Genomic DNA, 66,603 nt, shown 5'->3' with positions numbered 1-66,603 from the left:
GGACAGACACACACTTGCTCCAAATGTTGTGACATATGGTGCACTAGTAGATGGTTTATGCAAAGCTCACAAAGTGGACCATGCTCATGAATTACTAGATGCTATGTTATCTTCTGGTTGCGAGCCCAATCACATTGTGTACGATGCTCTTATTGATGGCTTTTGCAAAGCTGGAAAAATTGACAGTGCTCAGGAGGTATTTCTGCAGATGACAAAGTGTGGGTACCTTCCCAGTGTACATACGTACACCTCGTTGATTGACAGGATGTTCAAGGATGGAAGACTTGATCTTGCAATGAAAGTTCTCTCTCAGATGTTAAAGGATTCTTGTACTCCTAATGTTGTTACGTACACAGCTATGATTGATGGTCTTTGTAGGATAGGTGAAAGTGAGAAGGCACTAAAGCTTCTGTCATTGATGGAAGAGAAAGGATGCAGTCCGAATGTTGTAACTTACACTGCTCTAATAGATGGATTAGGCAAAGCTGGCAAGATTGATCTGAGTCTTGACCTTTTTACACAAATGAGCAGAAAAGGATGTTCTCCCAATTATGTTACGTACAGAGTTCTGATAAACCACTTGTGTGCTGCTGGCCTTTTGGATAAGGCTCGTTTACTGCTTGGTGAAATGAAGCAGACTTACTGGCCAAAGTACTTACAAGGATACCGTTGTGCAATTCAAGGTTTCAGCAAGAGCTTTATCGCTTCTCTGGGTATTCTGGAGGAGATGGAATCATATGGCACAGTACCAATTGCACCTGTTTATGGAATGCTGATCGATTGTTTCTCCAAAGCTGGCAGGCTGGAGATAGCTATGGAGTTGCACAAAGAGATGATGGAAGTTCCGTCATCTGTAAAAACTGACAATGACATGTACGCTTCATTGATCCAGGCACTTTGTTTAGCATCTCAAGTTGAGGAAGCATTTCGATTGTATAGTGAAATGACAAGGAGAGGCTTTGTACCTGAGTTAAGTGTCTTTGTTTGCCTCATAAAGGGATTAGTTGAAGTAAAAAAGTGGGACGAAGCCCTCCAGTTGTGCTATGGCATATGTCATGAGGTTGGTCTACTTCTTTCATATACCACTCAAATATTTCTATTTACCTTTGTTGTTATTGTTGTTGGTTATGGCAAGAATATAGAACCACAGGTTGACTTAGGGGATTCATTTAGTTCTTTCACAGTATCAGCATCAGCAAGTAATCTCAAGACTGCTGTAATATGTAGACACTCACCTATTAAATTTGACAGTGTTATTTTATGAAATATGCCTGTAAGCTATTCAACCATTTGTTGAGCAGCTCTAGACTGAAATATTACTTTGCATTATTATTTTTTACAAATAGAGAATTGCACTTGATTCAGTAATAGTGGTATACTGATCTGCTTAAATATCCTTCTTTGTATTGTATTTTGGGTAAGGGCAGCATTTTGTTGATGCAGCATATTTGTGCACAATTACACTCCTGATTTTGATACACCTTTATGAATCGTAGATCCTGACATAAGAGCATCAGTACAGTATTTTCTGCTAACGGCTTCCACAATTTGTTGTTAATATGACCATTTCACATTTTGAGCTTTATTACAATAGGTTTCTTCAGTTTCTTTTTTCCTTTGGGTGATTTGCATTGTACCACTACTTAATATTGGGTATTGGACCAGGGTGTGAACTGGCAGGGTAACAAATCTTTTCATGGAGGCTAGAGCTGTTTTGTCTTACTGCATCATAAATCATGCAAATGACAACACTTCCACCTAAGGAGTCATGTTCTTGTATCTCAAGATTGTTGCGAGATGTGGTGACTCAGAGACCTAAAGTGCAATTCATGATGACTCAAGAAAAATAACTCGGAGGCCATGGAATAACACTACAGAATGAACAATCCTGCATGAAAAGATGTACCATGTATGCATAAACCTTATTTTTTCAATATGGGCAGGCAATTTTTTAGGTTTATGAACTCCTTTGCCTTTGTAATTTCTGACCCTTTATTTTTCTTTCAATTTTATTTAGGGATAGCTGATTCATCTTCAGATGGGCAAAGCCACAAAGGAATCTCGCTATGGTTATCAAGTTCAACATTTGTATATAAGGCAACGATGGTTATACAAAAGGCATTTGACTGAAAATAATCTCAAAGTTTCATAGTTCCTTTATTCATCAAATTAACTGATATTTTCACCCTTCTATTTCCTTAAATTTCTTCTTCAGTGATAGAGTAATGGAGATATACTATCAGCCTTTTTGTTCGTTCTCAAATTTTTAATGATTATTTGAATGATATTTGAACTGATATTATCAACTGTAATTATCTCACAGTTAAATGTTTGACAACATTTTGTTGACCAGTTTGTACCGTCTGAGTCCTTGATCTCAGCATGTCACGGACTTCAGTCCTGTTTATAGAACCTCTATATTTATATCACAAAGAAAATGCCTATAAGGTGAGTTGTGTTAAGATCCTTCACCAGCTATGCCTGCCATCTTACTTCACTCTGGTAGCTTCATATTTGATCCAGAAGGTTTTTCATGCCTTGCTAAACATTAATCTGTGCCATCCAACTGATTTTTGGAAGTTAATTAATGCCCAGAATTTTTTTCCCCAATTTGCTACTATATAATTAGTTTTAGCATACTAGTACCATATTTTTACCATACCTAGAATCTACCTGCAGCTGCAATGCCTTCAACACTAGTAGTATATGACATGTTGCTATATTGGTTGCCTTTTAATTTAAAAGTTCTGTATGGCTGTTATTGAATATATATTGGATCAAACAAGTATTGTGGTTCATATTTCCTTTCATCCAGTTGTGCATTTATTATGGTGTCGAGGGCAAAATAGGAGAATGTGAAGATGCTTTCTTGAAGAAAAAAAGAAAACCATGCGTCTGTGCAGAATTCTAATCTTTCTGATTTCAATTTGCAGTTGAGACGGGGGATAGTAAGCATATGTAGCTGACTGGCTCACCATTGCATGGAATATACATCCTTTTGGGAAACTATGAAAATCAGTAGAGTTCAATTTCTTCATGGGTTTACTGCTAAATGTAAATTTTGCATTATGGATATGCTTTCTTGGTGCCTGCATAGATGCATTCTAGTAGAGTTCAATTTCTTCATGGGTTTACTGCTAAATGTAAATTTTGCGTTATGGATATGCTTTCTTGGTGCCTGCATAGATGCATTCTGATGCACTGTTGTAGTAGTTGATAATTTTGAGGAAATGGGTGGATTATACATCAAGTGGCTGTTGCATCATAGTCATAGATTCATAAAAATGTATTTATTGATCAACTTGTGAAGTTCACAAAGCACTATGTATGGTTCATGACCATTATCATGGTCGCATAAGATCTTTGGGCAGATCATGATGCAGACGTACTGAGCAGGCCAGTGCTGTGCGGACTAATCGTTTCTATATTAGTTCAGCAAATTTTTTTTAATCAAACATTGCTTCAGAAAGGTTATGCTTTCGGAGGCGCCAATTTGAGTCTTGCTACATGAGTCTTGAGCACGTTGCTGGGAATTATGCTGAGAATATATATGATATGCTGCCCCATAATGTCGACAGGGAGAAAATGAACGCTTAGCTGACAACGTATTGATACATACAGAAAAGAATGTCAGCATTCTGAACCTGAATGCATCCTTGTATAAAAATGCTTGAGCTGTCAATAAAAAGAACTCGTAATAAATAAAATGGGCCTGCATAATAGCAGAAAAACCCGGTGAAGAAAATCAGTAAAAACTGATACTTTTATGTAGTTGAATCGTGTTATCAGGATATTCAGAAGATTGAAGTTTCAAATAAATATTGCACGCATATGTCTAACATTGTGAAAAATATGAAATCGTTTCATTTATACACATTATTGTTACCAATCTAGTTCTTCCGGGGCATAGATTCTGCATCCTACAAAACTCCTGTCTTATTCGACGACGAGGCATAAGTTCTTCCACAGCCAAGCTGCTCCTCTCTTTTGACCTCGCAACTGTTTTTCTTGATGTGATCACTGATCCAGATACATCACCTTAAAAATATGTCAGCCGCAATACGAACGCGTAGCAGAATAACAAAAAGGCAAACAGATCATCGTAAATTTCGGCTTGTTTGTTCCGCAATCTGCTTGATATCAGGATATGTATCAACTATCAAGCCACCCGCGCTATTGGAGTTGACGAGTGTTAGGATAGATAGAACTTGATACAAAAAATTAGATTGGATGATATCATGGAGGCTTCAGATGAAGCTATGTAAACAAGCGATATATGCCTAGTTTTACCTGGGCCAACCGATATGCTGCTAGTCCATCATCAGATATACACACGGTAGGCCTGGCCTGATATCCATGGAATGTGTTATGTGGACAGGTCAACTGCAACAGTGCTGAAGAAGAAGAAGGGCATACACTCGATGAAGCAAGTGTCGTCGACGCATATATCTGATCTGAATTCCGAAAGCACACACTAGAGGTCGCTTTCTGATCCGAAGAGCCAGTCTTTTGCGTTGCTTTCTGATCTGAAAGACCCAAAAACCTTGGTGTTGCTTTCTGACCCAAAGCAAGCCAATGGCAGCGGGCAGGCGCTGAGGTTTTGTACTACACTTGCCCTCATCAACTGGGCTGATGGCGACGGTGGTCGAGAGCAGCAGCACGATCATGTTGCCGTTTCCGGCAGATTTTTCTGCCTTGTGGAATCTCCTTTGCAGCCTCTTTTCACAGAGAATCCGGCGCCGGCGACTCGGCGAGGACCACGGCCCCCCCTCTGCAAGTCCTATCGATCACGCGACGAATGGGATGCGCCCACGTGAAGGGGGGATGGTGCATTGTTCTCTGCCTTGTTCAATTGTTCTCCAGTCAAGATTATCAAGCCAGCGACAGTTCGGGGCATGGATTCCAACTCTCAACCTGACGTTCGCTTCGTCCACGTAACTGAGCTCTTTGCCTTTCCTGCTACCCTCCAGCCGCCTCCTAAAAGAAGCCATGACCACAAATGAAATATTTGGTGAGCAACCTGGGTAACTACCATTAGCATTTTTTTTTTGTTGGCAAGCCGTTTTGTACTAAACCATGCCCTACTGGGCTTGTTTGGGTCCTTTTGAACTCTTTTCTTTCCTCTTAATATAATGATGTGCAGTTCTTCTTTTGCGCGTTCGAGAAAAATAAATGTTAACTGAAATTACCTTCCTGGAGTTTATCTTGCAAAATGCTTAATAGGATGAGACATTTAGGTGCCAGCAGGAGTGGAGGACTGAGAAAACCAGTGGCTTGATTCCTCGATGCACAGCTCAAGGCCTGCGTTCTGCAAGTGGGAACATAACATCAGAAGGGGGAGGCGTGATTGACATAAAATCTTTGGTGCGAATTACAGGAATAAAATGGGATTCCGCGGGCCCCTGTTGGTCAAGAATAAATGTAGTAGGCCTTTGCCTTATCTATCTCTGCTTTCTGCGTCCGCTTTATGTAGAGTCCATCAGCTCCGCAGGCATATTCCTGTCATGATAAGAAGATTAGGACGTTGTATTACACAAATCATATTCTGTCAGAAAGCAAGGAAGACAGAGCGGCAGACATTTCAAAAGGCAAATGCACCCCCCTAGGAGTATTCGTAAGAAGCTGCATTCTGACCTATTTGTCAGAGATCATATTCCATCAGGAAAACTAGTAAAATAGAGATGTACAGAGTACAATAAACTTCTATAGAAAGTTTATTAGCAGAATATGCGTACTGTCAACAGCCCTTAAGTGAAATTCTGAGTTTCGTGTGAAAGTTTGAATCTTGAGAACAGCTGACAAGTGAGTTTAGATGTTCAGTTCCGCAATATGAGTGATTGTGTGTCAAGCAACTTATAAAATGATTCTAGAAGGCCTACTGCCCTTGGAATGTGACTTGGACTGGTGTTTTAGGTAGTAGCTTGAACTCGGGGGGGTGAGATCATAGAACTACAGAGACACAGAAAAGGGTAAATATTTTGGACAAAAAAAATAGCAGACTGATTTTATATTATAATTGACTGCACCACCTATTATGCATATTAAAATAAAAGAAAATTGGATTTTCAAATTTTGTTACAATAGAGCAGATATTGTGACAGTTCAAAACATGCCAAAATGTTTGTTCCGAAAGAAGGCTGTTTTAGTCTTTGAGCAAAATCTCGCTTGATAGATAAAGAACAGGACTAATATGTTTAGAACTTTAGATAGACATACTTGGAGAGCAGTGAATAACAGAATGTTGTAGATCAAATAAAGCCAATTTACCATCGTCATCATTATCTAAGAACCCACCCTAACCTATAATCTTTGAATGACGAAAACTTGATTCTGAATTCTAGATGTCGGCATGCACTGAAATAAACCACACAGCTGTACCACTAATTTGCTTATCAAGCATCTACTTGATAAAAGAACTGCTATAAAGGAAGACAGGAATTATTGATTTGGTAGAAGACAGTGAACAAGTGTCAAGAAAATCCTCTAGCACTTTTTTATTGTTGCAGTCCAATATTCCCAACCAATCATGCTCAAGAAACCTCTTTTGTAATTTATATTGAGAAATGATCCTCACTGCAATGCCATCAAATAGTAGGTACGCTCTAACTTCTTGTTGTCTACAGTATGGAGATAGAAGTATAGAACCTTGGCAAGTATTGCCCTACCAGGGGGCTGATGCTTACTTATCCCATTTGCCTACAACTCTTACTGAGGAAGAGTTACAGAAAGTTCTTGTTGAGAATGAGAAACATGAGGTGTCAATCTAAAAGACAAGTCCAAAGGCAATCTACTTTTCAGCAGGAGCGTATCATGTCTAGGGTTGCAGATATAGGGAATAAGTGAGAGTGGTCAGCAGATTTTATTCATCGATGTGGAATAGCAATGAACACTCCTTATTTTTATGTAGGCTATGAGAGTGGACATACCACAATATTTCCAGTGATGGCAACCAATATAATACAGTACACCTGCCTACGCCTTAAAGTTAAGATTCCAAGTCTTCAGGAGCTAACAACTCCTGATACCACGAATGCCTTCAGCACTTAGATTGTGAGTATATATAGGGCACATACCTGCACTCATCAGTTCACCCAAGTTCAACATTTCTGCTCAAGTTAGCTTCTTAGCACAGCCTCTTCTTGCTCAACTCCTGAAGATCATCAATCTTCACTAGCCATGTCAAGGGACCCACTTGTCGTAGGACATGTTGTTGGGGATATCTTAGACCCATTCAACAAATCAGCATCACTCAAGGTCCTATACAACAACAAGGAATTAACAAATGGGTCTGAGCTCAAACCGTCACAGGTAGCAAATGAACCAAGGATTGAAATTGCTGGCCGCGACATAAGGAACCTTTACACTCTGGTAAGTCCAAATCCTCATTACTGCATTGAACAATATTGAGTTCATAAGGAATACTATTTGGCATCTAGCCCAGGGGGAAAAAAGCATGTGCCTAATTACACGAGCCCCATCCAACTGTGTAGAGTGCTATACCTGTAGCATGTGCTATTAGTGTTCAGTACGTATAGAACACTGGAAGCAAATATTCTCAGCTTTCTGTAAGTTGTACAACTTCATCTGTGTGACTGGGTGGATTGAAAAAGACCTTTGCACCTCTATTTCTTTATTTCGTGTAAACAAAGATATTCTGTTTGCTTTTGATAGGTCAGCACATATACCTGCATATTTGAATGCTGCCTGTGGATCAAAATTATGCACGTCAGCCATGAAGTATAGGAATCTGAATCATTATGATTAGATGCATTAAAAAATTAACTGTACTTTGCTAGAATCATGAAGATGCATTAGTAGTGACACAACCATTGAAGCTAACAAAATAATAGTGTTATAGAAAGTTAATTTTCTAAAGCATCAAAGTTATGGAGAGCCTTGTATCTGGGTTGTGTCAATTAAGAAAGCAATGGCCATATAATCTTAGTGGAACACAAGTAACTGAGATGCACAGTTCATGGACCTTATACCCTCAAATTCAAAGTTTTTATCCTTTGCTTGGAATGATAATGTTTTATTTAACTAAAAAGTTATATTTTTCCCTAGAAGTAACACGCTAACTTGCTTTTAGGTGATGGTGGATCCTGACTCGCCAAGTCCAAGCAACCCAACAAAAAGAGAATACCTTCATTGGTAAAATCTGAAACATTTCAGAATTAATTGGTTTATACAATTCTACTTCTCCACTTGTGTGTGACGTGACAAATACAAAATCAAAAGCTATTCTTATGGTTATTTGCATGTGACAGGTTGGTGACAGACATTCCAGAATCGGCAAATGCTAGTTATGGTGGGTTATTCCTATTCTTTTCTTTTCTGAATTTAATGTTTTGATGGCATCAAGTCATCCAAGATTTTAAAGCAAATACATATCGTGCTGGTCCAGATGACAACATAATTAAAAATAAAAAACTAGCAAAGTGTATCATTTGTAGTTACATTTAATAAACACTAAAACTAAACTATAAGAGCATATAGTAAATCTGAAGGATAACGATACACCAATGTCATACCTGGATTTCAGATGATAAACAGCAGATCGTCCTGCCTTCGACATCAACCCATGGAAATAATTTCTTTTAACTATGATTGTCATAAACTTGTCTGATCTGACTGCACTGAGCTCAACATGAGCATCCCTATGCTATTTTTTTATTAACCTAAACTTGACCAATGGATGTCCATACTTCATGCATAGAACTTTTAAGTTTGAGAGGCTGAGAGCAATACTCATATGAACTGACTTTAACATGTTTTAACAATTTTTATTACAGGAAATGAAGTTGTCAGTTATGAAAGCCCAAAACCAACTGCAGGGATACATCGTTTTGTCTTTATATTATTTCGCCAATATGTACAACAGACTATTTATGCACCAGGATGGAGACCAAATTTCAATACAAGAGATTTTTCCGCACTGTATAATCTTGGACCTCCTGTGGCAGCAGTGTTCTTCAATTGCCAGAGGGAGAACGGATGTGGAGGCAGACGGTACATTAGATAAAAGTCAGGATCATTCATAGCCCTCTACAAGAAGAGGTGATATTCATGTGAGAAGATGAATGGGGTCAGGCACATCGCAACGTGCTGGTCAATGGTGGACCTTTTAATGTATCTTCATTTAAGAACTACTACCTTTGATACGTATCCAGGCACTAAACAAGGTGCTTTACGAATGAATTTAGCTTCAGATCTCATCTTGGAGAACACTTTATCTGGTTCTTCAGGAACGAAATCCTACTGATTCTGCACCCAACAACTGTTGTCCATGTCATGTTCAAAAGCGACTATCAAAGCAACAAATTGAGTGCATCATTGAAGAATGCAACTGATAACACGTCATGTTCTTTAAAAAAGAAAGCATCCTAGGCTTACTGAGAACTTTGCATAACTATTGGTGCAATAATGTGCATAGTGGAAACTCTAGCAGTCTCAATATTATGCCAATGGCTTATAACTGTCAGGTCTATTCCTCCATTTGCCAGTCTGATCACGATGCTGACTTGCGGATTTCACTGTTAGGCAGACCACTTGACTGCTAAGCTTTAGTACCAGAAAATCCTCACATTAGCTTAGGAATAATAAATAGTGTAAATGCAAACATAGTAACCAATCCAAGAATCGTTGATCATCATTTGTCCAAATGGAACACAAGCAGCAAGATGATCTCGGCAGAACACAATAACCATTTAAATCCTAAAGAACTAGAGACCATCCAGATGTATTTGCTTCATAAGTATGGAAAGCATTGCACGTACATCATCCATATACAGATGGTTCTGTTGCCCAACTAAGAATTCACAGGTCTTCCCATTCACCTCAATCACACTGGATCCTGGTTCCTTCTGCATGCCTTTCTCATTCATGAACCCTCTCGCCTTCCCTACATCTGCCCATCTATCACTCACTGCATACATGTTGGAGAGAAGGACATAAATCCCATTCCCAGAGGACTCCAACTCATGGATATGCATAAGAATCTGCTGCGAGAAATCCATTCGTCCATGAGCTTGGCATGCACTTAGTAGGGTTACCCATGTGAACACACCGGGTCTCATAGGCATGGCTTTAATTACATCATATGCTTCCTGGATGAGCCCAGCTCTTCCAAGAAGATCAACCATGCAACCATAATGATCTTCCCAAGGTGAGAGCTTGTAGGACTTTGTCATCAACTCAAACAACTGACGGCCTTCTTGCACTAAACCAGAGTGGCAACATGCACCAAGGACAGTTATAAAAGTGACCTCATTGGGGTGCAAACCTGATGCAACCATCCTGTCAAAGCAGTCAAGAGCCTCCCTGCCACGACCATGCAATGCAAACCCATTGATCAACGCATTCCAGGAAGATACATTCTTGAGGGGCATCTCTTGGAAGATGGAAACAGCGGTGTCCAAGCATCCACACTTGACGTACATATCAACAACTGAAGTCCCCACATGCACATCCCACTCGATGCCCTTCCGTTCTATGTACTCATGAACCCACCTACCAGACTCCAGTGCGCCCAAGCTTGCACAAGCTGAGAGGACAGTGGAAAGAACAACCTTGTCTGGCTTCACTCCCGATATCTGCATCGCATTGAACACCTCCAATGCTTCACTAGGACGCTTGCACTGCACCAAGCCACTTATCATAACCGTCCATGAAACAATGTCCCTCGCCAAAAGCATGTCAAATACCCTCCTTGCAAGATCCAGTTTCTCGCACTTGACATACATATCTAACAGAGCATTGCCAACAATTAGGTTCAGCTCCTTCTCCCGCCTGAAGTACCATCCATGCACGGCCTTCCCAGCCCGTGCCGTCCCCAGATTTCCACAAGCGACAAGCACGCTTGCCAGTGTTACCTCGTTCGGTGTAACGTCCATCTCAGCAAGGACCCCGAGAGCCTCCATGAACATACCTCCCCTGGTGAACGCAGACAACAGCGCGGTCCATGACACAACGTCCCGCTCTGCCATTTCGTCGAACACCTTCCTCGCGTCGCCACACTGGCCGCAGGCACCGTAGAACGTGACCAGCGCGTTCTGCACAGGGACGCGCCCCAGGAACCCGGCCTTCTCCGCGACCGCGTGCGCCTGGCAGCCCTCCCGGAGGCCGCCGCCCAGCCGCGCGCACGCCTTGAGCGCCGCGGGGAGCGTGTACCCGTCCGGCCGCGCGCCCGCGCCCGCGCCGGACGCGACGAGGAGGAGCGCGAAGGCGCGGAACGCCGCGGAGGGGTCGCCCGCATGGGTGAGGCTGGAGATGAGAGCGTTGAACGGGTGTGCGCAGCGCGGGCGGAGGAGGAGCAGCGCGCGGAAGGCGGAGGCGGCGGCGGCGGAGGAGGAGGAGCGCGCGGCCGCGGAGGCGAGGTGCCTGGCGAAGTGCGCGAGGAGGGCGGAGTCCGCGGCGAGGCCGGACGTGAGCAGGAGGGCGTGGGCGGCGAGGAGCGCGCGCGCGGGGAGCGGTGCCGGCGACGCGAGGAGGGCGCGGAGGCGGAGGGAGGAGGCTGGCATTGGTGCGGGAGGGAGATATCGGAGTCGGAGCCGTGCTTGAAGCTCATGATGAGCTCACGGCGAAGCCGCCATGGTGTGCCGGCGCGGCGGCGGCGGCGGCGGCGGCGGACGCCGGAGAGGGAGGGAAGTAGGGAACGGAGCTGAGGAAGAAGAGGTGAGAGAGAGGCGAGTGATTCTCGTGCCATCTGAAGCATTGATCATGGATCCAACGGCCTCAAATTGCTTCCTCCGTTCCTCTCAAGAGCTCGATTGAAAACGAACTGCCCCGTCGTTCGCTCATACTTATGTTTTGAATAAATTTCACAAAACTACACGTTTTATGGTCCAAGTTGTAGAAAATCGCACACACTTTGATACTTGACACTTAAGTACATATATTTTGGTAGTGTTGTTTCACAAAACCACACTATCAATGGATGGATTCACCCGTGAAATGACGTGGTTGTTTCACCTAGGACGAGGACATGGCATCCTATTACCAGCCATCGCACAAAATTAATAGGATGCCACGTCCACATCCTAGATAAAACAACCACGTCATATCATGGGTGAATCCATTCATCGATAGTGTGGTTTTGTGAAACTAAACTACCAAAATATATATACTTAAGTACCAAGTGTTAAAATATGTGTGGTTTTCTGTAACTTGAACCATAAAACATATAGTTTTGTAAAATTTACTCCTATATTTATAAGCAAATATTTAATTTTTTTAGTCTTATAGTTTCAAAGTTCATTTTGTGATCTTTTGGTGTAGTACCAAAGCATCCTTTGTACTCCCTATGTTTTAGCTTATAAGATGTTTTGATTTTTGTCAAAATTAAACTACTTTAAATTTAACTAAGTTTATAGGCAAATATAATAATATTTACATAACCAAAATAGTTTTATTAAATTAATAATTAAATTATCATTATTATAAATTTATCTTGGGTCAAAAATATTACTGTTTTTTTATAAATTTGATCAAAGTTGAAGCAGTTTGATTTTGACTAAAGTTAAAACATCTTAACCCCTGAAACGGAGGAAGCACTAAATTAGCTATAAGTTGTACGAAAGCATCCCACTTATGAATCAAATTCTGGAAGATGTGTTGGAGATGTTAGCAGCCTTTGCAGAGAGGACAGTCACTAATTCAGTAAGAAATCGTAGCACTAAATTAATCTTGTCTGTCCTTTTTTTTGGATAAGTGGAGTCATGGTGATAATAAGCTTGCAATCTAAACCTGCATCATCAGAACTCAATGCCTCGGTACCTCAGGAAGGTCTGGGATTGAATTTCTCATTATTTTGGCAGCTTGAGAATCACCATCGCCATCTTATTGAGAGGGTGATCCCTTCCTTTTACCCGTTGAGGCAGTAAGCACGCCTGCTGCGACACAAATAGGATTGTTATGGTAGTCCATACATGAATACAAGAAAAACATAAAAAGGCACACTAAAAAAACATAAGAGCAAGAGTGCACAGAAAAATAACTGGGAAATCGATTCCAGCCAAGTAAGGTCTTATTTGGTTTAGAGTGATTGAAGAGAATTGGAGGAAATTGAGGAGGAATAATTTCACGCCACAATAGGTATGGGATAAATCCGCTCAACTCCCTCCCTCTTGGGAATTAACCAAGCATAGCCTCATAGGGATTAATCAAACAAGGTCTAACTAGCAAACCGCTCCCAGCCAGTGCCGCTAGTCTAATAAGAGCTTTCCCATATAAAAAAAAGACAAACCATGATTATATATCTAGACATACATATCTCCATATATATAGCTAGGTTTTTTTTACATAGGTTATACAAAACTACTCGTCACAACTATAGAGGAGCTAACAGAATTTTTTTAAAAAAAAAACTGGGAAAAAGGGTATGGATAGAGCTGTTATCAGCTGATGATATGCTTGAAAACAATGATTAAATAATGATGGCATAAAGTAAAACTTCAATAATAAAAGGTGGCATAAAACGAAATTTACTTGGGCCACTAGGCGGCCTGTCGCTCGCCCCTCGTGGGTCGTGTGGGTATTTCGGCCCATTTAACGCTAGGCGCTCCGGCTGACGCTGAGCAACCAATCGTGCCAGGATCTTACCAATTTTCACCGTCGAATTTCCTGGCTCAGCGATGCAGGAAAATGAGTGTAGATTGACAAGATCTGCACCTGCTATATGCATTTTCCGTGCATGCCTTTGCTGTACAAAGAACTGTGGAGCACCGAGCACGGCTCAGCTGCTCCGCTCTTGGATCACCTAGATTCATCTATACCTCAACTGTGAATTCAGCTAATCCTGAATTTGTTGATTCAGCTAAAACTGGACATTCAGCAGTATGTAGATTCAACCGCTCTTCGACAAATAGAATTGCATCTACTTAACAAATAAAAAGAAAGAAGAATTAAAAAAAATCAAGAAAAGCATAAGCTTCTCAAGTTCACAATGGAACAGCGAGAAGCTCGAAGAACGACGGCGACTGTGTGGGACTCATCAGCTCCTTCAAGAGGCTTTGCTACTGCTTTGACTACAGTATCTTTTTTTTAAGATAATGAAAGCTTTATTAAGACTTAGTTAAATACACCAAAATGATACATTCCAACTGAGCCCAACTACAGTACCTTCAAATCACCATGGCTCGCTGTTCCCATCATAGCTTCCAAACTGTTCCCAGCTGCATCATTTCCAGATTAGACAACATCCTGGCAAACTCACATATACAACTGAACCAAACACGCACGATCAAAAACTCTGAAAAGAACACGGGATCTAACACTGATAGGAAACTGCAATTTACAACTGTTAAAGTTATTATAAATAACTAAGCTATCCATCTAAAGGGGAAAAAAAAGGGGGAAACAACTAACATCTCTACATGTTCCTAACCATCTAGCGCTACATGCGCCCAACTAAGTATATACATCTGACTGACCATCATAAACATGCTACAGAAGATAAAACAAGGTGAAACGCTCCTGGGAAGCTGGGATCTCTTTTTCCCGAAAACTACCAATGAACATGTTGCGTCAAATTAAGTCATTGCTTCTCACTACTCCGCAATGCCGCCTCGAGCCGCGGAGTCGCTGAGACTATGATGTCCCCATAAGTCTGCTCTTGATTGACTTCTATGAGACTACCACTCTTCAGGATCTGCAGAAGAGAGCAAACGACGATATAAACAATACAAATTGCTGTAAGGATCATAGGGCCTCTGTTATACTTATAGGAGTTGAAAATATGAAACAAACAAACAACTTTTGAGTTTTGATAAACAGAACGGAAATGGAACCAAAGAAGTGCTTGCATATTTCCCAAGTAAAGCACATGAATTGCACTAAAAAATGCACATATTAATTTTATCACAAGGAAGATTGTTCTTGCGTAGAACTGAAATAGATCAGTAATACACAAGATGGGATCCTCAAGACCAGTCATTCTCCAGTGAAAAAGCAACTAAAACTCATGCAGATACTGTGTCCAAGAAATAAGTACAGAAAATGTACCAGAGTTTCATAGAAGAATCTTGCTGAAGTTTTTCTTTTCGTTCCTTCGAGTGCTTGACCAAGGCATACAGAATTGTTCCGTTGTTGGCACTTCTGGTCCACGAGTAGTTGATGGAAGTACCTTGCTACAGTCCTGAATTAGTGCATTTAGAGAATGTTATAGGTTAACGACAACATGAAGAAAAGAAATGAAAAGAAACAGGACAAGTTCATTAGCCACCTTGTTCTTGTTGAACGCAGCAAACCTGTGCAAAATAACAATGTCAGTAGAACTTGGCAAAAACAAAGATCTAATGTACAGGAAAAATAAAAACTAGTATAGGGTGTAAAAGAGTACCTTCATCTCTAGCATGTTGTTCATCCATATGAGTATCCTGCCAGATGCAATTTTCAAATGATTCATTTGCATAAAATATACATTAACAAATGAATTGTTTGCATGGCATTTTGCACACAAAACCAGATATTTTCAAAAGAATTTTATAAAAGAGTTTAATGTAGACAGTGTTACCTCTTCCATACTATCTATATCAGCATCCAATGCCTCGTCGAGCTGTGGATTTTTACTTTTCAATGCATTCAATCTTTCTTGCAGTTCTGTTGAATGAGATTCATGTCCTCCAATTGAGAAATCCTTTTCTTTGACTGTATCGTCATTAAATCTATAGTCTTCATCATTGTGATACTGTGCACTTTCAGTGTAACACCCAACAGTTGCCTGTACACTATCTGTCAATTCATCCAATTTTCTCTTTCTTGGTTCATCTGGAATGCTTTCACCTTCTACATTTTTAGCATCATCGCAGATATTGTTGGATTCAGAAAGCTCCAACGAAAGTCGCCTTCTTGATTTTACTGACTCCCTGCACGAATTTTCTGGTGTATCTGCTGTAATAGTGTGTCTAACGTACACCGAAGTTGGATCTGTGAAAATAAAATGGCCCCTCTTTAGTTAATTATGGAGGTTTCCATCACTAATTGCACCTAGTATAGATGAAGACTTACACAAAATCAATGGATCCATGAAAGTAACTGGCAGAGAACGAATTTTGCCCTCCTTCCAGGTATAAAGACAAGTATGAGGTGCCTTCCTTCTCTGCTGCACTAGATCACTTGCATCCTCTATTGTGTTTCTCAATGTTCTACATTAAGGAGGAAAAAAATCCAAAGCATTAGCAATTAAAAATAGAGAAGTACCACATATTGAAAAATTAATGTTCCAACTTATACTACATGATCATTGATCACATAAAAAATAGTATGGCACTGCAGCCTACCACCTAACCCAAGCCCCCAAACAAAAATAAAGTGCGGGAACAAGAGGCTAGCACCCCAGCCATGATCGCTGGTTCCCACTGCAAACAGGTAGAACCAATGAGAGCACATGTTTTAAGGATTTGAATCCCAGTGGACAACACAAACATCCTCAGGGCCAGCCAACCAAGCATCTTGGTTCTCAGCTTATAATTCTTTATGAGGCTATAGGCTTCATAACTTACAGTACCTTGCCTTGAGCCTTAAATATCTTAGCAAAAAAAAAAAAGGAAGAAGAAGAAGCTGAGAACTTAGATTCATCAAAGAATCCCAAATCCCTGCTTAAGCTGATAAGATGAGCCTAAGTTTGCCAAACCAGCTCCTAGGATACCTAAAAGATCAAACAGGAATAGGTAGTGCAACAGATGGAAGAGCTTCTAAGCTAGAAGCTCTACTTACTCATTTGGTAGAACAATATTTTCATCATACAATACCCATGTTCCTCTTCTTCTAACCTTCCGTTTGTCTCCTCTATCTGTTGGTATATAATCTTTATTGTATAATCCCCTTCTTCGTTTTCTAGTCACCCGGTGCTTCTCCTTTTTAGCTGGTGTAGTAACCATAAATTTAGGAGAGCAGGGTAGCCCTGAATAAATCAGTGAAACCCACACATCACAAATTAAGCATAATAATGACCACAAATAGAAGAGGAATTTTTATCACAAAAATTAAACCTGTGCCACCCTCTGTCATGGGCTCCGGAGTGGAAGGTGACAGCTCATTGATTAGCTTTGTCTTACAGCGCAAAGTTGGTTGTTCAAGAGACCCGGGTTCCTCAAAACCATCACATGATGGATTTGTGTTAGTTCCATGCAGTGACCCATTTTCTGATTCTTCAATTGTGGGACAATTTGCATCACGACTTGGAAAAGTCACATTCTCCACAATATTTTCAGGTATTTGCACTTCCTTACTTCTGTACCAATAAATATGGTCAGCATCAATGCACTATTTTTTCACAAAAATGTTTAAGTAAAAAAAAATTGATGTGACATTAAAATCATAATATGGTAAAACCACAAAAGTAACATTTACTTACCCTGACAAAGGGATGTGGCAAGCAGAATTCCCATTCTCATCCCTATTCAATTCTCTTTGAGGTTTTTTCCCCCTTGTGCTTTTATCTGAAGGATCATTTACTTCAGCCATCATATCCACCATCTCAGGTGGAAGAATACTGTTCCAGAAAAAAAAAAAAGGTCATCGGCAACAGAGGAAAAGTATGCGCACTGTAAAGAGAGAAATGTGACACCATATATACTTACTCCTTCACTGGTGTAAAGCAAGCAGATTCAGCATTGTGATTTTCAGGTTCACCCCCAATGCTACTCAAGCATAGTAGACTGTTGACTTCACTAATGACACTCATCATTTCAGTTGGGATAGTGCTGCATTGAAGCTTCATTCAGAAATTCGGTACAGATAATCTTTTTTAGCATCATTGAGACAGTAATCTCTATACTTACACGCGTACTGGCATAATGCAGGCAGAGTCTAGATCAGCGTATGAGCATGTCATCATCTTATAAGACTGTTCATTGGACCAAAATAAGGCTTTAGTTTCCCAAACAGATAATATACGAAACAAAAGGAAGACATGGTTATTGGATAATAATTAATAAAGGAGTAGCAATTATGTGGTATTATTTATAAATAACACGGGAAAAAATGAAAACCTGGGTGTAATTCGCTAACCCAAGGGCACTAGGCTGTTGTAGGGTGATTTTTTGGTCGTGTATCACCTTGTGTGGTGCTGTTTGTAGATGTGTGAAGGGCTCGTGAGCCCTTGGTTGTATGGGTGGTTTGTTTTTTCTTAATGAAATGAAGCGCAGCTCTCCTTCATTTTCTAAAAAAAATAAGACAATTACAGAACTAACCCCCTAAACCCCTCAGCAACTGACAAGTGGCACCTGTAGCAGTTCTCTAAATTGTTGAACAGAATAATTAGCACAAGGTACAGGACTGCAGCCAGCATCACACTGGTATTCACAGACTTGGTATATGCCAGTCAAAGCATTAGCGGACTCGAGTCCTTTTTTTTTTCAAAAACTACAGTGCTTGCCTAATCAGTACTTTGTCCCAAAATGTAAGCAGTTCTAGAGGTTTTCACGGGAATTAAGAAAATAGGTGCGGTTGAATGGTGGAAGGTTGTGATCGGTTGAGAAGAGAAAGTAGGTGCAGAAATTTAACGGGATATGGCTGTGCTTGGTTCAAATGACGAGGTAGGTGGAGAATTAGCTACATTTTGGGACAAATTTGAACGCTAGAAATACCTACCATTGGGATGGAGGGAGTAGTACTTTCGGCTACCTGGGAGCCTACCTCACTTTGGGATCACTGGATAACACATTCACCTGGCCACCCTATATCAATGCTTAGCAATACCAGGTGTTTCTTATCTAGTATGCATACCATTAGTTAGTTTTTCCATTTCTTCATTTCAGATGTTACTAAATACAGCTCGTGTATGCATGCATGTGTTGGATGGAGTGTGTAGCTCAGTGGTAGAGCACCCAGTAAGGTGACGCCCACCCAGGGCTCAAATCCTGGGTGCCACAGTTCTGTCCACATCGCTGCACAAGGTTTCAGTGGGCACCTTCTTTAAAGCTAAGTCAACGACGACGTCCTACCCCTTGATCAAGTTTTTTTTTTTGTGCATGCATGTGTCGGTAAGTGGTGTGGACAATACAGGAGAGAGCAGTGTACCTCAAACAAACAGGATGTATGGTGATTCTCATCTTCCAACATGGTACCTATACAAAAGAATGCAGAACGTAAATAAAATGGTTTCTTAGCAGTGGTAAAAACATCAATCACAGCAGTTCTACCTTGATGTGGCAATTGGTGATGATCCACGTCATCATCATCCCTACAAAGAAAGTTTTAAAAATAGATCAGAAACCACAATTTTAAGCAACAAGCTAATAAAACTAGTATAGGACCAAAACCTGTTACCTATCTTCAGGAATCCCCAAATCAAAAGAGTCAAGCTCAAATCTTTTGGGTATTGTGAAAGTTGGAAGATCAGGTGTAGCATGTGTGTCTCGAACTTCAGTTATCTGTGAAGTAGCTCTTGTTTCTGCTCTAGTTGTTCGCACAGCTTGCATAGGTATTTTTACCTTGTAAGCACCTTCTTGTCTTACAACTAATCTTCTTGCGCGAACAGGTTTCTTCGCTTGCTTTGAAACTCTATTTGTTGCTCCTCCAGTTGGGATACTTAGTTCATTGCAATGTGCTGATCCATATGATCCAAGAAGCTCATTGCATTCATGGCAGAGGTATTCCACTTTCTTGGAATAAATCCTAACAATGCCAAGCAGAAGCAGTCCCAATACTCTGTATGTGGTTTTGTCGTTGTCATCAGGCAAAATCTTATCTGCCAGGGGAAAGAGGAAATGTGCAAGCGTTACGAGCATATTAGGGAAAGAATGCTAAAAATAAATCGATCTAGAAAAGGAAAGCGTTATAAAATGTCACAACCCGCATTTACTGTTCTAATTTGTTTCATATGCTTTGGATATAGCATTTCCCTTCTTATTAGTTCCACACTTTTGACACCTGTATTTCCGTTACGAGTCAGACCAAACAATATTTACAGGACTACTAGATTTGTTCAATGCTATTAAATTTAGGGATTACAAGGTATTCCTAGTTGGCGCCCGAATCTTGGGTATATGCTTGGGCCTTATTAATAGAACCATACGTAGAACCGTCGTCGTACAATGACCCTAAACCCCAAACCCCAAACCGATGCCATCTACAAAGTACAAAACTCTTCACCATCCAAAAACCCATACCCACAGGTCCATGTTATTACACCCAAGGTGCTACCTTTTCCTTTCACCTCGAGATTTCACATGGAAAATCAAATTGCCACAACGATTACCACAATACAGTATAGAAGGGTACCGAGGCCATGACAGCAAACAACTCCTCTCAAATTCCATTCCCTTTCTTCTTCTTTTTTTACCAGATTCTCATCACATGATTCGCTTCATTTCTATAACCTAAAGCCCCGGATAAACCCCTCTTCCGCACACCGCCTCCCACACTGTTCCACTGCCTCCCACCTAGACCGCAAATTCGACATAAAAACCCACGAAAAATACGCACTTTTTTCTCTCTCTCGCGCGCGCGCGCTGAGGCCGAGGAGTGGGCATCGCATCGCTTACCGACGCAGGCGACGACGTTGGTGCGAACCACCTGGTCCCGGCTGAGCGCCGCCACGCCGCTGACCGCCGCCACCCACACCGTCCCCAGCACCCCCTTCTTCGACAGAAGCACCTTCGAGCAAGACATCCCCCGCCTCCACCCCAAGCCAACAAAAAAACACGCCCTCCACCCCGTCGACCCCCCGCCGCCGCCACCAACAATGCAAGCGCGCCTCGCGCGGGCCGCCGCGCCAATGGCCCTCCGCCCCCTCCTCGCCGCTACGGACGGAGCCGGAAGCAGCCCGAGAGCTCGCCGCCTCGGGTTTTTTTTTTCTTTTTCTTTTTTTACGGTTGCGCTCTTGGAGGAGAGGCGAGGCGAGGCGAAGGGAGAGCAGAGGAGGAGGAGGAAGAAGAGGAGAGGCTTCAAGGGGAAGGAGGAGAAGGAGAAACGGTTGGGGCGATGGGCGAAATGGCGGAGATGCCCTCGCGTTTTGAGAATTGAACGTTGGTAATTTGCTCCGTTTTGAGAGTATTTTCACAACTCCTCCTCCGGTGGTTTCGCGTGTTTGAAAAAAGTTTCCGTTTTTGTGTGGAGGTTGCAGGCGTGTGTAAGGATGGGAATTTGCTTCTTTTTTGGTGATTTGTTTTGGATTTGTGCTGTTGGTTTTTCTAGAAGGGATAAATTTATACCGTTGTGGGAGACTATATACTATAAAAGGGAGGTAAGTGATTGTGAACAATATCTTGCAAAAATGGAGGTTGCCGTTTAATTTGTATAGCCTAAGTTGGAAATTTGCCTTTTTCTGATTTGTTTTGGATTTATTTCTGTTACTCCTTTCTCCTTTTTGAATGACAATGAGAGAATTATATGATGGAAAATATCCCGTGACAACGGCATAATAAGCAAAAAGTTGATTAAATCTCTACTGTTGAGAGATAAGATTGTTGTCATCTTAATACACCACTTCAAAAAAAATCAAGTTAATACGTCTCTGCCATTACAAACTTCACACTTTTTTATAAGCATAGTGGATTATAGGATCAGAAGATAGTAGTTACCAGAGATATCACAATGTGTTATTTGTACAGAGAAAAATAAGGTAAAATCCACCTACAAAGTGGCTAACCCCCTGCCTCCTACAACCTCTTGCAAATGTATAAATAATATAATTTATTTGCTTACTGCATTTATTATCAACTTCCACGGTATTTCTTATCAGGTAGTAAAGCTGCATTTATTATTCTTTTACTTGGTTTTCTACTTATATGGTAGGTGTAGTTGGTTTTATCAACATAAATGTTGGTGGATTAAAACAACATAATATGGATTTAGCATATTAAGATGCGAATCAATATCGCAAATAAAAGGAGCGGTCGAGCTAGACATGTTGACTACTCCCTCTATCCTAAAATATAACAACTTGTAGCCCTCAAGATTTATCCTAAAATATAACAATTTCTACACCAACATTCTCTTCCCAACCAATCATAACCCTATACTATTCACTTTTCCCACCTACCTCCACTATTCATTCAATCACAACCATCCATCATTTACTTCTAACTTCTTAATAACCGTGTCCAACTCTAAAAATGCTTATATTCTAGAACGGAGGTATTAACTACTGTAGATAGACAGAGAGATTAGAAATCCACGTAATATTTTAGTAACACAAGATTGAGGGTAATTGGTGAGAAGGAAACATGAGTCCGATCAGTTCCTACGGAAGAAGGGAATGCTCGAGCTTAGCCCTAGTGACTAACTATTGAGATAATAATTTTCTAGTACGGCCAAGTTTAGTTCTAAACTTTTTCTTCAAACTTTCAACTTTTCTATCACATCAAAACTTCCCTACACACACAAACTTATAAACTTTTTCATCACATCGTTCAAATTTCAATCAAACTTCCAATTTTAGCGTGAACTAAACACACCCTACCTCAAAATCCACATACGAAACAAATAGCATGAATTCCCTCCCCTCTCTTTATTTATAGCAACTAAACAAATAATTTGTATTACAAATCAAGTTCCCAATCCACTTATTCCACCACTAGTTCACATGCCCTTTCCGATTGTTGTTGAACATACACACATAGTTTGAACAGCGGGTATTATAACCTCTAATCATCTAGTGAATCTATTTTCTTAATAATAAATTAAATCCCAGCCGTTTGCGTATGTACATTTTGCAACCGAACCCTGGAAGGTAATTTCACCTCGCGGATGAGGATGAAATCGACGAGGAAGAGAACTCGGACACCGATGCTCACCCGAGGCCGCTACTGAATGCAGTCGTGCTTTCCCGAAGGATAACCATTCCTCGTACCGACCGATCAAAGTGACCAGGGGGTATAGTTTATTTATTACCGCCCGTCACCTTCCAGCAAGGACCATCACTTGGTTTACACGTAGGCTACGGACATGACCAGCTCACTCACCTCAGCAACGGTGCCCGGTCTGCGGATTCGCGAACGCTCTTGGTTTCCTGGAGCCGAATTTGAGCATTTGCACACACGGCAACTTCTCCTCTCTTGTAAATGAGACAGACTTACATGTAATACTAGCTCAGTACCTACTACTGTAAAGCAATAGTCCTCCATGTTTACAAGCATTGATATAGGAAAGTACAAAAGGGGGAGAGAAAAACACAAAGTACACATAGCGAACAATGCACTACACAACAGTACTTGACAAAATGATACATGCGTGTGCTTCCTCTTTCGTACATAGAATCAGCTGCCACCCCCATAGCAATGCAGACAGGCCTCGGATGGCCATTCGAACAGGCAATGCCGGCTGAATTATAGAGGCTCTTCGAGGCCACGTTAGAACAAAATAACGACAACGAATAATCAAACCAATGAACAGATATCGATATATCCCAAAACTCATATCGGCAAGGCATGGGAAGACAAGTTAGAGAGAAGCACGATTACAAAAAGAGACCCAAATATCACTCAAGCGGGTCATGCAAGCATCATATATGATTAAAATTTTAAAGCATATTCTTGTCCAAGTTAATGTGGTCTTGCATCAGGGGAGGATTTGCGCAGTTGAGCAACCCTCACCCTATTGCAGCACAAGCTGCTAAAACTATGCAGAGCAAGCTAAAACAGTAGAAGTCTTGCCTTTCAAGTTGTGTGATCCCATCTAAAACTAATCAGATTAAAGTAGTTTTGTGAGTAACCCGCTCCACTAGTAGTTTAAAGTTCGCAGTACCATTTCAGGTGTCCATGTACTAGTTTTCAAAGTTTACAGGTAATGTCAAGAGGGAAAAAGTTGTAGGGAGAAAACTAAAATGTTGTTCATGAAGATAATGTCATTTAAGAGAAGGCGTTACACCTCAACCATCCCAAAGAAATGGACGAGCGGTCCCCACAATCAGTCAGAAGTATGATGTATATTAATAGACAGGATAGGATAAGTAGACTGACCAGTGACCACTATGGTTCACTAAAGTAACAGGTGAACTCTCTTGAAGACCTTCCACAAAATTTAGTCACTTAGGTACAACAAGCTGAGGGCCATCAAGCTTCCTATCTTGAAGCAGCCACAGCTTAAGCTGCAGACGTGTCACAGACAACAGCTGTAGTGAGTTCAAATAACTCTCCAAGCACTTAAGCAGCATTTAAGTTACCACCAAAATGCAAAGCACAAAATGACTGAGCATATGGTCTTCCACCAGTTCACAAAGCATAAAGGCAGTTTACGCAAAACACTTGTCGCATAAAAGGAGTTAACTAGCATATCTTCGAAGTAGTCAACATGTTGCATAAAAATAAAGACATCTTGACTTTTGATCTCACCACTTCTACCTCGCATGACTATAACTTAGCTAATGGTTAATATTTACAGATATGCTTAGCTGATTAATTCAACCTCATTATCATTTAGATAAAGGAAAAAGACCTTTTTCCAGGTTGCAAGAGTCACAATACATTAGACAGTTACTAATAATATCCTAAAAATGTGGTATACAGAGAACGAAAGCATCAATCGATGCAAGACAAACTTGTTTCCCAGTGAGTTGAAAACCATTCAGATTAGAAGGATACAACAGAAGAACCAAATATTATTTGTAAACGGTTGGTGAACATTATCCCTGAATAGATAAATAGTCCATGAAATAGAACATCAAGGGAGCAAGCGATCAAATACATGGAAGAGTCCACCACGTATAATGAGTAACAAGATACTGAAGTTTCTCTCTTTTAAAGATTTATTTATATAAGTGAAAATGAAAGTTGGCTGCCGAACAGGAAAGAAAAAAAAAAGACCAAACATTCACTTCCAAATTCACAATTAGATAGCTTATGAACAGTAACTACAAAGAAACATTTCATTCTTCCCTCATTGCATCCTACAGTTGATTGGTGCATAGCCAGATGGGATGGGAGTGAAAATATAGTGCTGAACAGCACTGTTGAGTGGTGGATACAGAAACATCAGTTACTGTTACTTACAAGCATTGTTTTGCACAAATTGTTAAGATGCCAAGGAGAATACCTACAGAACAGTATCCTCCGTTTTTCATTTTTCTGTTCCATTTTCCTTTAATCAGTAACCCCTTTTTTTCATTTCTTTTTTAGATATATGGGAACATGTGTCTGTCCAGATTCCAGACAACATTTAAAAAGACCTATGAAAACACAGATAACCTTCAACCACGACCTTTCATCACAAATGATCTTTTGCACGTGCACTCATCAGTTTTAGTCAGCAATACATCACTTGAGGTAAATGGTTTTTGAATATATTTACCTTTCAAGTTGTATTACTGTCCATTGATTTCCTGGTGAAAAGCAAAAGGCATCCTTCCCCTTCGCTTCTCTTGTCTCTTGCAAACAAAATGGAAAGATCAAAAGAAAAGGCACTAGGAGAATATAGAAAAAAAATGATGGAATATTCTTATTTTAAATCCAACGCACTGAACATTGTTTACAACGTACCAATCTGGAATATTTTACATACAGAAGTTCCAAAGGTGAAACTGCTGTTAACCAATAAAAGCCAACATGCCACACCTTACGATGCAGGCAGATTAGACTGCTTTTATGATCAATCTGGTTGGAGTTAATCCTGCAACAAAATTTCTATGATGGGCCAGGTACCTATCAACTTAAACCAGCACCATGCCTGCTAAAGAACACTATCAGTTGCTGGTAGACACCAAGATGCGTGATACTTCATGTCCATGGCACATCTCACCTCAGAGTGTATCTGACCTCATAGATTCAGAATGATGCATGACAGTCAGGATCAATAGAGCCCAAACAAGTTGCTAATAGCTCAGCCAAAAAGACCACGGTTGCCAATGTTCCCTTGTAGTTCTTTCAATCGTTGCTCTTCTAGAGGATCAGGACTCTTCAAATACCGTTTGGTACGCCTGTGGAATTTTAGGAAAATAAATTTCACTACATGAAACAAAGATATTTAAGCAACACTACAAGTAGATTAAATGGTTGCGAAGAAGTACCTGTCTAATTCATTTAGAGCAGGGAATGTTGGCATGAAATCCTTTGATTTAGGTAGAGGAACTTCACGGAACCACTCATGCTGCAAAGCAGCATCTGCTGATAACCGCTGTAAAGCCAAAACAGGTGTGCTCAGATTGAAGTATTTAAATATGAATGCATGATATAAATCATGAAAAAAAAAATAGCAGTAGCACATTACCTTCTCAGGATCGTATGTTAGAAGATTATTTAACAGATCAAAACCTGCTTCAGACAGAATTGGACGACCAGAAAAAGATGCAGCTGGGAACTTATCTCTTAATCGGTTGTACCTGACAAGATAAAAGAACAGAAATTTCATCACAATGGCATATAGACACTCATCAGACCAACACGATTAGGTATGCATTATCCAGGAGACACTTACGGTTGTTTGACAAAATTGACTTTTACACCCGGCAATTTGGCATAGCCAGGCCATATCTTCTCGTTAGGTGTGCCAAGTGTTCTAAATATCTGCAATAAAAGTAGCTTCACCATGAGATATGATCAAATATAATATATATCAAGGTTTATAGGTATCTGCAACAGGAAAGGAAATCCAACATGAGACCTCTGAAAAAAATATAGTAATTGCAAGGATGCAAAATCACAAGTCAAACGAAATACCTTATCTAGCTGTTCAAACTCAGTTTTCCCATTAAATAATGGTTCTTTGGCCAAAAGCTCTGCCATTATGCAGCCCACAGACCACATATCAATGGCGGTAGAATATTCCTTCGTTCCTAATAATAGTTCTGGCGCCCTGAGAAGGAGCAAAAAGGCAGGTCAGATTGATAAACAGAGCTCACAATGGAAAAATTAATGGCAAGCCAAAACACTGGGGATGAATCTGATGTTGACCAAAGACCTACCTGTACCACAAAGTCACAACCAATTGAGTGTAAGGTTTTAGCGGGCTTCCATATTGACGAGATAGTCCAAAATCACATATTTTCAACTCACCACGGTTATTCAGCAAAAGATTTGAGGTCTTCAGATCCCTGGTATATGGAAAATGCATATCAGTATACAGGCATCAGGATAGGTTTGAGGATACTTGGCAAACAAAAATAGAGCGTCAAATCAACAGTTACCTATGAAGTACCCAATTATCATGAAGATACTTCACACCCTCCAACAGCTGGAGCATCAGGCATTTGACCTCACTTTGGCTATATGGCTGCTTCATTGCCTCCATGACACCTTTAAGATCATGTTCCATGTACTCCATCACCATAAAAATACTATCTAGGCTACTACCAACCACTACTTCCTTAACATCAACAATTGAGGGATGGTGAAAAGACAAAAGGATGTTTATCTCCCTAAGAGATGTTAATGGGAAACCTTCTCTCTCCTTCTCCATCTTGACCTTCTTCAACGCAACAATCTCACCAGTCTTCTTATCCCTTGCCCTGTATACAACACCATAGGTGCCTTCATTAATCTTGTTGAGCCTCTCAAATTCATCAACACTTCTGCAACCTTGAAGCATATTTATACATCTGTGCGGTGGCTTCACTGGTTCTGGTGTTTCAGACCGGCGCACTTCATACTCTGAGTCCATACCTGACTGATGATTTGCAATATCACTGTTACCATCATCATCTCTGTCAACGTCCATATAATCATCTTTATCAACTTCCAAATCCTCATTCTCATCAGCACCCAACCTCCCTGAATCAGACGACCTTGACATGGTCCTCCCTCCAGAGATATCACTGGCCACAACCTCACCAAGTTCTGGGCTAAGAGCCTTCTTCCTCTGCCCCAACTCAGCAGAGTCTGCAGGCGATGCACTTTTCTTCTTCCTGTGTGGTGCCCCCTCTTCCTCGTCATCATTAGCACCAGCCCACCTTGAAGTTGATATGTTCCTCATTGTTGAGTACTCTTCTTCCTCCTCCATCACTCTACTCTCCGCATGCTCCTGTAACTGCTCAGGACTCTCGGAAGCAACAGCAGGCTCCACATCCATCGGCGACTTCTCCACAGCCAACCTCTCAGGGATGTGATCCTGCGGAGGCAGAGGGGGAGGGGGAGGGAGAGGAAGCTCGGTAGGCACAGAGTCCACCGCCTTCTTGCCCTTCGCCACATCAGAATGCATTGGCTTTGGGCTATCCCTATCCCATATTATCGGTGAGAATTTCCTTTTCTTGCTAGGTGATGAGGCCGATGCAGCCACCACCGATTCACCATCCCTACTAGAACTTGATACACCATTCTCCCTCGCTCTATGCGGCCTCCCACCAGAGTCATCTGACGCACTACCGCTCAGAACTTCGCCAGGCTCGCGATCCCCGAGCCTCGCTGAGAGGCGACTCCTGGGAGGCGGAGAGCGGCGGTGGCCGTACCCGTTCGACAACTCCCTGCCGCCCCTGCTGCGACCGCCGTCACGGCGCCGGTCAGCTTCGCAGCGGGGGTCGGAGTCGCCGCGTTGGTGTCGGCCGCTCGGGTGGTGGTGGTGCTGCTGCTCCTTGCTCCTCCTGGAAGCCTCCGCGTCGAGCTCCCGCTCCCTTGCCTCGTAGTCCCTGTATCCTCCGTGGCGCCCAGCGGCCATGAGCAGGAATCCAACCAGACCGTGGAAGCCGAGAGAAATTCGACAGAATTCCCCCCACGAAAATTTCCCACGGCAAGCCAAACCCTAGATCCGTACCAAAACCTAGAAAAAAATTCGGCGCGATTCGGACCTGGGAGGGCTGGGGTTTGGATCTGACCTCGAATCGAGCGGCCGGGTGGGATCCGGCCGGGCCGTGGCGGCGGCGGCGGCGGCGGAGGGAGGAAGCGAGGCGGGTCGGGAGGGGAGCGGCGGCGGCGGAGCGAGGTAGGGAGAGGAAGAGATGGGAACGGAAGCGAGTCAGAGGCGCCGCTTCGCGTTGTTTCGAGTCGGCTTCTGCCTTTCCCTTCTTGTCGAGCCGGGAAATCCGCGCGCTCCTAGCAAGGCGTGGCCCTCGTGTGGATGACGGGTGGGCCCATCGTGCCAGCAACTCTGGTAATCACATGCTTGCGGCTGTGTGAGGCGGCAGAGTTGGGCTGGGCCATTTTAACTTAGGACACCCCTGGGCCTATCGAAGGCAAGAATCTCACAGATTACAGGTACTCTAAAGTCTAAGCTAGCCGTCTCTCTACCTTGCCAGGTACAGCATTTACCAGGTACTACTGAAGCTCTAATCGCAGCTAATCCCCAACTGATGAAGCTCTGGCCAAGCAAGACATGTAACAGAATCAGACAGGAGCATTGTGATGATTTGACTGTGAAACTGAAAAAACATATCCCACTCTGGCCGAGTTTAGTTCCAAACTTTTTTTTCAAACTTTCAACTTTTCCATCACATCAAAACTTTTCTACACACATAAACTTTCAACTTTTCCATCACATCATTCCAATTTCAACCAAACTTCTAATTTTGGCGTGAACTAAACACACCCTCAACAGAAAAAGACTGCATTGAGAAAAGCATTTTCAAGAACGGCACCTAGCTTGGCTGGCAGGGAGCTGCCAGGAGCAACATGCTGGCCTGGGTTCGAATCCCTTCGAACGCAGGTTCTCTCGCCAATTTCTTCTCTATCAATATTGAATGCTAAGGGTGTGTTCGCAAGTGCAGGATGGGAACCCATCCCTCCTGCACGTAAAACGGTGCGACCTTTTAACACATGATTAATTAAGTGGCCGTGAGTCGTTGTAACTCTGATACGCTGTATATGATGGATCGGGGAGGAGCACACGTAATCAGTGCCCCGGAGATGTAGGCTACGGCTGAACTCCGTTACCAAATATCGTGTCTCAGTGTCGTCATTGTTTTGTATCTCCTATGGCGTTTTCTTCCTGTCTGCTAGAGGGAAAAACAGGTTGAACCAAAGCCTCTCCAAGGTTGAACCGCTACTGGATGCCGGTCTATTCGCCCTAGGCTTTGTTCAGCCATATGCCACAAAATACGCCGCCTTTGAATCGCTCGTGCCGGCTCCTCCGACACGCGCGACGGCGAACGGCGACAGCGAACAAAGCACGGGAGGCGGCGACAATGGAGTGGAGGCGAATGGGAGAGGAAAGGAAAGGGGGGAAGGTTGGGTTTATATGGGCGACAATGTCGGTTTGGGAGAGGGGAACCGACTTTTGACGGTCAAGCCAGCGAGCTGGCGCTCCGGCTAGCGGCCAAATCGGCGACAGGGAGGAGGGGAATGACGCCGGCGGAGGAAGGGAAAAAGGAAAAAGGGAGGAAGAAAGGGGGCTTGCCTCCTTGCCGCTTTGGGGAAAAGGAGGAGGGAGAGAGGGCGACGCGGCAGAGGGGGGGAGCTCTGCCTCCGTCCCTTGGAGGCACGCGCGGGGAGAGGCGGGGCCGAGTCGATGACGACGGCGATGACGGCGGGGCGGTTTGGAGTGGAGCGGCGACACGGGCGGCAGACGCGGGGCAGGCGCGGCAGGCGCTGACGGCGGCGGCGACTGGCCGGTCGGCCACCACGGCGCGCGCGTGCGCGGGCGGCGCGGCGATTTGGGCGGCATCGGCGGGAACGGCCACGAGAGTGGAGAGGGAGAGCTCGACGCGGCTCACGGGCAGAGCGGGGAGAGAGAGAGAGAGAGAGAGCCGAGGAGGGAGGGGGAGATGGGCCGAGAGGAGTTCGGCCCATCGAACTCGAGGGAGGCTAAATAGACTTTTGCGGAGGGATTTGATTTGGGAAGGATTTGGATTCGGGATTGAACTTGACGATAGATCGGGGATTCGAGATCTGAGATGGCACGGACACTAGACAACAAGCAAAGAAACAGATTTCGCAATTAGGATTTTTAAGAAATAGTTTTCCCGCTAGGCGCCACGACGGAACGGGCGCTACACTCTTACTCTAGTCCTAATACCTATTACAACTCCAAGTCCTAAACTGTAACCGACTACGTACACATATTCGACACAAACTCTAACAAACTCCACCTTGGCGAATATGCCACGCCAACCTAAATTTGTTACTTGCTCGAATCTCCGTGTACCAGGACTTGAGTTGGTTCTGCCGCAGCTCATGCCGAGCCGCCCGACGAGCCTACGCCAGGCTCGCCGCCTTCAGGATCGTGTACCGCAACACCAACATACCCATCTTCCATGACTCCACCTGCAACAACACTCCCTTGTAACTTGTACAAACATGAGCTCGTCATCTCACAAGTCATAACAGTCTTGCCGTCCTTCATGATATTCATGGTCTTCCTATCAGAATCCACCTGATACAACCAACCCGTCTCATGTAGGCTCCCAAGCGAAATCAAACTCTTCCTTAGTCCCGGCATGTGTCTCACATCCGAAAGTAGCACCTCGTTTCCATCATACATCTTGAACTTGACATCGCCCACTCCAACAACACGATAACTCGTGTCATCGCCCAAGTAAACAACACCAAAATCACCAGATTTGTATGAAGAGAACCACTCCCGCTTCGATGTCACATGATAGGAACTAGCTGAGTCTAACATCCACGCTTCTCCAGACTTCTCGTTAGACACTGTGAGAATCTCATGACTGCTGCTATCTGAATCATCACCACGAGCTGCTAAACTTGCAATGCCACCTTTCCTCTTCTTTAGTAACGGGCAAATCCTCCTTATATGTCCAAACTCATGACACTTATAGCACCGTGCCCCCTTCTCCTTGCTCTTCGACACCCCCGCTTCATAATCATGCTTTGCCTTGACCAGCAAACTCTCAGCCTGAGAAGCCTCCGTTGCCTCATTTTTCTTTGATCTTCTCAAGTCTCGTGCAAGCAACGACGAAATTATCTCCTCAGTTTTGACATTATCCTTGCCGTGCGTCAGGGTAGTCACGTTCATAAGACGGTGGAAGCGAGCACAGAAGAATTATGGCCTTGTCTTCATCATCCAGTTTCACATCTAACTTTCTTAGATCCACAACCAACTGATTGAAGATGTCCACGTGCTTCCTAAGATCTGACTCCTCTTGCATTTGCAAACCATACGACTGTTGTTTGAGATACAACTTACTCGTCAGCGACTTGGACATATACAGGCTTGCCAACTTGTCCCAAATTTCCTTCGGCGTTTTTTCATCCATGACCTGGTACATGACAGAATCCAAGAGACTCAAGCGTATTGTTGCAGCTGCCTGCGCCTTCATCTCATCCCACTTGTCAGCATCCATCTTTTCCGGCATCATCTCCTGAAGTGCCTTGGCATCGTCTCCTGATTTTTTAAGCAACTTTCGTATATAATTTTTTTTGCAAAAAACACACTGTTTAGTAGTTTGAAAAACGTGCGTGCGGAAAACGAGGGAGAGAGGTTGGGAACATGGGGTTGCAAACACAGCCTAAGTTACTTCTTAGTATTCCAAATTGTTTTCGTTCAAAAAAAAAAAGAAAAGCATTTTCCAGGTAATAATAAAGCTCTATTGACAGTTAATCTTCAACTGCAAGCTCTAACCATACAGCAAGATGCATCACGTATTCAGAGAGCAGCAGTGTGAAGATTTAACTGTGAATCTGAGTAAGCGAGTATCGAACAAAGTACATACTGTCAAAGACTACTGTGAAATTCAGAATTGCTACTTGATAGTCGAACTGAATGGACTAACAGATGCTTTACTGAACGGAGTAGTTTACAAGCTTTGCATGTAACAAGTGTTATCCTAAGGTTCACTTCATTGATAGACTAGTTCAGTTTTCAGACATTGTAAATGCTTTATCATAAACGCGCCAGTAGACCAGGGACTCTGCAGCAAAGAGTGAATCAAAATGTTCTAAGCCCGCATCAGTAGACATTGTCCTATGACTGAAAAAAAAAAACTCGATTCAGTGGCAATTGAGCTCTTAGCTACTCCCATATGAGCAAAGGAAAGGAGCCATGTACCGATGATTCAGAGCGCTAGAATATTGATATTTCAAATTCTGTCAGATGTTTCATAAAACAAATCCTGAATTACAGCTCTGACTGAATGGCAATTTCCATATGGGCAAAACTCCGAAAGTGCAAAATCTCATGTGACCAGGTTATCAGATTTATCAGTTTCACTCTTTCAGAAGCAAAATAACCTGTTTTATGATGCAGGAGCAAGATGACATGTTTCGATTCAAATTGCCTGGACTCATCTCACTCCATCACAGTTGCACACAAAAAATGCACAACACTGGCATGGTCAACACAATGATACTACTAGTAGTTCAGCACTATGCACCATTTTTTTTTACTTGAACCATTACTAAATAATGAATACATTGGGACAGTCACAAGATCCAATAAACATCAGTATCTCAAAGCTCGTCAATTAGTCAATGAAGTATTCAACACCACATCAAACTGAATATTACAAGCAGAATTATGCCAGTGCAATGAGCCTTATTGGCATTGACAAGAGCAGATCAATCATCACCAAAAGTCTAAAACAACAGAACGGATGCAGTTAATATTGCAGGAATATTCATTTCTCATTGCAATTTCAGAAATCATGATGCAGCATCCAACAATAAGTTCAGGAATTCACCAAAACTCCGAAAGCAATCATCTCTGCTTGAAATGTTCAAGTTTTTACTCCATCCTAAAGAACTTACAGAACCGCAACAACATAGCAGAAAAGTATATATTCAGAGTTGTTCATCAAAAGTCTTGAGTTACAATTTCTGATGGTAACACAAAACAGATGAATGTGATACTACGACCACCTAAAGAACTGAACAGAACTCTTCAATGGAACCCGAGTTACGATTTCTGACGGATAGAAAGGCGGATGAATGTGATACTACTATGAGTCTATGACCACCCTAAGAATTGAACAGAAATCTCCGAGGAACCTAAGTACCTAACTAACACTGATCGGCTCCAATAAACGAGAAACCTATGCAAGAAAATGCCTAAGAACACGCGAGACTAGTAACAGAAAACTGCCATCAGAAACAAAAAACTTAACGATGAAACAGAGAACCTGCGCCTCCACATCGTCGATCGAGGGCCTCATCCTGTCAGGCCTTCTTGTTGTCGCGGAGCCACTTCGCGATGTCGCAATCCTCATGGAAGTCATGCCCACCGGAGAGCGTGCGGACATCGTCGCGGGCCACCATCCTGTGCTGGCAGATCGGGCATGCGTCGTTCAGCGCCCGGTCCAGTGTCCTGACGCCGCCGCGAGCACGGATGTGCTGAAACCTCTGAGCGTTGTGGTCTATCAGGTTCGCCGGCGACGCCTTCCACGGCAGCATGCAGCGGGCGACACGGTTGCATATTCTGCATCTCATGCCGTGCTTGCGGTTGCGGAGGCGCTCGTCGACGCAGGCCTTGTGGAAGACGTGGTCGCAGGAGAGCGCGCGGACCACGGCGCCGGCCATCATCTTCTGTTTACACAGCTTGCACTGTGGTCGCAGCGCCTGATCCAGGGTCCTGACACCGCCGAGCGTCCAAATCCGCCGCCTATACCACATACTCAGCGTCTCTCACCCCGCCGCCAGGTACGGCCACGGCCACCCCGCCGCCGTCCACATCCTCAGCATCCGCCACCCCGCACACAGAAGGTGAAGGAAGACGAGCGAGGCCATGGCGCCGACGAGGTCCATGGTTGCTGCGCTGATCGCCTCCTCGCTCTCTTGCTCTGCTCTGCCTTGGAAGAGAAGGTGGCGGTGGCGCAGTGGCTGGTTTGCAAATTGGAAGGCTGGATGGCCCACTTGGCTAGTTATAAAGCGTCGGCCGCGAGCACCCGTGCCGTCGATCGCAGATCGGACGGCGAGGGTACAGACGATTAGCACTAATCATCACCACTTGCTAACTAACTCCTGCGAATTAGGGCGAATTAGTTAGGAGTTCTACTTCGTCACGGCAAGTGATCTACCGTCGGATCTCTGATCAGCGGTCTAGATAAGCCGGCGCGGTGCTGACTCCACCGACTCCACCTTAAATCTCGGGCTCCCTCCTCCTCCGCACCATTGCCATCCTTCGAATCGACACAGAGAACTCACGAGACGAGAGAGGAGGGGAGGGAGAAGCAAGGAAGGAGCAGAGAGGAGAGGGTGGGCGGGGCAGCAATGGCGGAGAGGGACGTAGCACGCCGCCGGCTCGCGTCCTCGCGCCCCATCTGCGTTCCGTGGAGGGAGCTCCTACACGGCTGCCTCCCGTGGCTGTGGTTGCGGAAGGAGACCGGCTGCGCGGCCTGCATCATCTGCCGCGAGGGGATGAAGGGCCGCGAGGAGGCCGTCACCATGTCCTGCTGCGGGAAGACGTGCCACCAACGCTGCTTCGAGGCTTGGAGAGCGGAGACAACAACGAGATTTCAAGTCTGCCCGTGCCCGGGCTGCTACGACCTGGACCCCCTGTCGCCGCCGCCGCCGCCGCCGATGTGATCTTCGGGTTTAGGGTTCTTAGGATTCTAACGCTTTCTTCTCCACTCTGATGCGTCATGTGATTGTGTCTGGCCTGGATGTCTGGTTCTTCAATAGTTTCCTCTGCTGGTAGTTTTCTTGTCGCCGCTACTCGCCACATGATTATTGGGGCGCTTCTTAGGATTTATGTTAGAGTTCTTAGGATTTCTGATTTCTGTTAGAGTTCCTTCTGAATTCTGATTCTTTTCGGCCAGAATTGTTGCCCTTGTTGCTTCCCATGTAACAAACTGAAGTCTGAATATTTGGATATGGAATATGAAGATCTGAAGATTTTGGGAGATGTCAATTCTTCAATTTGTCAATGAAAGAAGGCATAAGCCAAGAAGTGGTCCTGAATTAGTACTGACTAAGCGATATGCTATTTTGCGATGATAACTGCATACTGAACTATTGATCTTGACAAGTACAATGTTGTTTGTTATGTATACTGCAGGAATTCTCTAAGTCTTTTTTTTTTATCATACAGCTTAGCTGAAATCGCCTGCTAAATATTCAGTGTACAGAGAATCGTATTAATGTCCGGCATACTATTGTGGGTCTAATTCTGCAATGTTATCTGAACTACCTGAACTTTGTGTGGGCTTGCCATCTTTGTCCTCCCTTAATTCTAACACCAATTTGTATCCCACGGAGTGCATTATGTAAGTTCATCTGATTAGAAAGTTTATCAAACCTGCAATATGTAGTAGTATGTTAGCTCATTTTTCAGAAATAACTTGCTACAGCAGAAGCTGACTTTACTGAACTTAACAACTTCAAGGATGCAAAGCAATGTGCAGTAGTGAAGTGGTCGTACACTTCTCTTTTCAAAAGTGGTTGTGCACTTGTACAGATCGAGTTGTACTACTGCATGTTTTTGCCTAGCTCTGCAGAAACCTGAAAACCACGATTACCATTCCAAAACCCAATCTGATACAGGCAGCCGCATATACGCCTCGTGTGTCCTGCTCGGCCAAATCATACGCCCACCAAGAACAAGAATTCGTTAACGAACTAGCCGATCACTACCCGCCCTCCGATCTGCGATCAACGGCATCGGTGCGCGCGGTCCACGCTATATAAGCCGGCCTTCCAAGTGGGGTCCAGTGCAATACCGTTTCATCCCGCAAGGCTCCGGCCTCTTCTTCCACCTCCAAACTCTACGAAACGCAAAGCGAGGAGAGCGCGAGGGGGGGAGAGGAGAGGATCGGGGAAGGAGAGGCATGGAGAAGGGGGGATTCATCGCAATATTCGTCGCCTTTGGGCTCATCAACCTCGGCTTGCACTTGTACGAGAGGGCGCCGGGGTGGTTGGTGTGGATGCTCGGCGGCGTCACCACGCTGGACCGCGCGCTGGGCGACTGCTCGATGTGCCGGTACGGCATGGTGGCCGGCGACGTCGTCCGCACGCTCTCCTGCGGCCACGTCTTCCACAAGGACTGCGACTACAGCGTCGACAAATGGCTCCGCGAGCACGGCCTGTCCTGCCCGGAATGCCGCAAGAAGGCTCGCAGCGTTCGCGTGCTGCCGTGGAGAGCGCGGCCGCAGCAGCCGTTGCCGGAGGAGCAGAACCCGCCGCCACAGGAGACGTCTGCGTCGTCGTCGTCGTCGTCATCGACACACGTCAGGATTGCTCCGGAGGAGCCGGGCGACCTCGACCTGGAGGCTCAGGACCAGCTGCTACCGCCCCCGGCGACAGGTTCGCCCAAGGGCCCGGAGGAGCAGCACCCACCGCGGCCGGCGGCGGCGACGTCGTCGAGCTCCGCCGACACCTCGAGTTTGGAGGAGCCACTTCTGCGGCCATCTGCGTCGCCATGATCAGGGTTAGACGGAATCACGGAACGGGGCACGTCCGACACCTCGAGTTTAGTTTGGATCAGTTCCTGGCCAGGTTCTCTCTCTGTTTCTGTTGGTAGATTTCTTAGCAGCCACGCAAGATTCATGGGGCTCTTCTCGTTAGGTTCTAGAAGCCGATCGATGTCAGTACGGCCTTTGGAGTCATGCTCATTCTGTCAGAGTTTGTAACTTGGTTGCTGATGGAATTATCTCCAGTTTGATGTGGTGTTGAATGCCTTGATGACTAGCTGATGATCTTTGATATATGTCCTTCTGTTTTTGATATAAGCCAATCTGAACTGAAGTATACCATCTCGCTCTTCGAAATGCTTCTTTTATCATACGATAGTCTCAACAGATGGAAGCTTGGAGCATATTTTTGATTTATTGTCACGCTTTTCTTAGAATCCTTATTAGTTTAACACATAGGGGAGGTAGACTGAACACTGGACATCCACTCAGTCTGATTTTGTACTGATCACGTCAATGACTTAAATAAAGAATTAAAGTTTGTCACTCACTTTGATTCTAGTTTGTTCTTTAAGTTGTCATATATAGTGTTGCATTCAACCGCTTCTTCTTTCCATCATCTGCTTGGCTTTTTGATGCTGCTATCTGAATATCTTTCTTTTTTTTTGCTATCTGAATATCTGAATAAATGATCAATAACAGTTACTCATTCTTGTTAGCTGTGATTCCTGTGATCTATTTAGGGCAGGCCGTTGTGCTATTTGTACTATTGTTATGATGTTCAATGATGTATCTCTCGTGTGATTTGGGGTCTGATGGACTAGAGACCTGAATGAAGATGGTTAGTTTGTGTAAGTTCCTCAGTATATTTTGGATAGTTGCGTGTTAGTGTATTCCTGAAGATCTTTAAGATGGTATCTGCAGCCGTTCAGATGGCTGACAAATTTGATGATGGATTATTTGTTCATTCGGCCTACTAATAAGTTGAATGCTAATCTTTAGTTTGAGGTGGTGTTCGAGGTGTTGATGATTAATTTGACAAACGTTGAGCTCCTTCAGTGTACTGGATCCTATGAGCTCTCATTGGATTTTTATGCCATAACGGACACGGTGCTTAGGCTGATATGTGTATCTCACTGTAGTCTTTCACAGTACCTGTTCTGTCAGATACTTAGATTCACAGTTTAATCTCCGCCTTGCTACTATCTGAATATGTGATGTTTCCGGTAGTGTGGCTAGAGCTTCAGCAGTTGGAGACTGTGATTGGAGCTTCAGTATTAGTATTACCTGTAAATGGTGTTTTTGTAATGCAGTTTCTTTCAGTGGGATATGTTTTGTCAGTGTCACCTTGCTTCTCTCTGAATCTATGATGCTGTTCTTTTAGGCATGTCAGCATATGTCAATTTCACGTTGCGGAACTCAGTACCAGTCCTGGGACACAATTGCTGTTACCTCCGGTCAACCGAGATGCATCACAGCAAATTAGCAGCTAAACATAGAATATTTCCCAAGAAGGAAACATTCCTTGGGCTGAGGGAGGGAGGGGAGATCAATAGATTTTGGTTTTAGGGAGGGGTGAAAAAGGACCAGGGAATCTGGGCTTTAGCACAAATGGGAATGAGGCCCGGGAGGGAAATAAAACAAGCCTTAAATCCATGGAAAAAGTATACTTTGACTCCCTCAACTATGGTCCGAGTATGATTCATAACCTCCAACCATAAAACCAGGTATATTGACTCCTCCAACTATCAAAACCGGTGTAAAATATATCCCTGAGTAGTTTTGGAAGCGATTTTGGCTGACGTGGCGCCTACGTGGCACTGTTGACCCAATCTTCGTCCCACGTGTCGTTAACGTGTCGCTTATGTGGCATTTTAGAGTAAAAACAAAAAAAAATACGTGGGACCGACATGTCATTCACACAGAAAATAGTGGGACCCACTGTCATGTGGGCCCCACATGTCATCTCGTGCGCCGGTGCCCGGTGGGACAAGCCGACGGAGGCGGAAGGCCGACGAAGGCCATCGGTGCGCCGCCGGCTTCCGTGGGTCCCGTCCCCTCGGCGACAGCTGAGTTCGAGCGTGGTGGAGGCCGGCGACGGGTCTGGGTGGCGGAAGCAGGATTGCGGATGGCGGGAGGCGGCAGAGGGAGCTCGTCCACCCAGTGAGGGCGTCGTGCTGGTAGAGGTGAGGATAGGGTCCATCCCCCCGGCTGCGCCGCCGCCGTGCTGCAGTCAAATGCTGCTTCCCAGGGCGTCGGCGAGCTAGCCTTTGATTTTGCTTCGACGTACAGCTAGCCGTGGATGGCGGAGGGAGCTAACGACGGCGACGGCGACAGCTGTCCGCGTGCGGGGAGGAGCTCACAGGCCATCCGCGCACGGGGAGGAGCTCGCCGGCCGTCCATGCGCGGGGAGGAGCTCGCATGCCGTCCTCGCGCGGGGGAGGAGCTGGAGCTCGCCGGTGGTCAGGAGCAGCGGCGGTGCGGTGGGGGTGCGCGTGCGGGGAGGAGCTCGCCGTCCGTCCGCGCACGGGGGAGGATCTGGAGCTCGCCGGTGGTCGGGAGCGGCGGCGGTCGGCGCCGGCGTCCGGTGGCCATGGGCAACGACGACCACGACGCCACCAGGCCGGGGGAGAGAAAGGGAGATAAGGGAGAGAGGGAGGGAGGAGGAAGAAGGGAAGGAGAGGGAGGATGTCAACGGGTCCCATATTTTTTTAATGTTTTTTATTCTAATGCCACATAAGCGTCATGTAGGACAAAGACCCGGTCAAGACCGCCACGTAGGCGCCATGTCAGCCAAAACCACCTCTAAAACCACACAGAGGCATTGTTTGCACCGGTTTTGATAGTTGGATCGATATATCTGGTTTTGTGGTTGGAGGATATAAATCATACTCGGGTCATAGTGAGGGAGTCGAAGTATACTTTTTCCTAAATCCATTGGATGGAAGGATTTATGCCTGTTCGGCCTGATGGGAAGGAGAAAAAGGCCGAGGCCTTCTCATCCTGGCAGTTACGCGAGATCAGCACTCGAATTGTCGAACACCCCGTGCGCGAACTCGCACGCGTCGCCGTGATTGCACCCGCCCTTGCGGAAGTCCAGGCACGCCGTGCCAGAGTCGCAGTACGGCCTCGTGTCCGGTGTCCCTCCTCCGCGCCTTCTCCCTCGGACGCGTGAAAGGGCACTCCGTCCAGTCCTGGCTCCGCCCGCGCGCGCACCGTCGCACCTTGAACTCGTTACATCCTAAGCCCATCACACGCGTACGCGTCCACCGCCGCCGCCTCGTTCGACGGCAGGTAATGCCGCGTCGCGTCGAGCTGGTGGTATATGGCGCGCGGCCATCTCACTGTCGCTACCGCTTCCTCCTCCCTCCACGCCGCTCACCGCCGCCACATGTTCATGCGCGCCCTCACCCATCATCATCATCTTGTTCTTGCGCTCTCCTCGCCCGTACCGAACTTGTGTTTACCCCACCCAAAAAAAAAACCCTAATCCCCTAACTAGACCCTAGCCAATTGTTCCAACCCATCTCATTGTTCAGTAACGGAACAGCCTGTGCAATTATGTAAATCTTCCACGATGATAGTACAGGAAAGGACAACCGCACAAAGCATAACGAAAATCTAAAATAGATAGACTTCCCAATGGAAAACAATACAAAGGTGCATTAACAGTACTATCGGATGAAACAATATATATATAAATATGAGAAATATTCATTACAGTAAAGCTTTAAATTCAGAAGAAGGGACATACTAAAAAGGTATAGCTTACACTAACGATATTATTGGAACAAAGCCATCAAAACGGCTAGGCACCCATGTAGCTAGCTAGTAACCCATGCAGCTGGTTATAATAAAGCCAGCCATTAAAACATAGTGGCTACATGTAAGAAAAAGGCCAAAACCATCATTATTAGTTCCTTCAAGTTTCGCCATCATCCGTACGTGGTAGTAGTGCATCGCCATCAGGAGCGCGAACCGGATGACCAAGACGGCGAACCAGAAGAGGACACGACGAACTGCAGTGCCGTCTTTCTTTTCTTCGTCAATCTTCTTCCCGTCTGCCATCAAACGTGTCTTTGTTTCTGCTGACAAGGGCTTGGAGCCGGAGCCGGAATCTGCGCGACAATACTTGATCTTTGTGGATTCTGTCATTGTGTGGCAAGCGACGATTGTGTGGTACTATCTTTGTTGCAGCCGGTCGTCGACGGGGGCGATACTTATACTGGTAGAAGAAACAGAGAGTCGGCATGCATCGGAAGTCGGTTCGGTTTAGGACTCGCGTGCCGAGTCGACGTAGAGCTGTGTATGATCTCGCGACGAGAAGTCATCTCCGAGAACAAAAGAAGCACGAATCCTAATGCACTTCCGTTAACCCCTGCGAATTAGTTAGGAGCTCTACTTCGTCACGGCAAGTGATCTAACGTTTGTTCTCCGATCAACGGTCTAGATAAGCCGGCGGTTGTACTGGGCCCCACCTTAACCTCGTGCTTCCTACTCCTCCGCGCCACTGCCGTCCTTCGAAAGTTCGAAGTTCGAATCGACACAGAACGCACGAGACGAGAGGGCTGCCTCCCGTGGCTGCGGAAGGAGACCAGTTGCCGCGAGGGCATGAAGCGCCGCGAGGAGGTCATCACCATGTCCTGCTGCGGGGAGACATACCACCATCGCTGCTTCGAGGCCTGGAGAGCGGAGACAACGACGAGACCCTATCGCCGGCGCCGCCACCACCGATCTGATCTTCGAGGGCGGTTCTTAGGATTCTAACGCTTTCTTCTCCACTCTGATGTGTGTGATCATGTCTGACCTGGATGGCTGGTCCTTGGATAGTTCCCTCTGCTGCTGGTAGTTTTTTTTGCTGTCGCCGCCACTCGCCACATGATTTTTGAGGCGCTTCTTAGGATTTTTGTTAGATTCTTCTTAGGATTTATGTTAGATTTCTTCGGTAGTAGTATTGCCTTAGTTCCTTCTGATTCACTTTGGCCAGAACTGTGTCCCATGTTGCTTCCCCTGTAACAAGGTGAAGTCTGAATATCTGGATATGGAATATGAACATCTGAAGTTTTTGGGGATGCCAATTCTTGAATTTGTCGATGCAAGAAGGCAGAAGCCAATAACTAGTCCTGAATTAGTACTGATTAATCGATATGTTGTCTTGTGTTGAGAACTACATATTGGTTCAGAAATCGTTCGGCGGCATTGCCGATTTTTACAGTAATTGATCAGTACACTGTTAACTCTGTAAGTCTTTTTTTGATCATACAGTTTAACAGAAATGACCAGCTAAATTCAGTGGAGAGAGACGGCATGCCATTGAGGGTCTAAAATTCTGCAATGCTATCTGAACTATCTGAATTTTGTGTGGGTTTGCCATCTTGGTTCTTAGTTCTAACACTAGTTTGTATCCCGTAGCTATGGAGTGCACTTTGCAAGTTCATTTGATTAGAAATTTAGAAAGTTTATCACAGATGCAACATGCAGTAGTGTGTTAGTTCATTTTCAGAGATAACTTGCTACAGCAGAAACTAACTGAACTGAACTGAACAAGTTCAAGGATGCAATACAGTAGTGAAGTACTGAAGTGGTTGTACTATAGCCTACTGCATGTTTTTGCTTGGCATTGCTTAGCTTCGCAGGAAACTGAAAACCACAATTACCATTCCAAAACCCAAATACCCAATCCGTCACAGGCAGCCGCATAAGCCTCCTGTTTCTTGCTCGGCCAAATCATATTGCTCACTAAGAACAAGAACTCGTTAACGAACTAGCCGAACACTCCCCGCCTTCCGATCTGCGATCAACGGCATCGGTGCGCGCGCGGGGACCACGCTAAGCTCGCCGGTGGCCTTCCAAGTGGGGTCCAGTGCAATACCGTTTCATCCCGCAACGCAAGGCAAGGCAAGGCATCCCTCTTCTTCCACCTCCAAACTACATGGAACTAACTGGTTGGCATCTTCCAGAACCACCGTCTTCCACCGTCCGATCTGTGATCGACGGCGGCGGTGCTCACCACCCACGTTTGATAAGCAGCCAGGTAGGCCAGCCAGCGAGGCCTACCTCGCCATCACCATTGCCACCGCGCCATCGCCACCGCCACATTCCAAAAGCAGAAGCAGTCCAAGGCGAGAGACAGAGTCCGCGACATGGTTCGATGGAGTTGTCGGCTTCTGCTCTGGGTTTCGGTCTTTGTCTTGACCCTCACCCAGTTGGGGGCCTTCGTCGTCGTCTTCGGCGAGGGGGAGGACGCCATACCTCGCGTTCTGATTGCCGCCGCCGTCTTGGCTACGTACCACGTCCTGCTCACTTTCCGGTGAGCGGAGTCGGCGGCGGCTTGCGCGGGTTCCTCCACCGCGCGCCGCCGGGTTCTGCCCGGAACGACAAGGGCTGCGCGAGGCGCCACAAGACGGCGTCGAGTTCGGCGACGAGCGCGGAACCCATGGACGAGGGCGAGGCCGACCTCCTCCAGTTTCTCTTCGTCACCTCCGGTGTCTCCTGGGGAGGCATCGTGGGGGTCGTCGTCGCCGTGAACGCCTCCGTACCGGCTGCGCGGGTGTGGATGCTCCCCGGCGTCACCACGCTGGACCGGGAGCTGGGCGGCGACGACTGCTCGATGTGCCAGTACGACAAGGATGCCGGAGCCGTCGTCCGCACGCTCTCCTGCGACCACGTCTTCCACAAGGCGTGCATCGACGTGTGGCTCCGCGAGCACGGCATGGCCTGCCGACTTTGCCGCCGTACCGCTAGCTGCGTGCTGCCCTGGAAAACCGGAGGGCGCCGCCGACACGGCTGATCGCGGCTGATCTACGCGGCGGTGGCGGCGGGTGGCGGCGGCGGCGGTGGTCATCACTCATCACGGAGCTCGGAGGGGTCAAGGCCATCGACGATGTGCAGGCGTAGGTTGTTTGGTTTCGTCGTTTTCTGTTTTTGATGGCAGTTCTCTTTCTAGTGTTGTGTGTTCTTGGTCCAGTCTTCTTCGAGTTGATCGGTGTCAGATATGTTCCTCGAAGATTTCAATTCGATTCTTTAGGTGGTTGCAGTAGTATCGCATTCGTCCGCCTTTCTTCCCGGGAGAAATTGTAACTCGGGTTCCTTGGAGATTTCTGTTCAGTTCGTTAGGCGGTCGTAGTATCGCGTTCATCCTCTTTGCCTTTCCGTCAGAATTTGTGACTCGAGTTGCTTGACTATCGATGAACTACTCTGAATAAGTTCGGAATGAGATGAGTATAAGTCATTTTCGAGTCAGTGCTTGACTATCGATGAACTACTCTGAATAAGTCATTGACTCATTTTCTGCCATGTTGCTGTGATCCTGTAAGTTCTTTAGGTTGCAGTAATTTCTTGCAGCATTACTTGGAATGATCTATGGTCAGTGCTTGTTTAGTTCGCTCGGATTTTGATGGAGTAAAAACCTGAAACATTTCAAGCAGAGATGATTGCTTTTGGTGAATTATTGAAGCTATCGTTGGATGTTGCATCCTGTGTCTGAAAATTGCTGCAATATTAACTGCAGCCGTTCTGCTTTTTAGATTTTTTTTTGTGATGATTGTTCTGCGAGAAATTTTACAGTAAGTTACAGTAAAACCTCGACCATTTTAGGCTTGTTTAGTTCCCAAAATTTCTTTCCCAAAAATATCACATCGAATCTTTTGATACATGCATAGAATATTAAATATAGATAAAATAAAAAACTAATTACACATTTTACATGGAAATCATGAGACGAATCTTTTGAGCCTAATTAATCCATGATTAGTCATAAGTGTTACAATAATCTACATCTACATGTGCTAATGACGGATTAATTAGGCTTAATAAATTTGCCTCGCGGTTTCTAAGAGAGTTATAAAATTAGTTTTTTCATTCGTGTCTGAAAACCTCTTTTAACATCTAATCAAACGTCTAATGTAACTCCTAAAAGTTTTCTTTTCACGAATAAAACAAGGCTGTGCCAAAACCTGCATCTGTTTCTCTTTTACTTCACCTGTGATCGGGGGTTTGCTCTCTCTCGTTTGGTTGCCTCCCTGAATTCGGCCCAGCACCAATGCTTTGCTCGGCCCAAATCCACCGAACCCAACTCGGGTGCGAGTCCGACCGACCGACTTAACCCAAACTTACCTCGGCGCCGGCGAGCTTAGCCTTTTCTCCCCCAAAACAATCGAAACCCTACCTGCCGCCATCCTCCTCCCGCTCCCGCCTTCCCCCTTGTCGGCGCGGACGCTCCCCCCACAAAACCCTAGCGAAACCCCGCGGCGGCGGCGGAAGGGAGAGGAGATAGATGGCGTCGGAGGAGGAGACGAGCCGGCTTTTCCGCATCCGCCGCACGGTGATGCAGATGCTGCGGGACAGGGGCTACCTCGTGACGGAGTTGGACATCGACCTCCCGAGGGGCGACTTCGTCGCACGCTTCGGGGATCCCGTCGACCGCGACCATCTCGTCTTCAGCCGCCACAAGAAGGACAACGGCGCCGACCAGGTACGGCTCCTCCTCCTCCGCCGCCGCCGCCGCCGCCGCCTCTGTTTTCCGACTGGGCGGGCGCCGCACACCGTGTGAGTTGTGACGAGCGGTCGCCGCGAATTTGTTTTTTTTCCTCTTCTTCCCCTCTTCGCAGATCTACGTCTTCTTCCCCAAGGACGCGAAGCCCGGGGTGAAGACGATCAGGAGCTACGTGGAGAGGATGAAGCAGGAGAGCGTGTTCAACGGCATCCTCGTCGTGCAGCAGGCGCTCAGCGCGTTCGCCCGCAGCGCCGTGCAGGAGGTCTCCCAGAAGTTCCACCTCGAGGTCTTCCAGGTCCGCCCTCTTGCCACATCCATTCGCCTCTGTACTCGTGTACTCCCCATTTATTACTGGCACCGTGGAGAGCAGTGGTTTGAGGTAGCACTTGTTTGTGCAGGAAGCGGAACTGCTTGTGAACATTAAGGATCATACCCTTGTGCCAGAGCACGAGCTCCTGACGCCTGAGCAGAAGAAGACGCTGCTGGAGCGGTATACCGTGAAAGAGACTCAGGTCTGGAAATAGACATTTTTTATTTTCTCATAGGTGTAGTATTTGAATTGATTTGAGCATAATGTCATCGATGTTTCATTCATGTGTTGATATCTGCACAACAGTAAAAGGTTTTGTGGGCAGCATTTTTGGACAACTATTGGTGAATCATGACAATTTTCCAGGAGGCTTGCATACATACGTATTGTTTGTGTCGCCATTAAACATGTCACATATTTCCTGATACTTATCATAGCCTCATAGGAAATAGACTAGTGACTAGTAATTACTAGTAGCCTCATAGGAAAGTATGAGGCTATGAGGAAATAGCCTCATAGCCTTGATACTTTTCGAGACATTGTGGCTTGTTTACATAAACTCCCCTTCATTACCTGTACTGCATTCGAAGTTTGGTATCTGCTGCACTCTAGTTAACACATCGCAGCTCAGGTAACCTAACTCCTTGCTGTAAACCATCTAATAAACTAATAAATCAACAGTTCTCTCTGACATTCAGTGCTGCAAATGAATAAAATTTGTTAGAATGAATATAATTGATAGTAGTGGGGGCATACATTTTAAGTTTTAACCACATTCCCTGAATGCTCTTTTTATCGATCTTTTTTTTCTAATTGTTAAGAGAAGTAAATTCAGGTTTATGTGCTGTTGAACTTTGTCTGGCAGTGGAAACCAGGGCTGTTCATAATGTTGTTGTTGTTTTAAGTCATCTTGTTTTAGATACTGAGCCTAACTCAGTTGGTCAAGTGTGTGAATGTAAGCCCAGACCACCCAAGTTCTTATTTAAAAATGCCACCTAGTTCCTCCTAGGTTGGTCGAGTTTTTTTTAAAAAAAGTAATCTTGTTTTGTGAACTTTTAACTTATTGTTGTTTATTATGTCCTGTTTACAATGCGAACTTGCATTGTTCATGTTAGTTTTAAGATAACTGGTTCTATAAAATGTGTTAGGTCATAGTTTAACAGAACAAGGTGTCAAGGTTTCTATATCACTTCAGTAGACAATCACGATAAATGACAATCTGGTTCTTGTTTTAGAGTCAAAGCTGCTAGTTGAGCAATGTGATAATGCAGTTTTAATGTTATATGAGGTGGTAGCAGCATAACCTAATACAATAGGATATCAAGGTTCTGTTTATTTATATGCTTCGAATGCGACACTTTCAGATCTTAACGCTGACGAGCTTGTCTTGTTACAAAGTTACCATGATAAATACTCTAATGGCATTGACTTACTCAGTTGCATGTGATTCTTTACTATGGCATGTGTCATGTTGGATAATGGGAAGAATATAAGGCACCCGATGTGCTGGGGATGTTGATCTGAGAAGCTCTTTGTTTTCATGTTCTAACATTCTATTTCTTTGTTAATTTGCAATCTGTTTAGTTTGATACATAATTTCTGAAGGGAATAGAAGAAATTCAATGAGTACCAGTCACCTCTGTTTCCTTTTTACGTTTTTTACATCCCCCAATTTTGACACCTCATTCTAAAATATAAGTGTCTTCGCAATTATCAAGATAACTTCAAACCTTATTAGATAACTAATTGAATGGACTCCACATGCAGATGTTTCTGTAAACTTTACTGCAGTAGCACATTCTGTTCTGATGACATTGAATTTGTATTATGAATGCAGCTCCCCCGGATTCAAATTACGGACCCAATAGCAAGATATTACGGCATGAAGCGTGGGCAAGTTGTAAAGATCATCCGTGCTAGTGAGACCGCTGGAAGATATGTGACGTACCGTTATGTGGTGTGATCTTCACTACATTTCACGCTTGGCCTATGCGACGAATATTACCAGTGAAAATCACTCTGTTGCTAATTCATTTCCTGTAGTAGAAACACTCGTCAGCAAGTAACAGAAGTGCTGGGGTGCCTTGTTTCTCTTTGTTGAGCTTGTTTGGCATAGCGGTGTTAGCACTAGACGTAGGTTTCTGTATCCGTGTTCCATTTCACCCTACCAAATCATTTGTGGCTATCAGAAATGTGTTTGATTGGGTGGGTCTATTTCATCTTTCGTGCCTGCCTGTATGATGTTTGTTTGATTGAAAATGGCATAAGAATGCCTTCCGGGACCATCGTTTGCCTCATGTAGTCATGTGCAACAGGGCAGCTGAGATAAAAGCACGAGGGAACATGGGATGTGCACACATCTGTAGTGTGGATTTCTTGTCGGGTGGACGGATTTTAGATGGCTAACATCAAGCTGAGCAATCTGTGTTTCAGCCTTCAACCTTATTGCATCAGGCGAACTAGTTAGGCCAATGCCCGCAAAGTTTCAACTCCCAAGGGAGTTGCCATCGTCATCGCATCTGTATTCGAGACCAGTAGCTTAAGCTGCATCCTACCTGCGGAGAAAAGAGTGATATGAAAGTTTCAGCCTTCTCAAAGTCATCTCTGATGGGAGTACATGGAAATCTACAGCATTTTAACATTTCTGCAGTTCTGTTTGGTTGCGGGCACCGCACGTCAAGAATTGGAAGGACTCTTCCCCCCTTGTCACCTTGTGGCTGTTGATGAGGCCGTAAAATCCTACTGACTCGCTCGCAGCTCGGCCAAGTCGGTCAACGATGGGAACCTGAGCGTGCGACGGCGACATGCGCCCAGCGACTTGGACCGGTCACGGCCGTTGTTGCCGAGCACCACACCACTCGCGTCGTCCAAAGCCTCCAAATCTGCAATCCACCCCTTCCCCGCAAAACTTCCAACCTCCGATCTGGCGCGGAGACTATCCGCGTGTACAGATCGCAACGAGAGCTGCTGCTGCTTCGCGCTGCCAGCTTACCACATCGTGCCAGCCCGAGGCCAAGCCGCCAAAGGCATATCGTGCCGAGGGGTGTTCAACGTCGTTGGTCCGAACATCCGCCGGGGGGAAAAACAGCTAAACCGCCGGAAAAATGAGGCGATAATTACACGGCACGCGACTGGTCGCCGTGGAAACGAAGCCGAGGGGTTGGAGGGGGGGAAAAACGAGATAATCCACGGCCGCGTTCACCGTTTGTACTCGCACAGTCGCACGGATAATTGAGGAAAAATCTCCGTTGTCCCCTCGTCCTTGACTATCATTATCATTCAGAGACAAGGCCCCGATCATCATCCCAGCATCAGCCGATCTGCAGATGCCAACCGTTGTCCATTGAGCCCACATCCAGCAAATCGATGCTGTAACTCCGAAGCACACAGCAACACACAGACCAAACTTTTGCGAAATGTAACCGCGGTAAATGAGCGCTGTCAATTGATCCAGAGACTGACAGTGAGTAAGTCGAACTGGATTGGGAGGGAGTTGGGTAATTAGGCTAAGACATGTTCGCTTGATTGGTGGAAGCAACATTGGGAGTAGTAGAAAAGATTTATATGGTGCAGCCGCGTTTTTTTTTTTGTCTTGATCTCACCGCATTTTCTCTGTGCAGCATATGCTCATGCAAATCTGGACAAAGCAGCCACTAGCAGTATAGTACAATAACTGCAGGCACCAGCTAAGCACATGATTCGAACAGGGTTGCAAAAGGTACGGCCCGTTTTTTCACCTCTCGATTTATACTTATCTATGTAGAGTCACTTCACGCATCATCTTGTTAACTGTGAAGAAAATCTTAACAGGAAGTAGTCTAAAGGTAACATTCGCTACCGCAGGTAAGTCAAATTTACGATTGTTCAATGATGGTGACAATTATTGTGGAACGGCATGTGCAAAGGGAATTGATAATTGTTCTTTGCCACCAAGAGCTGACTTTGAAATCAAAGAAAGCATACAATACATCAAGTAAGACAACTAGATAACACTCAAGATACCGGTACACAACCAAATTAGAAAACAATGGCTAAAAGCGAGGCTGAAGGTGACATTTTCCAATCGTGATGCTTCAAATGTATGGTCAGAATATAGAGCAGTGACCACAGGTAGATGGTCCAAGGTTGACAAGTATAACACCCAGTTTATAGCTATACAGATTTTGACATCAAAACTGAAAAATTATGAACTGATAAGGGCGCACTTAATAGTAACTATGATAAATCATGTTTATACAGCATTGTTTAAGTGGATGTGAATAAGGTACATGGTATCATCAAGAAAATTCACAAAGAGAAGATGGCAAATGATATAACATGCTACTTGAAAAAGGTTTCAAGGACATGAGTACATGACAGAGCGAAACATTCCTGTAAACTTTAGATAAATTGGTCAAGATTAATTTTGTTCACTGCCAATATTGTTCTTAGGAGATTGGGGAAGGAGGCAAGTTGTTCCAAGAAGGAAGGTCATATCAGAATTTAGGCATAAAGCGAGATACTACAAGCGCTAGCAATAATGTAAAAAGACAATACAGACTAAAATCTTACAGCTTACACGATTATCTCGACAGGAGATGAGGCAAGCATCGAATTGATCATCCAGCAATAATTATCATGCCAATATGGTTGCCTCAGCATGCTCTTCATCAATTCAAGTAGCAGGACTACACAAAGAAGCATCCATTGAGCCTGACCGAGGGCGGTTCACAATCCCAAGCAAGACCACCACCATTAGTTACATGGTATCTGATTCATCCTTGTTATAGGCCAGCGGGAACTCATCAAATTGCTCTGAGACATCACGACCCTGTCCAATGCTCTTCAGAGAGTGGTAAACCCGGTACATTGAGAACCTCTCCCTCGGGTGAACCATGATACACGCAAAAGCTATCTTCACAAACTCATCAATCTCTGAATCATGGCCATTCCCACGCAATGATTTATGAACAGCATCACCGATCCGGCCGGAGGCCTTAAGCTGATTTACCCAATCCACCAATGTCCCCTTGAATCCTTCACCTGCCGCATCACCCGTTACAGTGGCAGCCTCCTGCCCACTCACGAGCTCGAGCAGTATCACACCAAATGCATACACATCACCCTTCATGGTAGCAACTGGATTGCTAGCACACTCTGGGGCGACATACCCATACTCCCCGAAGTCCCCATTCAGGAAGGGGCTTGTATCTCCACCCTCGCCTGGTGCCATTCGGACCAGCCTTGTAAGCCCAACATCTGTGAACCGAGCTTCATAGTCCTCATCCAGAAGCACTGCACTTGAGCTCAAATTCTGGTGAATTTGCGGAACTTGGAACCCATGGTGCAGCCAAGCAAGACCGCGTGCCGCCCCGACAGCAATCCGAAGCCGTGTCGCCCAATCCAGCGGTGCCTCCCCTGGCTCCTTCATCACCGAAGAAAGAGCTCCACTCTCCATATGCTTGTACACAAGCAGCCGCTCATCCTCAACGACACAGAACCCCAGCAGCGGCACGATGTTAGGGTGCCGCAGCTGCCCAACCCGTCCCATCTCTGCCCGGAACGCCTTCTCCGACAACGGGCACGAGTGGAGCCGCTTCACCGTCAGAGCGGAGCCGTCGCGCAGCACGGCTCGGTACGCCGTCCCCGCCCGCGAGCTCCCGGCCACCACGATGTGGCTCGTGCTGAAGTCCTGGGTGGCCGCCATCAGGTCGGCGAGCTTGACCTTGACGATCGGCTTCTGGAACAGCGAGACGGGCGCCAGCCGGTTGTGCGCCGCCCGCAGCCGCTCCGCCCACCAGCTCCCGTCCTCCGCGGAGCCGCCGCCGGACTCGCTCCCTCCGCGGCGGCGGCGGCGACCGCCCTTGCTCTTCCCGGTGCAACGCCAGAAGAAGAAGGCGAGGAGCAGCGACGCGGCGGCTCCGAACACCCCCGCGGCGATGACGATGCCGAGGCCCGCGCCGCTCAGCGCGCGGCCGCATCGCGAGGACACGGGGCGGCCGCACAGGCCCTTGTTACCGGCGAAGGAGTCCTTCCCGAACGTGGCGAGCTGGGGCGGGATCTGGCCGTCGAGCCTGTTGTCGGAGAGGTCGAGCGACTTGAGGCGGTCGAGGCGGCCGAGGGAGTCGGGGATCTGGCCGGAGAAGGAGTTGCCGGAGAGCTTGAGCGAGTTGAGGAAGCGGCAGTTGGCGAGCTCGCTGGGGAGCTGGCCGGAGAGCTGGTTCCCGGAGAGGTCGAGGTTGACGACGAACGGGATCCAGTCGCAGAGCGCGGGCGGGATAACCCCCACCAGCGCGTTGTTGGAGAGGTCGAGCGTGGTGGCGGCGCTGCAGAACTGCAGCGCGGAGGGGATCCCGCCCTGGAGGCCGAACCCGGAGAGCGAGAGGCCGATGATGCGCGACTCCTGCGGGTTCCAGCACGACACCCCCGACAGCAGGCACAGGGCTCCCGCCGAGGTGTTGCCGAAGCTCCACGCCGAGAGGCGCCCGTCCGGGTCCCGGAGCTCGGCCTTCACCTCCTTGAGGCACCGCACGTCGTCCTCCCGGGGCGTCGCCGACTGCGCCGCCGCCGGCGCGGCTGCGAGGAGGACCGCGAGGAGGAGGAGGAGGGGAGGCGGCGAGGGAGGCATGGTGGTGGGGGTGGGGGGGAGTGGTTTGACCAGGTGGGGAGACCAGACTGCGGGGGGGTGGAGCGGATGATGGGGGGTGGTGCGGGTTTTGGTGGGGTTGGGTTGGGCTGCGCCGCGCTGCGACGGGGAGGGGGAGGGGTTGGTTTTTGGTGGAAAAAAAAGAGGGAGATGAGAATGAGATTGGGAAGAAGTGACCGAGCCACAGTGGTGGTGGTGGTGGTGACTACTGTCCCCGTGGTCGTCAGTGACAGTGCGCGCGGAGTGGTGCGGTTTTTTTGGCCTGGTTCCTTCCCTCTCGGTCGATTTTCGGGCTCCACGACACGTGTGCTTTTGTAACTGTGGTGTACGGTGTTAAGGAGTTTAAGGAGTGTTTTCAATGTAGGACTACCGTCTTTTAAAGAGAGTTTTAGGAGTTGCGTAGCTTACATATCGTCGTGGATTCGTCTCCTGTAGTCCGGTTGTTGTGCCATTGAATTGAGTTCGGGGGCTGGGTGAAAATCTGTCTCTAGCCGTTTATAAATGTCATTAATGTAAGATATATCTTCATCATGAATTTGTGATGGTTCATAAGATATTGTTTGGGTTGTGTCTTGTGAGAGGAAAAAAGATGATTGATGCAACAAAAATAATTTTACAGTACAGATTTTACACTTCTATTTTAGCAGTTTAAATCCAAGTGTGTAAAAATAAAATATGTTCTAAAATTAAGTTTGAAAATTATAACTATAGCTGTGGCACGTAAGCCTAAGCTTAAGAGCCTATTTAAATAGGAGGAATTTTCTGAAAAATTTAGAGAAATGGAACTATTTCATGTGGAAAATCTATAAAATATATGCTATCCAAATAGAAGCCGTTGTGAGAGTGAATCAACTCATTGGATTGGATGGTCATTTTGTGTGCTCATCTATGGATTACCACGGTTTAAGTTTTGTGAGCTCTAACCACATGGCATACTGCACGGTTTCAACTTGCTCTATCACTAGTACAATTGAGGACTAATTTTTCTCTACTTGATTTTTTCTTGTCCCATATTTGAGGGACATATAGGAGTGCACCGTCACCTCAATTCTTAGGAATCATTGGTTGTGTGCTCTACGTGAGATAGCAATAATTGAAATACGCTCGTTGCAGGTGCCAATTAAGCATAACCCTCGATCCAAATGCAGATTGCCATAGAGACATTCGTTTATCGATAACACCAACTGATATTCGTTTGAATTAATTTCTGATTGCCGTCATTCTCGAAAGAGACGACATAGGAGGAAGAGGGTCCATATATATTATTATTCTCAATTGGTTTCATTTATTATTTTTCAAAAACTTAATTTCTTATTTATGTGATCCTTTACATAGTAAACTGAGGATGTAAATAATTTGTTTAAGTAAATGCAGCCACTGAGCTCCACGCCCTTGCACAACCGAGCTAAAATCCTTAAAAAATCTTGCAAAAAAAAAAAAAACCTTCACAAACCAAACTTTGCCAACCTATAGAGTAGTATAAACCATGTTTTTGGTTACAGCGACTAACCCCTCTTAACAGCGTGATTTATTTGTGGGCAAGCCAGATACTATGCAATAATGCAAATGCAATAGCTTATCATATAAAATATTATAATCCTCACGCTGTTACTGCTCACTCACCCGCGCGGCCATGTCGCCCAAAAATCTGCCCCGTTCGATCCCCCGCCCAGCCACGTGCTTGCCATCGTATCGGGCCAAGTCTACCGAGCCCATCACCCAGTCACCCACAACACGCGGAGGAGGAAAATAAAATTGAAGCCACCAACCTACGCTACTATCCCGATTCCCCATCCTCTCGACCGCCTCGTTTTAGATGATGCAAACGCAATAGCTGAATCAAGCCGACGAGCTGGTAACGGGAAAACCAAGCTAGACGACAGCGGCTGATGTCCCGTTCACCAATTCAAGATTCTGGGATTCGGTCCGAAAGGTCCGAATGTCGGTGAATTTCACCCATTTCGGTAAGGTCCAAGACAACAATTCACTTCTATTTCACCTAAATATGGTTCATTTTTACCAATTTTTATCAAATTTGGTTTAAATTTGATTAAAATTCATCCAAATTTTCCGAAATTCGTCCATTTCGGTGGACTCCTTTTTTTTTTTTGCAATCGAATCCCAAAATGCGCGTGGTGCGTGGCTGCGTGCCCGATTGCCCCATGTATCCAAGGGCCAAGGGAGAGTGGGTGCGTGCGATGCCGCCGATGCAAACTCGCTGCTGCGCCCGTCCACGCACGCGTCGTCCGCGGCGACCTCTCCTGTACTACACGATTTTTCGGCTGGTGAAGGCGGTGACTACTCTCTCCAAGCCTTGCAACTAGACTAGGAAAATGGCCAAATTGGGCCCTTCGCCCCCACTAACTTTTTTGGCACAACTCCGTGGGTGTTCACCAAAGTTGGAGCAGCAGTGGTTTATAGGTTCTACCGTTCTAGTTTAGCTTCCTTTGGTATAAAAATGGTACTAGCAGTTTAGCTTAACTACTAGAGACTTTTGCTGAGGCAATGTTTTTTTTTATCTGTTACTCCCTCCGCTGGTATATAGCTAAAATCCCTTATATGTATATGGATACCGGTATAGTAAAAATCTTGTGTATCTTTGGACACAGAGTATTACTTTTAAACCGTAGACACGTGACTAAACAGAAAATAATTTTATGGTTAGACTTTTACACCTCTAGTCTTGATATTTCAATATTTGAGACTAATTGACACCGGAAAATTCAAATTTTATTGTAGCTTGTAAGCCGCAGCTCAAACAAAAAGACCCAGTTATTTACTAAAGGGTGTTCATTGTCTAAGACATGTCGACTATTCTACCGAGAAAAGGAGAACAGCTGAACAAGAACACGGCCGGTATCCTACCTTTGGCCCCTAGCCCCCTAATCAGAGTCCAAGGACCAATTCTTATACAGCTTATAAGCGAGGAAGAGGGCCAAACTAAAGATTAAAGAAGCTTCTTCACTTCAAATATCTAATCAGGTTTAGAAATCCAGGCACCAGCGATGTGCCATGCGTCTATCATGAGCATGCGGCCGAGGAAAGAGATATCACCATCCTGCAATGGACTGGTCACGTGAAATCTCTGCGATTTGATGGGGATTTTTTCTCCGTCCGACTGAGATGTTGCTTTTGGATGGCCTACAGCGCCAGTAGATGACCGGCAAAGTGCAAAGTCTCCCACATGTGCTAATTGCAGCTTCATTAGACCGGAAGAGAAGGGGACCCCAAATGGCACGGCAAGGGACTAAGTAGTAATTACCATGAAACTATTACCCATTGATTTTTTTTTCTGGAGGAGACTATTGCCAATTGATGTGTGTGATGCTGTGATTAACTGTATATAAGCTTTGTGTATGCCTAGGGCTTTTTATAGAGAAGAAAAAGTGAGCCCAACAATGACACTTTGTTGAATGATTATGACTTACATTAGGCTGGATGATGAAAGGACTATATAAACAATAGACTATTTGTGATCCCAACAACGACACTTCGTTGCATGATTTAGACTACATTTTGGATAGATAACGAAAGCACTATACAGACACTACTTAGTATAGGGATATATGGTTGTTTTACACGCTAATAGCGCCATTGTGTGTGGCCTTGTGAAAAGCTGAAACATCAGGAAAAGCTGGATGCAGCAGGAGTGCAGTTCGATGAGAGCCTAAAAAATGTTGATGCACATCAAAACAAAGGGGAATTAATAAGAGATGAAAAGATTGGCAAAAGGCAGGAAGCCAGAAAGCGCTACACGATCAGCAATAGCTTTCCTCCCGATATGGCCTGCTTTGCCAATGACCATGGTCCTGTGCAAAAATATTCATGGGAATGGGGTTTTGTGGTCATCAACAGTAACAAGTTGAAAACAATCTGTGGCACAAACCAAGTCTTGGAGAACACCAAGACGTGGAATCTAACAGAAACATTAGGTCATAAATCATAATGAGCGAACCATCCAGCGTACTTTAATAAAGCTTAACACGGGTATAAAGTACCAGGTATCAGAGAACATGCACTTACATCCACAGAGAGCATGTGACAGGTGTTAAGTTGATAGAGCTGAAGTCAACTGCCAGAATAACTCAAGAGTCAAATACCAAGTTGATGTTTTTAGGATACTGAATATGGGCTCAAATCCAGTTGAGAAGTTACTGCAGAGTCTCCTGATGGTGGTTATTTATGTTGAACTATGTAAGCAGTTTATAAGTAACAGTAAGAATGCTTACCCACTGGATACCAGTATTGCTAACCTAGAGTAACTCAAGTGCAAATGTATCTGTCACACTCCAATCACTGAACAGAAGATCAATTATCTCTGATTCTCTGTACAAAATTGCGTAAAAGTCGGTCATTCTATGATATAACCAAAAAGGTAAGCATACAACAGATTAGTGGCATGATGTGACAATGCACAACAAAGCCAACAATTCGTATGATAATAAACAACTCGCCCACCATAGGGGAATGGAACAGTTATGTACCCAAAAGAATGCATAAAGAATGGGCTTAGTCAATGGTCATATCAGTTTTCCTTCTAAAAATCTCACAGGTGCAACTTAGTTCTCCACATGCATCCGACAACCTTCTTAGGAGAAGGGTCTTTCGGTCCTTTGTCTCGTTGCCCAGAAGTGAAATACAGCCAGCCATCCCAGTATCCTACCAGAGTGGTCTTGATTCGGAAAGGTAACCGCCCAATCACAGTCCATTCCTGTATGCCAAAATAGTTTTAGTAGCAATACAAAGTTGACAAGCTGAGGAAATTACTGACATGCAGTGCACTTTCCAAAGTTTCCTTTCGTAGTGTTTGCCATTTACTGATTTACATTTTTTCTTGGCTTCATATTGTTCTGTGGATAGATTTTATGATGATGAGTTGTACTGGGTTTATGTGCTTATAAACAGAAGAATGATGCAAAACAAGAAGTATCTAAACCACCACACGACAAACAAACAACAGGCAGTTGATAGGTGATGTTTCATGTTATATCCATCATTTCTTATCACTTTAAGTGTTTTATCTAAAATATGGAGCAAGGAAAGGCATGTACCAGTGTGTTCAAGTTGAACCGAAACACTTCACCAACTAAAACCATTTTTTTGGTTATTGGGTGCTTTTCTGTGGTTCCTCCAGCAATAATGAGAGAATTGTTAACATTCACCCAAGCAAACTCTATATGTGAATCTGGCTTTGGCATAGGTGGAAATTCTTTCCACTTCATTCCATCATCAAGCATGTAGACATTGCTGTAGACCACCTGCATAGGCAGAAGATCAAAATGACTATAGAACAAAATCTAAAAGTTATTACAAGAAAACAATGAACATAGGTCTCTAGGAGGTGTAAAATTTCACAAAGTGCTAAAACAGGTTAAGCGGACAGCTCAAAAGTTAAATCACCATCTACTGGGTAACACATTATACATTTTGTGCCTTCAGTGGAACCAGACTTTCCACTATTCATTGTCAAAAGTGATCCATGTCGAACTTCAAAATGTACAAAACAAATTCCTATACAATATGCAGAAATTAGCATATATAGTGATTGAGCTACAGATCAGCATACCTCACTTCTTCTAACACATTTAAATATAGGTGATCCAGGTTTCGCCATAAAATCTCCTTCTTGGCCACCAATAACAAGTAGCTTATCATTAGCAACAACACAAGCCCTGGTATCAAAAGAGAAAAATCATGATTAAGCTGCTAAGCTAACAACAGGACCATTCTCGGAAACAGGTTATATACTTATATGCCACATAAGAACTTTGTATGGCGTACAAACATATTTCTGGCCCAGAACTAATTTTAATTTAGATACTTGATCAAAGAAATAGCCTAGAAGCATACATATTGTGGGCGGCATCATAAAAATCTGAATACAACAGATGCTAAACATCAAGACCATTCAGGTGTATAGCAACATTACTTTCCAACAAAAATGGCAACAATAGAAATCATGTGGAGGGGGAGTTATAGACCTATGAGGGCCTCCACGTGGGATTGGTACCTCACTCCTCCACTCGTTTTCCAGGGCTTTCCCATCCTTTACTGCAATGCTCCAATGTTCAAGCCCAGGTTCATGCCTATCCTCCTTGCTGCCACCCATCACATGAAGCCTGCCTCTCCAAAGTTGTGTGGCTGGAGCATATCTGAACAATAGATTTGGGATAAAGAAAGAAACAAATAAGGGCTCAAAACAATATTTGTTTTTCCTTGACAGCATACAACAGACCAAATATCCAAACTTCAAAAGTAGTATTAAGATTAACGGGAGTGCATGACCATACAAGTACAATAATGCCTAAATACAACACTGTTTGTACCTAGGAACTGGCAATGGAGGCAAATCGTGCCATTCTTTTGTTTCAGTGTCCAGCACAAAATTTCGTGCTGTGGGCCCCCTACATTGCGGACCATACTGTCCTGTTACCACATAAACATATCTTCCATCTGTAACCATCCCCAAATGTGAATGAGCCATTTCCTTTGGCATATCAAACCTCCCACCCCATGTATTATCTGAGAAATTGTAAATATCCACATGAGAATGCACCTATACATGGAAAACATTAGAAAAGGTTAAATAACTTGATGGCATCTTGAATTAACTTATGGTAAACTTAAAAGTACCAACAAAATCAGCAGGGCAAGGAATTACTGGGTTAATTCACAATCTGGCAATACTAAGCCATATATACACACACCATTAATATTAAACTTTCAGCCAAAAATGATTATAATGGGATCACGCTAACCAAAAGCACAAGTACTTCAATTGTGTTTTAGTAAGGAAGATCATGTTTAAACAAGCTAGGGAACACAGGTCATCTATACAACTTGACAATATTATGTGAATTTATATTTCATTAAAAACAATGGTGCAGGTAGCCAACTTGAGTGATCCAAAACGATAAGTCCAATTACACATCTAGGTCATTGATTGCTGAAAGGGAACAAGTATAATGTGTTGCTGTAACCCCAACTCACCAATTAAATATGTTGCATGCTATATGTTGTTCTTCAGCAAGAGATTTTATAAATACAAGAAAAAGAGCACAAAGTATGACTGGATGCGAGAGATAACAGGGAAGCTTCCTCACATGGTTAATGGTACCATATCCAGCAAACACATATAAGAGATTCTTAATTTGCATAGCAGCACCATCCAAACGTGGCACAGGTGCTTCAGCCATCTCCTCCCATTGTAGTTCTGGTGCTGGCAAATCTGCAAAGGTTGCATTTATGTCCGTGGAACCTATAGATATTTTTTCCTTTGTTTGCTGCACAAGAAAATTAAAAAAAAACGACTACTTAAAAAACAAGTCAACTTGAAAATGCCATACAAAATTATAGATCACGCCAACAGTCCTCATAGCATAAGTCATTATATAATAAAACTAATGGGAAGGGGAAGAAATATCGAAGTGAGATACATGAGTTTTTACATTTTTTACAACACTTGCCAAATTCATGCAGTATACACAGAAATAAGATATCAAACATAATTAAGTGTTTACTCTGATGTGTAGGACCAAGATATTAGATTAGATGGTAGGACTGTATATGCCTAGATAAACAAAAACTGGCAGTTACAGCAAAATAAGTAGTCTTAATTTAATCCGGCATGGGATCGGAATGAAAATCAGATGGCTTTTTGCTGCTTCTAGCTCAAACAAATGGTGAAACGGACATGATTTAGCATGTGTTTGCTGCTTCCATGCCTATGTTAATTCAAAAACACAGAGATTACAGTTCATAAACATTAGCATGAGTATAGATTTTGCGGGTTCTCCTAAAGATTACTGTTCGCAAACAGCTCTTCACTCTGAAATCTCAACCAGAAGTTGCAGGCATGAATGCATGATTAATTTCTTCCTCTCCTAAGAAGCAAAAATACTGTTGCAAATTTCACAACCGGCACATCAAGACCCTTCAGGAAGCAATCAACCTGCTAGTACTATCAAAGGTGATGCCTAAACTATAGCTCATAAGTGCAACTAGAGAGCAAGGCATTTGGTGTCGAGGGGAAGATACCAATCAACCCAGATGTGTTCTACTAGTCCAACCAAACCACAGAGGCATACCTAATTCCAACCAGATCTCACTAATCGCGCGCGACTCCGTACTACCACACAGAACACTAGAAGGCACCGGAGGCAGCAATCGAAGAGTGTGTGTGCGCGCTGCGAGATGGGAACTAGGAGCATCACCTTCTTCCCCGAGGGTGGCACGAGGGCGGCCGGGCGGCCGGGGAGATCGATCCTGGAGGACCAGGCGGGGGCGGCGGGGGAGGAGGAGGCCCAGAGGAAGTCGGCGACAAGGACGAGGCCGAGGATGGCGACGACGGCGAGCGCAATCAGGTGCTTCGGAGGGGGCGCCTTCGGCGCCGCCGCCGTCGCCGCCGGTCTCGCCATCGCCGGGTGGTCAGATGCGGCGGCGGCGGCAGCGAGGAGTGGAGTGTGTCGGTGGCATTTAACGGCGAGTCGGCGAGGGCAGGTGCATCGGAGTGAGGAAAGGAGAACGAGACGGTCATGGATAATTGGAGCCGGGCAGTATGGCCTTTTTTTTTTTCATTTATCGTGAAAAAAAAATTTTGGATGTCACATCGGATGTTTGACCGGATATCGGAAGGGCTTTTCGGACACGAATAAAAAAAATAATTTCATAACTCGCCTGGAAACCGCGAGACGAATCTTTTGAGCCTAATTAATCCGTTACTAGCACATGTGGGTTACTGTAGCACTTATAGCTAATCATGGACTAAATAGGCTCAAAAGATTCATCTCGCGATTTTCTCCCTAACTGTGCAATTAGTTTTTTCATTTATATATATTTAATGATTCATGCATGCATCTAAAGATTCGATGTGATGTTTTTGGGGAAAAAATTTTGGGGAACTAAACGGGGCCTTACCATCCTCCCCCTGCCACGAAATTGTAAAAGTTCTAATCACAAATTATATATTTTTTTTGGCTAATACGTCAGTTGGCGTTTTTTTTTTTCATATGCTCATCCGATGAGGCTGATTGTTTGGTATCTTAGAATGTCGGCAAATCATGATAAAAATGATGATTATACCTATTACATCATTTTTATACTGTCTTTCTCAACATCCCATATATCTATTCCAAATGACTTTCACACTCTCTCATGTTGTATGATTGTGAGTTGAACAATACGAGGAATCGATCAAGTTCTCATTTGTGTTAAAGATGTCGATTAGGATGAAAACTGGAGTGGTTTCCCTAAACCCATAGCAACTTGTGTTTACGGTTTGAGCCCTAGAAAAACAAGGTAGAGCGCGGAATATAGTTGTCTTTTGCCTTAGACTTGTATGTGCGGTCAATATGTGAAGCTGGCCATGCTTCTTCACTTTCAAGCAAGCGTGTAATATGCCCTAAAATATAGCCACCAACAAACCCCAAACAACACCATCAATAGATCATCACCATCGCTAGTAGGTCCATTCACTAACCTCGATTTTCTTTCGGGTTGCACTTTAAATCTTGCGTAAGATGCACAATATCGTCCTTGTTGCCACTCCTCTATCTCATACTACTTCATACAATTGATGTAGATGAGCTTCTCGTTTTATTCTTAGCCTCTCACCTTCCTTTTGTATCCCGACACTATATCACTGGTTATAAAATTGTGACGTTCTGATGCTTCTTAAGGATAAAGATGTAATGAAGGATACGATAAAAATATAAGCGTATCAATCTTTAAATATTCTACAAATCCTTATTTCTAATATGCTATTACTATTTCTAAACATATAACGAAGTTGAATTTTAAATTTTGTTTGACTATTTATATTCTCTAGTAATATTTGTGCAAATAAGGTTCGATGACAACTTAGAGATACTCCTTTCACTTTACTTTGTAATTAAATAGATATTGTTTATCTAAGTCTGATAAAAAGAAGGCAACTATGCCATATATTTGGATCCTGTTTAGCACATTTTTGGACTAAAGATTGCATGGAGATAGGTTTTCTAGCTCCATAAATATATAGATTTTGATTTGCGATTATGTTACAACAATTGGATGAATTAATAAGTTCCCATCTATCTTCTACCCTATAATTCACTAACTCACTCTTACACCTACATTACTCATTCATCAAATCCAATGGCTCATATTCATCTAACTCTAATCGAACGTGCCAGATGAGACCCCCTTCCCTCCGCGCTTGTCACGCCCAGAAATTCCCGAATAGAATTCCAAGCAGAATGTGCATTAAAGTCCCCGTCCAGGACCGGCCGGGGTACACAAACGACAAAGTTGACATACAGATCCACGTCTTACAAATATTATAAAAGTCTTACATAAATGCAGCGGAAAACTTAAAGGATAACTGGAGCTAAGCCTTGACTTGGACTGCAGCGGGAACACCACTCCACAGGCATCCTCGACGGCACGGACGAAGCCTACTCCTCAGAGAAACCACCATCTGACGCATACTCAAATTCTGGGGTTTGGGGAAAATAGAGCAAGACTGAGTACTACCCACTGTACTCAGCAAGTCATACCGGAATAGGGGTATGATGCAGGGAATTATCAAGGGATAGCTATAATGGTTCATTTGCATAAAGCGGGCATTTATAAACAGAAGTTGAAAGCAGTAAAACAGTTGTAATAATTAATCAATATTAATCATCCACTGTCCAACGCTATACCCCGTTGCAACAGGCCCAACCATCCACCTATACTATTCAATTCCATTAGACTAGTCTAGGGTGAGTCTAATCACGGTGAATTTGGTTGACCGCCCATAACCGCGGGCACGGCTATTCGAATAGTTTTACTCTGATCAGAGGTGTACAACTATACCCACAAGACACAGCCCCACGACACGTTTCCGCGCGCCGACATGCCACCACGACATACCGGAAAGAGGCCGTGACAGGACCCTTCGCATAACCCCCTCTAACCAAGTACACCACACCTCAGGTTTCACCCCCACTCCTCGCAAGGCAGCGGGCAGTCCCCTCTCATGCCTAGGTGAATCCGGAAGCCGCATAGGCCGTCGCAGGGCCCATCCAAACTCCATCACGCCCACCCTTGCCTGGATGCGTCGGCTAGAGGAAAGCTACACTACAAGCCCAGCCGTTGCCCACGCTGGCTTGTGGTAAGTACGAGGAATTCTTCCAGGGTTTCCCGCGAACCGGTCCTTAATTGCCCTGTGCGCGACCATCAAAACCATGCACCCACGGCCCACCATTTAATATTAATTAATTAACCAACACCGGAGTGGTGAGCATTAACCAACATCAATCCTAGAATCTGATATCTATGCATTTAATGTAGTTCCCCATTGTGTGCTAGTTGAACTAAGCAAAGCTAAGCATTCCCTAGTCCAATCTCTAGTCATGTTATATCCCAAGCTAACAAAGGAACATGGTACAAGATAGTATGGCTATGACAGTAGGTAAACATCCCATGGTGATATTATAAAACAATGCAGTATTTGAAGAAAAACAATGGAGCATTTGCAATATAGGATCAACATGTTCAAGTGGCAAGCATGACTTGCCTTGCTCTGCAGCTGGAGGAACTTCGGCGACTATTTTAAGGTACACCGGAGCGTCGGGAGAGCCAAAATCTAAGCGACATACAAAGCAAACAATACAAATAGGCTATAATACTACTGAAACAGAGAACAAAACCATTTTCAATGGATTCTACACATTTTTCTTGATTTACTGATACTTGAATGGGCTTAAATGGAGCTCGGGTGAATTAGATATGAATTTTAGAAGATTCACTGTGTTTTTACTATAAACAGAAAAATCCTTAATTGAATTATTGCGCAATAAATAAATCCCGGGAGAGAGATGGGGCGGCGCCGACATGCGGGCCCCACATGGCAGTGACTCGAGGAGGGCGGTCCGCGGTGGACCGAGTCCACGGACCGGGAAAGGACGGCGCACCACGTGGCGCTGACGTGGCGCCGACGCAGCGGCCACGCGGCAGCCACGTGGGCGGCCGAACGGACGGCCCCGATCTACCTGGGTAGATCGGACGGCGGGTGTGGCTCGCGGCCGGCGTGCGCGGGCACGGCTCAAGCCGGCCCGGCGGCCATGGCGCGCGGCGGCGCGAGACGGCGACCGGCCGGCGGCGGAGGGCGACGGCGTCGCGGCGACGCGGGCGGCGAAGCGGCTAAGCGGCGGCGCGGGAGAGAGAGAGGAAGGGGAGGAGGGACCTCACCGACGACGACCGACGACGGCTAGCGACGGAGGGCGGCGGCGACAGCGGGACGATCTCTGGAACCACCTAGCGAACACGGTGGAAGGGGTTAGAGAGGGAGAGGGAATTGGAAGAGGGCGAGGACGCCGGCCGAAGGCGGCGGCCATGGCGGTGCTCACCGGCGAACGGCGCGGAGTGGGTTCCGGCGGCCAACGGAAGAGGGGTGGACGCGGTGGCCCGCACGATGGCGAACGCGACGGCGTCGTCGGCTCGGCGGCTAGCGGCGGCGAAGGGGAGGGCGACGGCTCTAGGGCGTTAGAGGGCTCGGGAGGGCTCGGCGAGATGGGGAAAAAGAGAGAGGGGGTGGCGGTGGTGCTTAAATAGAGGAGGGGGAGCCCGGACGTGGCCGGTAAAGGCGGGAATCGCCGGCCGATGTGGGGAGGTGGAGGAGGAGAGAGAGGCGGGATTCGAATTTCGAATCCCGGCCGTCTCGAGCGCGGGCGCGGGCGAGAGGGAGGGGGAGTGGGTGCGGGAGACGCGGCGCATGCGCGGGCGTGGCCGACGTGGCCCGGAGGAGGCGGGAACGTGGGCGCGGCGGCGGTTGCGGAGCGCGGCGGCGCCGGCTGGAGGAAGGGGACAGGCCCGACAGGTGGGCCCCACCTGTCGGTGACCCCGGGGGAGAGAAGGGAGGCGGCCGGCTCGGCTGGGCCTCGGCCTGTCGGCCGGCCCAGCGGAAAGAGGGGGGGGGGGAAGAGAGAATGGGCCGGCGGCCCAATTGAAAGAAAAAGAGAAAAGAAAAAAAAGGGAAAAAGAAGGAAATGGATTTTTCTAGGATTAAATATTGCTTGTGCTCAATTTTAATTGGTTAAAATTATTTCTAGAGCTCTGAGAATTCCACTAAAAATCTTGTTAGCGAATTTCTACATGTAGAACTCAATAAAAATTCCACATAACAAATCCGATTATTATTTACATTAATTTATTAGGGTTTTATTTTGCTCTTACACCGATATTTTCTCTGATGGATTATAAATTCAATTTAGGTTTGGGAAAGATCTTAATGGTGTGACAGCGTAACTCCCGTTCTCACGCGCCCCCTTCTCTCTCGCACCGCTATTTTCGCCCGTTCCCTTCACCCATCGCCTCCGCGATTCTTGCCACTCGCCAATCGCCGCCACACCCAATCCCTAAATCCTACCCCGCCGCTGCCGTCGTGCCGCCACTCCAAATCCCCAAACCCTACCCCGCCCCGGCACTGCGGATCCCCGATCTCCGCCTCGCGTTATGGATGCCACTGCACCTCCTCCATTGAGACGAGCCACCATGGAGGCTGTCGTCTTTGCTCCCCCACCAGATCGCCATCCTGGCACTGCCAGCGGTGGAGGCGGAGGCGGCCGCCGCTGCTGCACCGGGGAGGATGGCCGCGAATGGCGTGAGCTCGATATCCAAGGGCGGGGCTGTAATGAGGAGGTACACCCATGGACCATGACGGACCGGTGTGTGCAGCGGATGCGGGCAAGGAGGGAATTGTGCAGCTGGTAAGGCAAGATCCCATCTCTCTCTGTTAATCTCGATCTCCTCATGAGATTGCTACTAATTTAACGGTGATATTTTTTTCTAAATTTTGTGTCAATTCCAGGAGAACTCGGAACCTCTGGGGCTCCTTGAGGAGAGGGAGTACGTCCCTGAAACCACATGATTCCTTGCATCAGTTCATCCCTTCTGTTGAGGCTTTGAGTGGCTGGGGATTTTGATGCTATGTGCTCTTGGTTTGACTCTATTTTTGCTTTGTTTTGGTGCATGCAGCAAAATCATAGAGTTGAGCGGAAATGGGCCAGAAGCTGCGGCTCGCTAACTGGCAGATTGCGCAGGCAAATTCC

The 66,603-nt window shown here is 45.2% G+C and overlaps 11 protein-coding genes and 1 long non-coding RNA gene across 20 annotated transcripts in view; 6 read left to right on the top strand and 6 right to left on the bottom strand.

Annotated features, from left to right (window-relative positions):
* LOC4336229 (pentatricopeptide repeat-containing protein At1g06710, mitochondrial) overlaps positions 1 to 3,267 on the top strand; it is a 5,156-nt gene extending 1,889 nt beyond the window's left edge. The window contains exons 1-3 of one of the 2 annotated variants that reach the window (XM_015780985.3): positions 1 to 1,060; positions 1,666 to 1,909; positions 2,018 to 3,267. The exon at positions 1 to 1,060 is cut by the window's left edge and continues 1,889 nt beyond it. In XM_015780985.3, the coding sequence (XP_015636471.1) occupies positions 1 to 1,060; positions 1,666 to 1,707 (1,102 nt within the window). In that variant the 3' untranslated portion in view covers positions 1,708 to 1,909; positions 2,018 to 3,267. The remainder of the gene's footprint in view (positions 1,061 to 1,665; positions 1,910 to 2,017) is intronic. The other variant, XM_015780987.3, reaches the window with a different exon arrangement.
* Positions 3,268 to 3,742: 475 nt separating this feature from the next.
* On the bottom strand, positions 3,743 to 11,706 carry LOC4336227 (pentatricopeptide repeat-containing protein At4g38010). Of its 2 annotated transcripts, XM_066310114.1 has the most exons (6): positions 8,532 to 11,706; positions 7,501 to 7,704; positions 7,074 to 7,388; positions 5,437 to 5,499; positions 5,190 to 5,308; positions 3,743 to 4,977 (listed from the first exon to the last, which is right to left on the bottom strand). In XM_066310114.1, exon 1 carries the CDS (start codon positions 11,517 to 11,519, stop codon positions 9,723 to 9,725), a length of 1,797 nt encoding a protein of 598 aa, XP_066166211.1. In that variant the 5' UTR covers positions 11,520 to 11,706; the 3' UTR covers positions 3,743 to 4,977; positions 5,190 to 5,308; positions 5,437 to 5,499; positions 7,074 to 7,388; positions 7,501 to 7,704; positions 8,532 to 9,722. The 2 variants fall into 2 exon arrangements, with proteins under 2 accessions (XP_066166211.1, XP_015633385.1); XM_015777899.3 differs by lacking the exons at positions 3,743 to 4,977; positions 5,190 to 5,308; positions 5,437 to 5,499; positions 7,074 to 7,388; positions 7,501 to 7,704 and having other exon boundaries at positions 8,720 to 9,045; positions 9,154 to 11,706.
* LOC4336228 (protein FLOWERING LOCUS T) lies at positions 7,177 to 10,962 on the top strand. Its single transcript, XM_015777901.3, has 4 exons — positions 7,177 to 7,368; positions 8,090 to 8,151; positions 8,268 to 8,308; positions 8,793 to 10,962. The coding sequence occupies exons 1-4, from the start codon at positions 7,177 to 7,179 to the stop codon at positions 9,020 to 9,022; spliced, it is 525 nt and encodes a 174-aa protein (XP_015633387.1). The 3' UTR covers positions 9,023 to 10,962.
* Positions 11,707 to 14,249: 2,543 nt separating the features above from the next.
* LOC4336225 (sister chromatid cohesion 1 protein 2) lies at positions 14,250 to 20,842 on the bottom strand. Of its 2 annotated transcripts, none has more exons than XM_015780233.3 (15): positions 20,487 to 20,842; positions 19,270 to 19,690; positions 19,143 to 19,183; positions 19,021 to 19,067; positions 17,781 to 17,845; positions 17,580 to 17,702; positions 17,354 to 17,491; positions 16,989 to 17,230; positions 16,714 to 16,900; positions 16,006 to 16,142; positions 15,512 to 15,924; positions 15,338 to 15,374; positions 15,221 to 15,245; positions 15,001 to 15,133; positions 14,250 to 14,647 (listed from the first exon to the last, which is right to left on the bottom strand). In XM_015780233.3, exons 1-15 carry the CDS (start codon positions 20,611 to 20,613, stop codon positions 14,534 to 14,536), a joined length of 2,250 nt encoding a protein of 749 aa, XP_015635719.1. In that variant the 5' UTR covers positions 20,614 to 20,842; the 3' UTR covers positions 14,250 to 14,533. The 2 variants fall into 2 exon arrangements, with proteins under 2 accessions (XP_015635719.1, XP_025880972.1); XM_026025187.2 differs by having other exon boundaries at positions 16,989 to 17,227.
* Positions 20,843 to 22,999: 2,157 nt separating this feature from the next.
* LOC4336224 (cyclin-dependent kinase G-2-like) lies at positions 23,000 to 28,859 on the bottom strand. 6 transcript variants are annotated; one of them, NR_185088.1, is made up of 8 exons: positions 27,062 to 28,856; positions 26,840 to 26,968; positions 26,595 to 26,730; positions 26,353 to 26,441; positions 26,146 to 26,257; positions 25,946 to 26,052; positions 25,231 to 25,855; positions 23,000 to 24,031 (listed from the first exon to the last, which is right to left on the bottom strand). NR_185088.1 is itself a non-coding variant. In NM_001419595.1 (7 exons), exons 1-7 carry the CDS (start codon positions 28,522 to 28,524, stop codon positions 25,759 to 25,761), a joined length of 2,133 nt encoding a protein of 710 aa, NP_001406524.1. In that variant the 5' UTR covers positions 28,525 to 28,856; the 3' UTR covers positions 25,354 to 25,758. The 6 variants fall into 6 exon arrangements, 1 of the variants encoding a protein (NP_001406524.1); XR_010740489.1 differs by lacking the exon at positions 23,000 to 24,031 and having other exon boundaries at positions 25,354 to 25,605; positions 25,678 to 25,855; positions 26,353 to 26,507; positions 27,062 to 28,859; XR_010740487.1 differs by lacking the exon at positions 23,000 to 24,031 and having other exon boundaries at positions 25,354 to 25,608; positions 25,678 to 25,855; positions 27,062 to 28,859.
* A 5,055-nt stretch (positions 28,860 to 33,914) lies between these two features.
* On the bottom strand, positions 33,915 to 34,499 carry LOC136356071 (uncharacterized). Its single transcript, XM_066309503.1, has 2 exons — positions 34,411 to 34,499; positions 33,915 to 34,356 (listed from the first exon to the last, which is right to left on the bottom strand). The coding sequence occupies exons 1-2, from the start codon at positions 34,497 to 34,499 to the stop codon at positions 33,915 to 33,917; spliced, it is 531 nt and encodes a 176-aa protein (XP_066165600.1).
* Positions 34,500 to 36,520: 2,021 nt separating this feature from the next.
* Positions 36,521 to 37,114, top strand: LOC112938593 (uncharacterized). Its single transcript, XM_026024576.2, has one exon. It carries the CDS (start codon positions 36,521 to 36,523, stop codon positions 37,112 to 37,114), a length of 594 nt encoding a protein of 197 aa, XP_025880361.1.
* Positions 37,115 to 43,010: 5,896 nt separating this feature from the next.
* Positions 43,011 to 44,396, top strand: LOC136355995 (uncharacterized). The gene has a single exon (XM_066309312.1). It carries the CDS (start codon positions 43,035 to 43,037, stop codon positions 43,890 to 43,892), a length of 858 nt encoding a protein of 285 aa, XP_066165409.1. The 5' UTR covers positions 43,011 to 43,034; the 3' UTR covers positions 43,893 to 44,396.
* An 839-nt stretch (positions 44,397 to 45,235) lies between these two features.
* LOC9270850 (DNA-directed RNA polymerases II and IV subunit 5A) lies at positions 45,236 to 48,125 on the top strand. Its single transcript, XM_015780324.3, has 4 exons — positions 45,236 to 45,575; positions 45,712 to 45,891; positions 45,995 to 46,108; positions 47,744 to 48,125. The coding sequence occupies exons 1-4, from the start codon at positions 45,378 to 45,380 to the stop codon at positions 47,867 to 47,869; spliced, it is 618 nt and encodes a 205-aa protein (XP_015635810.1). The 5' UTR covers positions 45,236 to 45,377; the 3' UTR covers positions 47,870 to 48,125.
* Positions 48,126 to 50,259: 2,134 nt separating this feature from the next.
* Positions 50,260 to 52,572, bottom strand: LOC4336221 (probable inactive receptor kinase At1g27190). The gene has a single exon (XM_015780321.2). It carries the CDS (start codon positions 52,511 to 52,513, stop codon positions 50,645 to 50,647), a length of 1,869 nt encoding a protein of 622 aa, XP_015635807.1. The 5' UTR covers positions 52,514 to 52,572; the 3' UTR covers positions 50,260 to 50,644.
* Positions 52,573 to 56,811: 4,239 nt separating this feature from the next.
* LOC4336220 (kelch repeat-containing protein At3g27220) lies at positions 56,812 to 61,042 on the bottom strand. Its single transcript, XM_015780322.3, has 7 exons — positions 60,745 to 61,042; positions 59,635 to 59,814; positions 58,858 to 59,087; positions 58,513 to 58,683; positions 58,098 to 58,203; positions 57,583 to 57,789; positions 56,812 to 57,242 (listed from the first exon to the last, which is right to left on the bottom strand). The coding sequence occupies exons 1-7, from the start codon at positions 60,946 to 60,948 to the stop codon at positions 57,078 to 57,080; spliced, it is 1,263 nt and encodes a 420-aa protein (XP_015635808.1). The 5' UTR covers positions 60,949 to 61,042; the 3' UTR covers positions 56,812 to 57,077.
* Positions 61,043 to 65,870: 4,828 nt separating this feature from the next.
* Positions 65,871 to 66,603, top strand: part of LOC4336219 (uncharacterized) — a 1,231-nt gene continuing 498 nt past the window's right edge. Inside the window, exons 1-3 of the long non-coding RNA XR_010740822.1 lie at positions 65,871 to 66,261; positions 66,363 to 66,400; positions 66,530 to 66,603. The exon at positions 66,530 to 66,603 is cut by the window's right edge and continues 12 nt beyond it. This is a non-coding gene — a long non-coding RNA (uncharacterized lncRNA). The remainder of the gene's footprint in view (positions 66,262 to 66,362; positions 66,401 to 66,529) is intronic.

Source organism: Oryza sativa, chromosome 4, assembly GCF_034140825.1.
Source record: "Oryza sativa Japonica Group chromosome 4, ASM3414082v1".
NCBI classification, from domain to species: Eukaryota; Viridiplantae; Streptophyta; class Magnoliopsida; order Poales; family Poaceae; genus Oryza; species Oryza sativa.
The sequence above is the reverse complement of the archived record's forward strand: the minus strand, read 5'-3'. Positions and strand labels throughout refer to the sequence as shown.

What these genes read in the sequence shown, in the direction of transcription:
- LOC136356071 (XM_066309503.1), bottom strand. Translation starts at nt 34,499, where the DNA reads ATGGACCTCGTCGGCGCCATGGCCTCGCTCGTCTTCCTTCACCTTCTG. An exon ending in AGGATGTGGACGGCGGCGGG is followed by an intron (nt 34,357 to 34,410) that starts GTGGCCGTGGCC and finishes TATGTGGTATAG; the next exon opens with GCGGCGGATTTGGACGCTCG.
- LOC4336228 (XM_015777901.3), top strand. Translation starts at nt 7,177, where the DNA reads ATGTCAAGGGACCCACTTGTCGTAGGACATGTTGTTGGGGATATCTTA. An exon ending in TAAGGAACCTTTACACTCTG is followed by an intron (nt 7,369 to 8,089) that starts GTAAGTCCAAAT and finishes ACTTGCTTTTAG; the next exon opens with GTGATGGTGGATCCTGACTC. An exon ending in ATCGGCAAATGCTAGTTATG is followed by an intron (nt 8,309 to 8,792) that starts GTGGGTTATTCC and finishes TTTTTATTACAG; the next exon opens with GAAATGAAGTTGTCAGTTAT.
- LOC4336224 (NM_001419595.1), bottom strand. Translation starts at nt 28,524, where the DNA reads ATGGCCGCTGGGCGCCACGGAGGATACAGGGACTACGAGGCAAGGGAG. An exon ending in GTCAATTTTGTCAAACAACC is followed by an intron (nt 26,258 to 26,352) that starts GTAAGTGTCTCC and finishes TTATCTTGTCAG; the next exon opens with GTACAACCGATTAAGAGATA. An exon ending in TAACATACGATCCTGAGAAG is followed by an intron (nt 26,053 to 26,145) that starts GTAATGTGCTAC and finishes TTGGCTTTACAG; the next exon opens with CGGTTATCAGCAGATGCTGC.
- LOC4336227 (XM_066310114.1), bottom strand. Translation starts at nt 11,519, where the DNA reads ATGCCAGCCTCCTCCCTCCGCCTCCGCGCCCTCCTCGCGTCGCCGGCA.
- LOC112938593 (XM_026024576.2), top strand. Translation starts at nt 36,521, where the DNA reads ATGGAGAAGGGGGGATTCATCGCAATATTCGTCGCCTTTGGGCTCATC.
- LOC136355995 (XM_066309312.1), top strand. Translation starts at nt 43,035, where the DNA reads ATGGAACTAACTGGTTGGCATCTTCCAGAACCACCGTCTTCCACCGTC.
- LOC4336225 (XM_015780233.3), bottom strand. Translation starts at nt 20,613, where the DNA reads ATGTCTTGCTCGAAGGTGCTTCTGTCGAAGAAGGGGGTGCTGGGGACG. An exon ending in CAACGTCGTCGCCTGCGTCG is followed by an intron (nt 19,691 to 20,486) that starts GTAAGCGATGCG and finishes TTCCCCTGGCAG; the next exon opens with ATAAGATTTTGCCTGATGAC. An exon ending in CATGACAGAGGGTGGCACAG is followed by an intron (nt 16,901 to 16,988) that starts GTTTAATTTTTG and finishes TGATTTATTCAG; the next exon opens with GGCTACCCTGCTCTCCTAAA.
- LOC4336221 (XM_015780321.2), bottom strand. Translation starts at nt 52,513, where the DNA reads ATGCCTCCCTCGCCGCCTCCCCTCCTCCTCCTCCTCGCGGTCCTCCTC.
- LOC9270850 (XM_015780324.3), top strand. Translation starts at nt 45,378, where the DNA reads ATGGCGTCGGAGGAGGAGACGAGCCGGCTTTTCCGCATCCGCCGCACG. An exon ending in TCCACCTCGAGGTCTTCCAG is followed by an intron (nt 45,892 to 45,994) that starts GTCCGCCCTCTT and finishes TTGTTTGTGCAG; the next exon opens with GAAGCGGAACTGCTTGTGAA. An exon ending in ATACCGTGAAAGAGACTCAG is followed by an intron (nt 46,109 to 47,743) that starts GTCTGGAAATAG and finishes TTATGAATGCAG; the next exon opens with CTCCCCCGGATTCAAATTAC.
- LOC4336220 (XM_015780322.3), bottom strand. Translation starts at nt 60,948, where the DNA reads ATGGCGAGACCGGCGGCGACGGCGGCGGCGCCGAAGGCGCCCCCTCCG. An exon ending in GATATGGTACCATTAACCAT is followed by an intron (nt 59,088 to 59,634) that starts GTGAGGAAGCTT and finishes TTCCATGTATAG; the next exon opens with GTGCATTCTCATGTGGATAT. An exon ending in CCTCCATTGCCAGTTCCTAG is followed by an intron (nt 58,684 to 58,857) that starts GTACAAACAGTG and finishes TCTATTGTTCAG; the next exon opens with ATATGCTCCAGCCACACAAC.